The following is a 72089-nucleotide window of genomic DNA, read 5'->3' on the forward strand; positions in this document are numbered from 1 at the left end:
ACACCTTATCTTCGACAAAGGAGGCAAGAATATACAATGGAGTAAAGACAATCTCTTTAACAAGTGGTGCTGGGAAAACTGGTCAACCACTTGTAAAAGAATGAAACTAGATCACTTTCTAACACCACACACAAAAATAAACTCAAAATGGATTAAAGATCTAAACATAAGACCAGAAACTATAAAACTCCTAGAGGAGAACATAGGCAAAACACTCTACGACATAAATCACAGCAGGATCCTCTATGATCCACCTCCCAGAATACTGGAAATAAAAGCAAAAATAAACAAATGGGATCTAATTAAAATTAAAAGCTTCTGCACAACAAAGGAAACTATAAGGTGAAAAGACAGCCTTCTCAATGGGAGAAAACAATAGCAAATGAAGCAACTGACAAACAACTAATCTCAAAAATATACAAGCAACTTATGCAGCTCAACTCCAGAAAAATAAACGACCCAATCAAAAAACGGGCCAAAGAACTAAATAGGCATTTCTCCAAAGAAGACATACGGATGGCTAACAAACACATGAAAAGATGCTCAACATCACTCATTGTCAGAGAAATGCAAATCAAGACCACAATGAGGTACCATTTCACACCAGTCAGAATGGCTGCGATCCAAAAGTCTACAAGCAATAAATACTGGAGAGGATGTGGAGAAAAGGGAACCCTCTTACACTGTTGGTGGGAATGCAAACTAGTATAGCCACTATGGAAAACAGTGTGGAGATTCCTTAAAAAATTGCAAATAGAGCTGCCTTATGACCCAGCAATCCCACTGCTGGGCATACACACCAAGGAAACCAGAATTGAAAGAGACACATGTACCCCAATGTTCATCGCAGCACTGTTTATAATAGCCAGGACATGGAAACAACCTAGATTTTCTATCAGCAGATGAATGGATAAGAAAGCTGTGGTACATATACATAATGGAGTATTACTCAGCCATTAAAAATACATTTGAATCAGTTCTAATGAGATGGATGAAACTGGAGCTGATTATATAGTGAAGTAAGCCAGAAAGAAAAACACCAATACAGTATACTGACACATAAATATGGAATTTAGAAAGATGGCAATGATGATCCTGTATGCAAGGCAGCAAAAGAGACGCAGATGCATAGAATGGACTTCTGGACTGAGGGAGAGGGATAGGGTGGGATGATTTGGGAGAATGGCATTGAAACATGTATACTATCACGTAACAAACGAAGTGCCAGTCTATGTTCGATACAGGATACAGGATGCTTGGGGCTGGTGCATGGGGATGATCCAGAGAGATGATATGGGGTGGGAGGTGGGAGGGGGATTCAGGATTGGGAGCTTGTATACACCCGTGGTGGATTCATGTCAATGTATGGCAAAACCAATACAGCATTGTAAAGTAAAATAAAGTAAAAATAAAATGTGAAAAAAAAAGGGGGGGGGGGATCTTCATGACCCAGATAATCACGACGGTGTGATCACTCACCTAGAGCCAGACATCCTGGAATGTGAAGTCAAGTGGGCCTTAGAAAGCATCACTACAAAGCTAGTGGAGGTGATAGAATTCCAGTTGAGCTATTTCAAATCCGGAAAGATGATGCTGTGAAAGTGCTGCACTCAATATGCCAGCAAATTTGGAAAACTCGGCAGTGGCCACAGGACTGGAAAAGGTAAGTTTTCATTCCAATCCCAAAGATTGCTCAAACTACCGCACAACTGCATTCATCTCACACACTAGTAAAGTAATGCTCAAAACTCTCCAAGCCAGGCTTCAGCAATATGTGAACCATGAACTGCCAGATGTTTAAGCTGATTTTAAAAAAGGGAGAGGAACCAGAGATTGAATTGCCAACCTCTGCTGGATCATCGAAAAAGCAAGAGTTCCAGAAAAAACATCTATTTCTGCTTTATTGACTATGCCAAAGCCTTTGTGTGGATCACAATAAACTGGAAAATTCTGAGAGAGCCTCTTGAGAAACCTATGTGCAGGTCAGGAAGCAACAGTTTAGAACTGGACATAGAACAACAGACTGGTTCCAAATAGGAAAATGAGTATGTCAAGGCTGTATATTGTCACCCTGCTTATTTAACTTATATGCAGAGTACATCATGAGAAACACTGGGCTGGAAGAAGCACAAGCTGGAATCAAGATTGCCAGAAGAAATATCAATAACCTCAGATATGGCAGATATCTTGCAGTGCTCCAAGTCTGGCCCTCTACAGCCAATGGCAGAAGTTAGGCAGCACCTGAACTGGGGAACAGCAAATTCTAAAGACAGCCCTTGCTGCCTTTCCCTCCCTGGGCTGCCTGAACCTCTGTAACAAATCTGCTCAAGGTGTGATAATCACCTTAACCTGTAAAAGTAGCAGAAAAGCTGGAAGCTGGGATTCGTTGTTCATCAGGCCATTTTATGACAATCTGAGATTACACTATTCCTTCAAATCTCTCAAAGAATGTTTATACATTGCATAAGCCATTTGAAAAATATTTAGCCTAACACAGTTGATACGTAACATTTTCTTCTCTATACAGGCTTTCCTACAAGAGACTGCGACCATTTGTCTTCTGTTCTGACGCATGAGTCAGTTTCCCCAGATCTAACTGGATCTAGGTGAAGTGTCTAGCAGAACCTTATTTGATGGGTGGAAATAAGTTTTGTTATCTGTGCTGTTCAGGAAACCATGGGGCTGGGTGAGCACTTGAAAATGTGTCCAGTGTAAATGTAAGACTGAATTATCTAATTTCAATACATTTAAGTCCCCCCATGTGGCTGGAAGCCACCCTATCAGCAGAGCTCAGGGTGAACTGGCTACATGCCTTTTCATTATCTGCAATGGTGAGAACGAGGTACAGGATGTGATGACCCCAGGGTGACCCATCTTCATAGCCATGCTGGAAGCCAACCACCATCCTTTTTACTCTCATCTCTTTATGTGCTCTTTCCTAAAATAAGAAAAGCCCATTAAGGATTTAAATGTTGAACTTCCCAAGACTTGGTGGAGAAGACAGAGATGTTTCTTATTTTAGAATAAATGACACACAACCAAACATTTAGGGTACAAAAGCTCATAATAAAGGTGTCCTAAAACAGACTAACAGTCATAGAAATATATAATAAAGGCAAAATTAAAAAAGAAAAATGGCCACAAATGGTGTTGTGGAAAATTTAGTTAACTGCTTGGCGTAAACAGAGTTGTCTTCAGCAGGAGATGGAGTTTTCAACAATCAAAATCATACACGCACACATACAAAACCTCTGAACACCAAAACACACTACACATACACACAAAAAGCTGGGAGCAAATTATCTGTTAGAAAACACAAGCTAAAGATTACTATTCTTAGTACGTAAGAAACTTACAAATTAGTAAAAAAAAAAAAAAAAGTCAAATGTGAAAAGAGAACTAGGAAAAACACAGTACCACAGTCTAACACATTAACATATAGTAACATCAAAGAAATGCACATTAAAACAAGGATATATCATTTTTCACCTATTAAAATGGTAAAAAATATATAAAATACCCATAATGCTTGAAAGTATTTTCATACATTGCAAATTGGCAATACTTATCAATACTCTTTAAAATAATTATATCCTTTAACATAGAAATTCTACTGTCAGATGTCAGTCTTCCAAAGAAATAACCAGGGATGTGAACAAGATTTTTAAGAATCTTCACCAACAGCACTTACAAGAAAAAATGGCACAGTCTAAGCACAAGCGATTAGTAAAAATAAGTCATGACTCATCTATTCAATGGAATGCTATGGATTTATTTCACGTTTTCAAGGCTATTTATAACATGGACATAACATGGAAAACAACATAATATTAAGTGAAACACTGTAAGTAAAACTGTACTGAATGCTTCTCCCAGTAACATCATGTTACGCTGAAGGATATACAACTCTAACAACTGCTTCTTATTCTCCAAGAACGCCCGTCTCTGCTGTAAGCTACCCTCCATCCTTGCCTCTGAAGCCCTTCTCTTTCTAAGCTACTCCCTACCCCTGCCTTTCCTTGTTACTGGGTCTCTCCAGTGCAAACATTTCTCTCCAGATCAGTCCCAGAGACAAAAACACTTTTGTAATTTCTTAAAATCTTCTTCAAGGATAACTTTCCCCCTAATACCTAGCATCCTATTCTGCTGCTTCAACCAACTCAGGACATCAGCTCTACGCCTTTAACCCCCACTTCCATCCCAAAAGCTTGTCTTCTTTCTTGCCCATGACAGGGACTCAATGAATGAATGATATAACAGTATAAATCCAATTCTAACAAAGGAAATCATACCAGTGAGTTTAAGTCCAGATGACAAGACTGCAAAATTACTCTGTCCCCTCCACACTTTTACACTAAATGCACACCACATATACTTTTATAAGGAGAAAATAAACACAACTGTATTTTTGTCTCCATTTTAACTGAACCTGAGGTCTAGATTAGAGCTACTCAAGCCTGACAAGGTGTAGTAAAACAAGATCAGTTACATCGTTTTCTCTGTATTTTAAAAACATTTAGGATCTACACAGGTCTGGTCTCAACAACTGGCTTCTGGCCATTAAGCAGCACCTCTCTTTTCTGGAATTCAAGATTAACACGTCAACAAAATTAAAGCAGGCCTCAAAATGAGCCACCATCTCAGCAAACTGCAGATGACTGCATAAAACAAATCTGCCCAAAAGCTTGTCGTCTTTCTTGCCCATGACAGGGACTCAATGAATGAATGATACAACAGTATAAATCCAATTCTAACAAAGGAAATCATACCAGTGAGTTTAAGTCCAGATGACAAGACTGCAAAATTACTCTGTCCCCTCCACACTCACACACCACATATACTTTTATAAGGAGAAAATAAACAGAACTGTATTTTTGTCTCCATTTTAACTGAACCTGAGGTCTAGATTAGAGCTACTCAAGCCTGACAAGGTGTAGTAAAACAAGATCAGTTACACCATTTCCATGTATTCTGAAAAACACTTAGGATCTACACAGGTCTGGCCTCAACAACTGGCTTCTGGCAATTAAGCAGCACCTCTCTTTTCTGGAATTCAAGATTAACACGTCAACAAAATTAAAGCAGGCCTCAAAATGAGACACCATCTCAGCAAACTGCAGATGACTGCGTAAAACAAATCTGCCCGGAGGGCTTATAGCACTATTTCACAAAGGTGACTGTGCTCTTCCTCTTCACAAACGGCCGGCTTGATGCAGAGCATGTTTAGCCATAAACTGCTCTACTGCCTCTCCCTGCAACATTTTCATGGCTCGCCAGTAGAGCTGTCCGCAGTTCTCAGGTCTACCAAGTGGGTGGTTCAATTCTTCTTTGATGTAATCCATCCAGAGATCTTTAAAGGGAATCCAAACATACAATGAGATAACTGACAAGGCTTTATTAGGTCAACTTAATTATTTAATATCAATTCAATGCAAGATTTCTAAGAAACAACTCTGCAGTTATTTTCCTAGAAAACTATGTGAAATAGTACCTCTCTCAGCTTCTTACTTTAGAAGCAAGTAGCTTCTAGGTAAAATAATACCTCTCTCCCTTCTTTCTTTGGAAGGGAACGCCTACCCACTCCAGAATCCTGGCCTGGAAAATACCAGAGACTATTCTTTGGGATCGAAAAGAGTAGGACACGACTGAGCAACTTTCACTTTCAGCTTCTTTAGTATGGTACATCAAAACCTTTTGATTTAAGTAGAAAACCTCACTTTAATCAAGACAATCTATTTATCTCGTAAACTCAAAAATGCTAAATATATTTTCGAGGGAGGATTTTGCTGAGTCTCTTTCATTGTGAAACTTACCTCAATGACTTTATTAGAACCTTGTCAACACGCTTAATAAAACGTGCTTAATGTTAGTAAAAATGCTGTTTTCATTCATCAGAAAGCATGCTAAAACCTTGTAAAACCTAATGTATGATTTAAAATCTGAGTTTAACATCTGTAATTTTTTGAGTTCCTAAGTCAACAGACTTTACATGACATACCTATACCCAGAGGTATGTTTTACAAGTCCTTTAAGTTAAGACAATGTGGCAATAGCCCATGACAACCTTTGTCAATTAGCTATCACCACTCCCCCTGACATAATACCCACTCCATTTTGTTCTGACCTACCTTAATCTTTTCCTTACAAATACCACATTTTTTTAAAAGAACCAAACCAAGCAAATCTCCCTCTAATCCAGAGCTCTTCTTAATAGAAGACCCATGGGCTTCGTTCTGGGCTTGTAAACTTGAAATCAGCAGTAAAATTATATCTGCAACTATTTACATACAAAGTAAGGGAGGAGGCAAAGGAAGGATGCTAAGTTTTATTCTCAAGGAGGGCCATGACCCAAAAATAGTTAAGAAATACGATTCTAAGCATAATGATAGGTTACAGACCACACATGCAAACAGGCTTGTGTGTCAATAACTAAAGTTTACTTACCAGAATCATCAGTTCCAAATTCTCTCAAAGCCCTCTCATAATACTCTCTTAAGTTCTCCATCTTACAGGATTCCTATAAATAATCAGACAATCTTGCCTCAAAAGTCTAATTTGTAATGTCACAAATTCATTCCACACATATTGTTACTACTGTCTATTAGGTATTTGAAGGAGAAGAAAGATGGGTTTAAATAAACACAGCCTGACTCTGAACTTATCCAGAGAAAAGTCAAATGTACTATGTGGCAGAGTGAAGTAAATGTCAAACAGTGACAAAAGCACTTTGCTCTGGTGGCTTGCAAAAAGCCTCATCAATTCTCACTTGAGGGAACAAAGGCAGCTCCACAGGAAGATATATGTGAAACCCTGGAGGACTTAAATAAATAAATGGGGAAGGTTCTACTCCCTATGGTAAGGCATTTCTTCCCTGAATATATGGGCTCTAGCACATACTATGGAGAAGGCAATGGTACCCCACTCCAGGACTCTTGCCTGGAAAATCCCATGGACGGAGGAGCCTGGTAGGCTGCAGTCCACGGGGTCGCCAAGAGTCGGGCACAACTTCACTTTGACTTTTCACTTTCATGCATTGGAGAAGGAAATGGCAACCCACTCCAGTGTTCTTGCCTGGAGAATCCCAGAGACAGTGGGGTCCCGTCTATGGGTCGCAGAGAGTTGGACACGACTGAAGCGACACTTAGCAGCAGCAGCAGCACATACTAGCTATGCTCACCTTAAAAAATTGTTTATATCAAGGCACTATATAAATACTAGTTACATGAACTTTAGCAAGTTTTTTGAACCCTCTGACCTTCAAGTTTCCTCACCCATAAAATGAGGATAACAGTAACATTATCTCTTAGAGCAATTGTCAGGATTCAATTAAACTACTGATGAATTATTCACCAAGCAGAGTAACCACTACCTTGTGGGGGTGGGGGGCGGGCAGTGCAGGACCACTCAGCTTATGGGATTTCAGTTCCCTGAGCATTCCCTGACCAGGGACTGAACCTGAGCCACAGCATTAAAAGCTGAGTCCCAAACACTGGACCAGCAGGGAACTCCCTGCCAGTACTACCTTTACAACAACAAATGTTAATTCTTCACCTCTACTTTAAATGTTTTCTCTTGGTTTCATTTTCAAAGCAGATAAACATCTTCAGTTTAAAAATCTTTTTATGTAGTCAAATAACTATGTCCTCGTTCCAATTTCTCTTTGTTGAGACTGTACTATCTTACAGAAAGCCAGTTTACTTCGTGTCTTACACATGTATGAAAGACAGAAATCACACTTTACGAAGGGCTCATAGTAGATGTGTAACTAACTATGCAAAGTCCTTTCCATCCAGTCTTCCACCTGGCCTTGTATATCCCCCCCAAAACAGGTATTACGACCTCCTTTACAGGTGAGTATGTCAAAGGTTAAAATTAAGTGACTTGCCCAAGGTACATGACCACTGTTTTATTAATCCAAAGTCAGGCTATGAATTATTATGTTAGATTATCTCCTATACAACAAAAACAAATCACTGACCCACACAGGGGTCAAAACCTTGAAAATAAGAATTCAACCTCATTATCAATTTTTCAAAATTCAAAGAAAAATAATAAACACAAATCAAAATGCCAAAGAAGAGAAAACAAAATTGAACACATGGAAAAGATATGGAGAAAACAGGTATAATGATATATATATATATATATATATATATATGCAGCGATTATCACCGTAAGTATAACTTTCAGAAAACTATCTGGCAGTATACAACCATAAAGAAAGCCAGTATTCTCCATCCTAGAGATTTATCTCAAGAAAGTAATTCAAATGGGGAAAAAAAAAACTATACAAATAAAATGCTTGCAGCACTGTTTTCAATACCAAAAATCTGGAAATATCCTATACATAATGGGATGGTTAAGAACTTACAGGTTTAGTAAGACAACCATTCAAAATGATACCATGTGAAAACATAGGAATATGTTTACAAAATAATGTTAAGGAAAAAAAGAAAAACTCCATGTATCATGTCAGAAATAAAACAGTACAAAACTGCATAGGTAAATAAAGGATTAAAAAAACAACAAAAATAAAAATAAATATGGTTGGTTGTGTCACTGGTGATGGGATTACAGATATATTTGGACTTTTACGTTGTGTTTTTTTTTTTTTATGTTGTGTTTTTTAACTGACATTTTCCTGTGTTTTTCCTCATTCACAAGTTCAGTTAAAAACACCAGACACAGTTATGCATGCCTTCTCTCTACCTCACAGCCCAAAACAAGAGACAACTAGGGCACTGTGGAGGCAGGGGGCAGCTTCCTATATGAGACAACGTCTGAGTTGTCTAGTTTCAAGACAGGTTTCTTTTCTTCTTTGCTTGACTACCGTTTCTAAAATCACATCTATGGAAAAGGGGCTGGAAGAAGGGGCCAGAAATTATACTGTATTATGACGAGAGCTTCTTAAACAACATAATGCTGCCATAGATGAGTACGTGCTAATCCATTTTCCCAACGAGAAATGCACAGACAGGATACTTACTTGCTCCTTCTCAAACTGGATCATCTTCCTGAAAAAATCAACTGAAAATGGACGGTTTTCCTGTAAACTAAAGAGGAAGGGGGGAACTGTTATCTTGCACAGAGACAGAAAGCCTCTTACAAATCATTAATATAAATACTGTGCCAGGGCCCCCGCCACACATGGTCTGATAAAGTTCTGGCTGCGATTCAGTGCGGGGACTGGACCTGACCACCAGCTACTCACCATTTCCAGTCTCCAATGCCTGAACTCTTCACCACCACCAAACGCCTACCCAGTTTTCTTTCTGTTCTCTTCTTTCTCACTTTTAGGGTTTTAAGTTCCCTCTCCTTCATCTCAAGGTCTTTTTGAAGGAAACCAATAAGCCCATTTCTAAGAATATATTCTGAGAAAATAATTTCCAATATGGACAAAGAATATTTGTGCAGCAGGGTTCATCAAAGCAGTTACTGTGGCCAAATAAATTATGGCATATCCGTAAGTTATTTTTAATAAATGTTAAAGAATTGTTACTGATAGGAAAAAGGCCAGTCTAAGGCTCATCAATAAAAAGTGGCACACCACATGTGATTATAGTATAACCTCAGATATGTGGGAAACAGATGTAAAAGAAGAATTTCTTGGTAGTATTTACTTGGCTGCAGCAGGCCTTAGCTGCGTCGTGTGGGGTCTTTCATCGTGCATGTGGACTCTAGCCGTGGCGCAGGGCTCAGCAGTTGCAGTGGGCAGGCTAGGCTGCTCTGCATCTTTCTCCCCAACCAGGGATCAAACTCATATTCCCTGCCTTGCAACGGGCTACCAGAGAAGTCCCTCTAATTTTTATTGGGGTGAAAGACAAACTTTAAGAAGATTAAAGATGCTTTTTCTCTTGATGATAGGATTATAAAGAATTGTTTGCTACCTACCTCCTTCCTTCTCTTTTTAAAAAAATTTGTCACAGTGGGCATGAACCAAAAGGCTCTTGGATTTATTCCTCACATATAAATCTGGGTGCAAGGGGCTGAGTATGGGGTGGAGAGACAAGTAACAGCTGCTCATGTCTGTAAGTACCTTTTAAACACATCTCTAGCCTTTTTGTAACCACCACTTCGATAAGCCCAATTCAGATACATTTCCTTCACAGGGACTGAGTCAGCTCCTGAGAGACGGAAGATAGCTCTCTAAAATATAAAAGAAAAAAGAAACAAGCTACATAAGGAGACATGTAGGTATCAAGACAAATTTCCCAAAACCATCCCAGCACACTGAATGAACAGTGCTTTAGGAAAAAACCCTTTGAAAGCTACTAGCCAACTAGAATTATTTGCTCATTACCCACATGAGACTTACGACAGGGGGCCTGTACCTGATAGATTCCTTCAGTTTCTTCTTGCTTTCCGGCATCTTCACTCCACTGGGCCCAAGTAAGCCACAATGGAAGACAAATCTGCTCACAGTAAAACAGAAAATGACAGCTTAGTGCCAGGCTCTGAAAACTGGTCACTATAAAAATATGTTCCCCTTGAAATAAAATGTGAAATATGGAGTCATTCCCAGTCTGTCCTCATGGAACTCTTGGTGCCTGGCAGGAATGGTACGCCAAAACAGAGAGCCTTTGGACTCAGTCACCCAAAGTAACACTATTCTGTTAATTCTACTTCCCCTCTCCTGGGGACTACTGCCTAAAGTTATTATTATCAATCATCTGTTAGTTAAGCACGTAACAGCCCACAATTACACCCAAGCTATCCGTAAGGTCACTATATACAATCTGGAGTCTGCTGCGCAGGATTACAACACAAGTGCTAACTCATCTAGGCTGAACTGCCTGGACTTCACTCATGTCCCAGCAGCTCACACAGATAAGCAATAAAATAATTATGATTTCTCCCCACTTTAACCTCTAGAATGGTTTTTTCCTACTAGTATAAAAGATTCACCATGAAGCTTTAAAGCTTATTCTTTTAAAATTTTTTTTCAATTTTAAAATAAACTTTAGAGTTTAGAAATATATGTGTTTAAAATGGGACTTAAGGTCAGCTTTGGAAGCACATGAAAATAATATTCTATTAATAGTTTTCACTTATCAGATATATAAATAGAAGTAGAAAAGTTTACATAATTTAGTCTATTTTCAAATAAAAATGTAGAAACATGCTAGTAAATGGAAGTTATTCTTCCACCTGTGATCCTGATTCAACCATCACCAGGAATGCACTTTGAGGCCAGCTCTCCTCTGACAACTCTACTCCAAACACACTCTGGCTGAAGTCTTAAAAGGTCCCAAATAGAACGAAATGCAAAAGATCCAACTCACAGACCTGAGGTTTCAGGTATGCAAAGGCTTGGTCAAAACCCTTGGCCATCTCGTGGCTCTCTGACGAAATCAGGGCCTCCAGCTTCACCTGCCACATCTCCACTGATTTCCTGAACAATTTCACCCCAGCGTCTGCCACCTCCAGGGATTCCTTTAACAACTGCCGATGCAGCAACAACGTGCTCTGCAGAAGACAAAGGGCCATCCAAGAGTCACTGCTGAGATCTAAGTTATCTAACTGGAATTTCGCCTCCACTCCTGTTCCTATTCCCAAAGACTATCGAAAAAACAGCAAAGAGCCAAAAAGCAAAGGGCCTGAATAATTTAGACTGAAAGCTAAATTGTTAATAACATAGTTCACTGCAACAAAATCCACACCCACCGAACAGAATATAAAAATCAGTAAAGATAAAACTACTATCTGTGTGGTGGTAAAGAAAGAAACTCATTCAATCAAACAAGAGCCTGGCATACTATAAACTGGTACCATTTCTCTGAAGAGTCATGAGCATGTTCATACATAAACTTGGGGAGTTTTACTTTAACAAGTATGACCCAAGAAATAAACAAACAGGAGGAAATCTTACCTGTTCAAAAATGCTTCTGTCCATGCTACTGTAACAGGGACAGAAAAATCTAAAACCAATCCATTATTATAAAATTTTGAAGTAGTAAGTAAATGGCCATATGTAATCCATTTATTCAACAAGCATGTTAACTGCACACTGTGTATTATCATTACTGAATCTTCAATAATGAGAAGGTCAAGTGTGTTCCCAAACACCCACAGCGCCTCCAGTCTAGCACCAGAGACAATGTGATATGTATGATCACAGGAAAAGAATCATATGCTATACGAGTACAAAGCACTGTCTTTGGCAGTGATCAGAAAGGGCTCCCCAAATGGAAGCCCCATCTGTGCCAAGACTTCAGGAAGATCAGGCATTATTCAGGTATAAGCAGAGTTCACCAGGAAAAGAGAAGACTCTCCCACCGACATGGGCAAGAGGCTAAAGATGACAGAAACTTTGGATCCAAAAGGAAATCGAAGCACAGAATGACTGGAGGGCTGGGATATAAACTGGAGAGACTGGAAATTCCTTGGGGGCCAAATTAAGGAGACTGAACAGCTTTATCCAAAGGACAATGGGAAGCCACAGAATAACCTGATAATAGATTTTAAATGATCGTTCTGTGGAGAATAATCTGGAGAAAGTATGGGTGTAGAATCAACCAAGCATTTGAAGTTAAGCGGTAGTACAGTGAAGGACTCCCACGAAAGGCAAGGTCACCAAATCAGTGACAAGCAGGGAGGCTTGGAAGGGTTATTGTCTGAAATGGCCAGAGCAGGCCTGCCCTGGTGGTCCAGTGGTTAAGACTCCACGCCCCAATACAGGGGCTGCAGGGTCAATCCCTGGTTGGGGAAGTAAGATCCCACATGAAACACAGTGCAGCCAGAACTTAAAAATAAATAAATATATAAAAATAAAAATGAAATGGTCAGTTATGACTGGCAAAAGAAACCGATAATGGAACTTGAATATGACTACCAAGGCACTCCAAGATGCACCCAGCTGAACAAACATACAGGGTGGGACTGTCTCGCCAGTATTCAATTAACAGCTCAAACATGGCATCTGAACTCATCCAGATAGGGGACTTTTCACAGCTAAGATGCTCTAATGGACGAAGGGCACCCAGTTGTGGTATAACATGATATACTACTAACATGCTGCTTATGTAGATCCATGTAAGAAGTACAGAAAAAATATTAAACCAAAAACAGCAGAACACAAAATAGCAAAACATTAATGGCAGTTATGTAAAAACTAGGTACACTATATAAATAAAAAGAATTATACAAGTAAAAGGTACTCAATAAATACAGATTTTTGTCCTCTTTCTTCCCCTACAAAAGTATTTAAATACATTAACATTCACAATCTCATGTAATGCTCCCAACAGTTTTTTATGAGGTGGCAAAAACAAGGATCACTATCACTCTAAAATCAAGTCAACAGTCTCAGAAGGGTTAAGCAGTCTGCCTATTTTGTGGCAAAATCCAGTCTAGACCTGTGTATTCCCACACTACTATTAATAATAATCCCACTATTATTCTGGTCTCTATATAATCTTTACCCACTTCAGAACGTAAGGATGGGTTAATGTGCTTCTTACTAAAATGTCAACTTTTAAACACTGGAACACATCTGTCTTTATTGTACCAACGGTTACTCTGAGCCAAGCACAGGTTCAGGAAATCACAAACAGACAGACAAAATATACCCAAGTATGACTCTTCAGTGTTTTCCACTATGTACTAAAAAACATTCCTCCCTCTACTGGTACAGATTTACCAAATACTGACAACCATGCCAATAATACATCTACCATGCCAATCTTCCAAATGTGCTTAGTTATAAAACCATATATATTAAAACACACTATACGAGCATGAACCAACCAGAACGAAGTACATGTAATCAGCATGAATGTGTCCTTACCAACTGCCTGTACTGGAGTTCTGGTAAAAGTTTGAGCTCATGTGCCTTCCAGAATGCAGCCATGGTTCTTTCCAGCCTCTGAAATAAAAAAAATCTTTTCAGTTCATTACAAAGATCCTAGCAGGGACCTCTGGCCTTTGACAGGAACAGAAGCAGTTTTACTTCTGAGAATTCAGAGAAGGGGCTGAGGTGGTTTCACTTACGACTAAAGGATTTGGGCAGCTGCACCAAGCACAGCCCAGGGAGAGTGTGCCCCCTCCAACATGTGGCCAGAACTAGATCAAAGCAGCTGACTCAGGCCTTTCAAGTCAGGAAAAGGTGCTTATGCACGACCTTTTTGGAAACTTCCAGACCCCAAGAAGCTGTGCCCATGTTCTTCTTTCAGAAAACACTTTCTGGAACTTCCCTGGTAGTCCAGTGGTTAAGACTCTATGCTTCCAATGCAGGAAGCATGGGTAAGATCCCTAGTTGGGGAACTAAGATCCCCACATGCCATGCAGCCCTTCAGGTCCCGCCAAAAAAAAAAGTGTGTGTGTGTGTCTGTGTGTGTTAAAAGTCAATACCTTCTTTCTGAGGAGGCGACTGCTTGTCTTCTTAGTAAACCTCTCCATGCAAAAGTTCATGTAACACTTCCACATAGCCTCTGAAAAAGGCGAAGCTTATGTTAATCAGACCACCAGCACTTTTTTTAGTCTAACAGTCCTTACATCACCTCAGGAAAAATTCCTCTGAGGAAGAGTTTGAAGTGGAAAAAAAATAAATTACTGTGATTACAGTCTATCAAATATCTCAAATACTGACGGCAAAACAACTGAGAAGTGACAGAAATGTAAACATTAAAAGCCTTAAAAAAAAACAAAAGCCTACCCATGTCAGGTACCTGCTACTTTTCCCAATATTACAAAATTGTGAAGTAAATCTGTAACAGGAGATAATCAAGAAATGATGATTAAGCAATCTTCTAAAATATCATTTCCTCAGTATAATTTGAGCTTCCCTGATAGCTCAGCTGGGAAAGCATCTACAATGCAGGAGATCCTGGTTCAATTCCTGGGTCGGGAAGATTCGCTCGAAAAGGGATAGGGTACCCACTCGACTATTCTTGGGCTTCCCTTGTGGCTTGGCTGGTAAAGAATCCACCTGCAATGCGGGAGACCTGAGTTCAATCCCTGGGTTGGGAAGATCCCCTGGAGAAGAGAACAGATACCCACTCCAGTATTCTGGCCTGGAGAATTCCACAGACTGTATAGTCCATGGGGTCGCTAAAGCCTTTGACCATGTGGATCACAATGAACTGTGGAAAATTCAAGAGATGGGAATACCAGACCACCTGACCTGCCTCCTGAGAAATCTGTAGGCAGGTCAAGAAGCAACAGTTAGAACTAGACATGGAACAACATGGTTCCAAATCGGGAGTACGTCAAGGCTGTATATTGTCACGCTGCTTACTTAACTTATATGCAAAGTATATCATGCGAAATGTCTGGCTGGATGAAGCCCAAGCTAGACTCAAGATTGCAAGGAGAAATATCAACAACCTCAGATAAACAGAGGAAAACAACAAAATGGCAAAAACTAGAGATCTCTTCAAGAAAATCAGAGATACCAAGAGAACATTTCATGCAAAGATGGGCACAATAAAGGACAGAAACAGTATGGACCTAACAGAAGCAGAAGATATTAAGAAGATATTAAGGTGGCAATGGAATACACTGAAAAACTATACAAAAAAATATCTTCAGGACCCAGATAACCATGATGGTGTGATCACTCACCTAGAACCAGACATCCTGGAATGCAAGGTCAAGTGGGCCTTAGGAAGCATCACTATGAACAAAGCTAGTGGAGGTGATGGGATTCCGGTTGAGCTATTTCAAATCCTAAAAGATGATGCTGTGAAAGTGCTGCACTCAATATGCCAGCAAATTTGGAAAACTCAGCAATGGCCACAGGACTGGAAAAGGTTAGTTTTCATTTCAATCCCAAAGAAAGGCAATGCCAAAGAATGCTCAAACTATTGCACATTTGCACTCATCTCACATGCTAGCAAAGTAATGCTCAGAATTCTATAAGCCACGCTTCAGCAGTATGTGAACCATAAACTTCCAGATGTTCAAGCTGGATTTAGAAAAGGCAGAGAAACCAGAGATCAAATTGCCAACTCGCTCACCAAAAAGCAAGTGAGTTTGAGAAAAACATCTACTTCTGCTTTATTTACTATGCCAAAGCTTTTAACTGTGGATCACAAAAAACTGTGGAAAATTCTTCAAGCGAAGGGAATACCACACCACCTGACCTGCCTCCTGAGAAATTTGTATGCAGGTCAAGCAACAGTTAGAACCAGACATGGAACAACAGACTGGTTCCAAGTGAGGAAAGGCGTAGATCAAGGTTGTATATGTCACCCTGCTTATTTAACTTATATGCAGAATACATCATGAGAAACGCTGGGCTGGATGAAGCACAAGCTGGAATCAAGACTGCCAGGAGAAATATCAACAACCGCAGGTATGCAGATGACACCACACTTAGGAAGTAAAGAACAACTCAAGAGCCTCTTGATGAAAGTGAAAGAGGAAAGAGAAAAAGTTGGCTTAAAACTCAACATTCAGAAAACTAAGAACATGGCATCTGGTCCCATCAGTTCATGGCAAATAGATGGGGAAACAATGAAAACAGTGACAAACTATTTTCTGGAGCTCCAAAATCACTGCAGATGGTGACTGTAGCCATGAAATTAAAAGACGCATGCTCCTTGGAAGAAAATCTATGACCAACCTAGATAGGATATTAAGAAGCAGAGATACTACTTTGCTAGTCAAAGCTTTGGTTTTTCCAGCAGTCATGTAGATGTGAGAGTTAGACTAAGAAAGCTGAGCACCTAAGTGATGCTTCTGAACTGTGGTTGGAGAAGACTCTTCAGAGTCCCTTGGACAGCTAGGAGATCCAACCAGTCCATCCTAAAGGAAATCAGTCCTCAATATTCATTGGAAGGACTGATGCTAAAGCTGAAAATCCGATGCTCTGGCCACTTGATGTGAAGAACCGACTCACTGGAAAAGACCCTGATGCTGGGAAAGATTGAAGGCGGGAGGAAACGGGACAACAAAGGATGAGATGGTTGGATGGCATCACCGAGTCGATAGACATGAGTTTGAGCAAGCTCCCGGAGTTGGTGATGGACAAGGAAGCCTGCCGTGCTGCAGTCCATGGGGTCGCAGAGAATCGGACACGACAGACCAACTGAAGTATAATTTACTACCCCAAATAAATGAACAAATGCCACAGCTCTCAGGGAAGGTCATAAAAGAGAAAAGTGGAAAGCCAGCCAGGCACACTGTAAGCTACCACACAGAGGTTCCAGAACTGATTCTGCTCCTGAGAATGAAGCTCCAGGTTCCCACTCAGGAACACCATCGCTCCTCGGCACACAGGGCCTGGGGAAGCTCACCTGTGGGCACAGTTTTTACCGCCTCCTCGTACACAGCACAGCACCTCTCCTCCCGGCGGCCCACCTCCTTCACTTTGGCTTGTTTGGTTGCAGGCAGCTCTTCTCCTGGCTGTGACTGAATCACTAATTCTCGCCGGGCCACATAGTCCCAAGTGAGGGGGTCGTCTGTGTGCAGAGCCTTAAGGCTAAAAAATACTGATTATCAACCTAGGACATGTAACTGATTCAGACTATCAGAACAGAGAGAGTCCCAAGGCTCTGAAAATGTACCGAGAACACCTCTTTATCAATTCCCTCATCACAAGAGTCCTTTCCCAACAGGCTCTCCAGACGTCTTCACCCTCACTATGTATCAATGGATGAAAACGGTCCATCCGTTAACAAGCATCCATACTTGTTAACTGCAGACTGTCTCATTCATAAATATTAACTTACAAATTAGATGCCAAAGGCAGGTATGTATGACAAGATGCCTGGTTCTCGAGCCCAGGCTCTGGGTTTTCTCTAATAGGAGTCTAATCCTCTGCCAAAAACCTAAAGGTATCCACAGAGCAAACAGATCCAAGTTCTATCTTATGTCCTATGAATGTTAAGCGTTCCCAAGGGTCAAGGACCCAGAAGGTAAGGCTGCAAATAATTCTTCAACCATACAACCAGACATTAAAACAATAATGTCTGATTACCTGTAGCAGTGAACTATAAACATTCACTCACTCTCATCTTAAGGACAAAAAACACGTCAGAAAGGCCGGAATATAGATTTTTACATAAGCTGTAGCACAGATTTCTTACTGAATAGAAAGCTAGTAAGTGAGTCAAAACAACTTCTCCAAACATACATTTTTCAGGGACTACCCTGGCAGTCCAGTGGTTAAGACTCCACGCTCCTAATGCAGGTCTGGTTTCAATCTTTGGTCAGGGAACTAGATCCCACATGCCACCAACTAATGCCTGGTACAGTCATAAATATTTTTTAAAAATACATTTATGTACTGTGATGTTAATAGTCCAAAAACAGCTTTCTCTCCAAGGATTTTATATGGTATCTTCCTTCCCCTTCTCTAAATATCCAACTTAAATCATTACCCCAAGATCAAAACAGACCTATTCACCTTTCCACTACTTTACTTACTCATTGTAAATTTCTCTTTGCAGATCTTTGGCAAAGTCGAACAGCTGTGCAATTGAAAGCAGTGACACATGAAATTTTGCACCTAAAATTTTAAAAGCAGGGGAGTGGAGTAAGTCTCTAAAGGAGCACTTTCTTGAAGTACTAGCATTAGTTTTGTTTTAAAAAATGGGAAGAAGGAGAAAATGGGGAAGAAAATAACACTCCCACTATACAGAGTCTTTGTTAATATCTGAGTATTCAGTAAGTACTTTTAACTTTTATTGTTAAGTGTCTTAGGGCAGAAAGGAACTTAATTAAATCATCTGCTTCTTTTCAACTCCCCACATGATTCAGGTACTCAAAAATTTAGACACGGTTATAATCCAAGGGGAAATCTGCATTTTCTTAAAGAAATAGGACACTATTTCCCACAATCATGAGTTTTACACATTCCAACAGAAATTCTCAAAACAGGCTAAAGGTCTTCCTCATTATAAATAGAATGGTTCATTTTCCCACCATAAATAAGTTTTCAAAAGATACCTACTTTTAATTACACTTATAGAGTTCTTATAGATGATCCGTGCCAACTCGCCCGTAAGGACTTCTTCAGCATGCTCGAGATTCCCCTGTAGAGTGGGATGTTAAACAACTGAACAGATGGTGCTGGCAAGTAGAAAAAGCACTAGGGCGAAAATTAACAATCCTAGACTAACTGTGCCACATGACAGCAATCACGCATGACACAAATCACACCCTCTGGCAAATCACACCTCTCTCTAGGCCAGTTTCCCTCAGTTGTCAAATGTGCAACATGAACAAGATCTTTGATCTTACAACTGTGTCCCCAGGCTCCTGGAGTGATGGCAAGATCTCACGGCTTAAGGCCCTAGTCTCCATCTAGCCCTGAATAGGTCAGGTTTTACGTGCTTTGTTGATTCTTCTGTGTAAAATTTTAGCTAGTTAAAAAGTTCAGAGCTGGAAACCACTGTAACAGATGATAGCGAAGTTCCTTTTTCAGCTCTAACATTCTCAAACTTATTTCTTTAAACTCACTCTGTCAGGTAAAAAATTACATGAATAGGAAAAGAAAGGCAGCTAGGGATCATACATTTCACCACCTTTCTTGAGCTCCTTAGAACCATTAACATATCACTGAATGAGATCATGAAGAATAGTTTTTGGCCATTCCATCAGTAATAATTTCAAGGGCCACGCCAATGAGTCCAAATGTTTGTTTTAAAAGCACAAAATTCCACTTTTATTACTAGGCCCATTTTAATTAAGTCAATGCAGGACATTAAAAGTTTCCAAACATTAAGCTGGAATGAAAAATACATTCTGGGACTTCCTGGATAGTCCAGTGGTTAAGAATCCGCACGCCAATGCAGAGGACATGGGTTCGATTCCCGGTCCAGAAAGATTCCACATGCCTTGGAGAACTGAGCCCACATGCTACAACTACTAAAGCCTGTACACTCTACGATGCATATACAACTAGAGTAGCTCCCACTCACCACAAATAGAGAAAGCCGCCATGAAGCAACGAAGGCCCAGTGCAGCCAACAATAAATAAATTTAAAAAAAGAAAAAAAAAAAAAAAAACTACCACTCTAAAGATTTTCTTTTTATCTCACTTTGTCTCCAAGACCTTAAACCGAGAGCCTCCAGGCCAGGCAGTCAGTCACATGGCGCTGGAGCTGCTATGGCACCGGAATGGAACCCGCCAGCCACAGGCAGACCAGCAAGTCACGAACAGTGCTCCCAAAGACTTTTACTCCTAAGCAAACTCAAAACACTAGTTACAGTATATTAGGATCTTACCACATCCATGTTGGCTTTTTCAAACTCTTGCTTCTCCTTCCTCAATTTTTCAGCATGCATCAGCTCCATCCTAAAGTACTGCACAGAAGGGAAATAACAAACTAATAATCTTTGGAGATAATTTTTTAGTTAGAAATATGCAAGATGACACTTCTTACTCGTAAGTATCAGATCTGAGGAAGCGTGGAGAGACTATATTTTATCTTGTTATGAAACTAGCTGACACTGACAAGGTATGGTGTTTTGCTCTTTTGGTCTTGGCCATGCCAGGTTTTACAGAAAAAAGAGCAAAAGCAGCAGGAAGGGAGAGGAGGGGAGGAAGAAGTGGAGGGGAAGAGACAATGGGAGGAGAGAGTCAATGAACGAATGCATATGTACATATGTACAAAAGTATGAAAATGAACCTTAAGCCTCAACTAAAGAAAAGTAAGGTTCAGCTCCCTATCCCTCCCACCATAATGGGAAGGTAGGAATCTCCATCTTTCACTAAAAATCTGGAAGATGAACAAGGTAAACACCTATTACTGGCCAAGAAATACTCTTCTGGCCCCTTTTCCCCAGCAGCTCCCCTACTTATCCCGAGCCTCCATAAGTCAAAGCCTTAACTTAATGAAGCATACATGTTTTCTCCAGAGGACCAAACAGAGCCATTACTCTCATCTTATGTGCACACTCACTTCTTCATAAAGTTTTGGGCAACGTGGGTGAAAGCGCAGAGCCCGAAGAAATAACTGTCTGGCACTTTCTGAAGACAAGCAGTCTTCCAGTTCCCATTTGGCCGCCAAAATCCACAAACCTGTAAGTGGAAGACATTCAACTTCATTTCAATAAAATAATTAAGTCAGGTATGAAAAGACCAAGGTTCCCGTTTTGATACCCAACTTTTTTTAACCTTGACAATCAAGAAGGGGATGGAGATAGGGAGTTTCTAACAGTTATCTATAAAGTACTGCTGCTTTATCTAAAACAAAAAAGTGTTCTGAACCAAACTGGTAAATGTTAACATCTGTGGGTATTTATGGAGAAGGCAATGGCACCCCACTCCAGTACTCATGCCTGGAAAATCCCATGGATGGAGGAGCCTGGTAGGCTGCAGTCCATGGGGTCACTAAGAGTCAGACCCGACTGAGCGGCTTCACTTTGACTTTTCACTTTCATGCATTGGAGAAGGAAATGGCACCCCACTCCAGTATTCTTGCCTAGAGAATCCCAGGGATGGGGGAGCCCAGTGGGCTGCCATCTATGGGGTCGCACAGGGTCGGACACGACTGAAGCGACTTAGCAGTAGCAGTAGCAGTGTGTACTTATGTGCCCATTACTTTATTTCATCAGATCCAAGGTCAATCGTCTCATTTTTAAGTCACATACAAACTTTAAAAGTCTTAAAAGGCTGGGAAAAATTGTGCATCTTAGAGACAATGAAATAAATTATTTTGCTCTTTTCTCTGTATTTAAATGATTTTTCATTTAAAGGAAAATTTAAATATTAATAATTTCTTTCAAATGACCCACAATTAAAATTTTTTTCTACTGTACCTACTGGAAATAAAGGCTTTAAAAGAAAAAAACCTTTGCCCTTCTACATGAGAAATTAACCTTAACATTCTAGCTCTCTCCTAGAGACTTCATAAAATCAGCTATTAACAGAGAAGACTGCTTTTGGTAAAAATGGCCCATGGTTGCTAACTTGTGTCTGTAGTAGAACTCTGAATGGTATAGAGCCACTGCTTTGCACTTTCTTGAGCATGTGACTCTTGAAACTGAGCACAATTCATATATATAATACCTGGAAGCTACATCCCTCCAGGGGTCTTCTCTCCTCTGACCACTCATGTGTTCTCATGCCCTCACATCTGAGACAAACCTCCAGGCTGCTGAGAGTACTACTGGATCCTCCTGAATTAACTGGTGCCAAATGCAGCCAATTCTGAGTCTTGTGTAGTGTAAACCTAACACTAGAGAACAGACACTTAAGTACCTCCACTATAAAACATCGCTATTCACAAGCGGTTTTCCTCTTGAGTACCTACCTTGTGCCACTGCCACTGCTGCTGCTCAGTCACTAAGTCATATCCAACTCGTTGGAAGCCCATGGACTATAACCTGCCAGGCTCCTCTGCCCATGGAATTTTCCAGGCAAGAATACTGGAGTGGGCTGCCATTTCCTTCTCCGTGGGGATCTTCCCAACCCAGGGATTGAACCCAAATCACCTGCTTGGCAGGTGGTTTCTTTACCACTGAGCCATCCAGGAATAACCCTAGTAAAAATCTGTATTCATATTTTCCCCTTAAAGTTTCTGAAATCCTCAGATTTGAGTGCCTCCAAACAGAATACCCCTCAAAGCACTGAGGAGTTCCACCATCAGCTAAAAAGAACTGCAGTCCTTCTTGCCCACAGACACAGTACCTAGCATGGTTACTAGTATACAGCAGGCAGTGATGAACTAAAAAGGCAGCTAATTCAGGAATAAAAACTGCTGAGGCCAAGAACCTATGCTCAGGTCCTGAAAATAATTCTTTCAGGTTTATAAAGCAAAATAAATTCCAAAATGGCTTGAGTCCACAAAAAAAGGTAGATAAAGAACTAAGGAGGATATCACCATACCTGGCTTGTTCGAATGAATGGCCAATAAGGAAGAAAATATCTTGCTAAGGTGAACCTTGGCAGCCTATTAAAGAAAAAGAAAAATTCTACTTCCTGCACAGCAAAGGCATTGATATGAACCTCTAAGTGATCTGTACTGTACTGTCATCCCCTGTAAAATCCAATGAGGCAAGATCTGTTATTGCTAGGGAGATATAAACAAAGATTCACTCAGAGCTTTCTTCTACCTAAACAACTACAGATAAACATTTTACATTATCTAAAAAATGATTTCAACTTTAATGAACAAATACACATAAAGGTCATTTTCCTTTCAACTAATATAGAAGCCATCTATATAGTCATTCAGACATGCAAATGTTACACTGAAATTCCACATTCTTGAATTCTCTTCCTATTTGTTAACCCTCCCTATGTTATTGGAGAAAACATAAGAGTTCAGGAGTCAAATATGAGGTTTAACATGCAGGCTAACCAAAAGGAAAAAGGGAGTGAGACAGAGCTGCCCAATACTCACCCACTTCCTACAAAAGGCTATAAAAGACAGCCAAAGTTGAACATCATCCTGCAAGAAAAGCAATGTAGTAAGCTACCTGCATTTGAAATTTTATATACAATACACCTTTGCATTCATCAATTTTGTCTGCAACAGAGGAAGATGTCGGAAACTCCAATGTGTTATATACCACATCCCTCAGCTTATTAGGCTGTCACACACCCAGGCTTTAGATCTCTTAACCATGATAACTGTCTCCCCCTAACCCCGCTCTAAGACAAAAATCTATCCAATTTGTTTGATACCCTTTTGAGGGATTTGCCTGGCACTCCAGTGGTTAAGACTCCATGCTTGCAATGCAAGAGGCATAGGTTTAATCGCTGGCTGGGAAACTAAGATCCCACATGCCATGCATCACAGCCAAGAAAATATTTTTTAAAAAATGCACTTCTGAAATGGTCTCAATCAGGGATCACAAACTAAAATTTGTCATTCCTAACAATCCAGAGTACTTCCCAGATAATATATCCTGGTCCCAGAACCAAACTTGAAGAAAAACCAAGTTACTGAGCTGATGCCCCTACTCTCAAGATCAAACCAGTCCATCCTAAAGGAAATCAACCCTGAATATTCCTTGGAAGGACTGATGCTTAAGCTGAAACTCCAATACTTTGGCCACCTGATGCAAAGAGCCTACACACTGGAAAAGACCCTAATGCTGGCAAAGACTGAGGCCAGGAGGAGAAGGGGGCAACAGGATGAGATGGTTCAATGGCATCATCAACTCAACAGACAAACTCTGGGAGATAGTGAAGGAGAGGGAAGCCTGGTGTGGGGTTGCAAAGTCAGACACCACCTAGCAACTGAACAACACTCTCACCTTTTCTTCCACCTCAAGTCTTCATGGTATTTTACTTAGAGACATAACCAAACATCTCAGATAATTTTATGATCCTTAAATATGTATGATATCCACTGTTTTCAGCATCATCCTCAAAAAATAACTCTAAGGTAATGCAATCAATTTTCTTAATGGTTGATGTATGGTTTCAAGTAATGATACTATCACTAGAATAAGTATCAAGATACCCATGATAAGAATCCACAACCACACATTTGAGCATCCAAGTCATAATACATACAATACATATCCTCACATCTCTTACAGTTAAGGACACAATGAACACTTACTTTCCACTTAATTGATGCACGTCGGAAGACACTCTGTATCCGATGTATTATAGGATCCTCAATCTCATCCTTCTTAAATGTATATCCAACGCGCTGAAAAAGGACATTAAAAAAAAAAAGCCTCAGCTTAATCCCACTTATCCAAACCAGCATTCCCACTTGATCTTTAAACAGTACTGACAGAGAAAGCAAATAGTTAAAAACATCATTATGAGCACACCACCACACAATTATCAGTGCCAACTGCTTCCCAAACCCAAGTTCTAGAGTCATATTAATAATGTTTTTCCAACTTTCAGAAAATCTACTTACAGCTCTCCTTTTCTCAATCAGCTCCAAAAGATGAATTTCATACTGTGAAAGAAAAACACACATTAAAAAAGAAAACAAGAAATATTATAACCTTTTATTTAGAGGCGATGCACTTGGTTCAAACTATAAATAAAAATCAAGAGCCTAAAACAGAAGAGAACTTTCTATCAAGAAACCTAATTTACAATAAGTATCTAGCATTCCCTGAAAATGCACCTTACATCTACAAAACTCACACATACATATATTAGCATACAAATATCTTAGATAAAAGAATGCGTATTACTAAAGCTGTTAAGACTTATGATTTACTTTATCAATCTAACCTAGTCTACAACAGTGTGTGCCAACTTTCAGTAAATCAACCATTTAAATATTTTAGCTGATGTACAAGCAAATAAAGCAAATAAACAGGGTTGTACTAGTTGAAACACAGTCCCTAATTGGCTCTCCCTACCCTCACCTCTAAAGGACCCCTGAGAACCTCTAAGACTCTCCAAAAATAATTCCTCTCTAAGCTTGAAAACTACTGGGGGCGGTGGGGGGGGGAATACTAGAAAGAGAAAGCACAGAACCTTACAAGATCTCATGCTTCATTTTAAGACAAAATATTTCAAACATACAGAACACTCATGCAGCTACCAGTTACATCAACGCCTACATTTTACTCTATTTGCTTCAAGATATTTTTAGAAATAAAACATTTCAAATAAAGGCAAAGCCCCCTATGAACCATGTCTGATTCTACTCTTCTTCACCAGAGGAAATGACTATCTTGCCTCAGTTGTTTATCATTCACAAGCATGACTTAAAACTCTACTGTAATATGGTCTTAAATGCTTTTAAACTTTATGCAAATGGTATCATACTGAACCCATCACTCCATTATTTTACTCAACACTGTGACTTTAGATAGAGCCTTGTTGTCACAAGGAATTCAAGTCCGTTCATCTTAACTGCTGTATAGAATTTCATTATAGCAATGAGCAATTTACCTATCCTTTCTCCTGTGATAGTATTTGTTTCCAATTTTTCTATTACAAAAAGTTGAAATTAATATTCTTGAACAGGTCTTCTTGTAGATACATCCAGGAACTTTACTACTAAAATGTAAGCTCCTAAAGGCAATGATTGTTGTCTGCTTAATTTACTTTGTACTCCCAATGGACTGGATGGTGCCATGTCCTTAACAGGCCCTCAATATGCACTGTATGAACGAATGAAACCCTGGGTCACAGAAGTCACGCATCTCCGACTTCATTAAATAGCACCAAACTGCTCTTCAAAGTGCTGGGACAAACCATATACTAATAATGTCAGTCTTCAAGATGTCGGTAAATATGATGCTATAAAGCAGTAGTGCCCCCTGATTTTAATCAATATTTACCTGATTACTAAAAAGGCGAACATCTTTTCCTAAGTTTACCAATGACTGATGCTTCCCCTTTACGAACTGCTTGTTTCTAGCTCTCCTGTTTTCATTTTCTTTCTACTCATCATTTCTTCTTAACTTTTAGTTCTTTACTTATTCTAGATTCTCACTATACGTACCACAAATTTTTTACCTCATTTTGTGGCTTGTCTTTTTACAATATGTATCTTTCCCTTTTTGCACAGAAATTTTTACCTTTAACATAAACAAACTGGTCTTCTCTTTCATGGTTTGTGCTCACAACTCACTCATAAAAAAAGAATGAAATAAGGCCATTTGCAGCAAAATGGACAGACCTAGAGACTATTATACTAAGTGAAATAAGTCAGAAAGACAAACACCATATGGTATCACTTATATGTGGACTCTTAACATACGACACAAATGAATTCATTAATAAAACAGACTCAGAGACAGAAAACAAATGTAGTTTGCTGCTGCTGCTGCTAAGTCGCGTCAGTCCTGTCCGACTCTGTGTGACCCCATAGACGGCAGCCCACCAGGCTCCCCCGTCCCCGGGATTCTCCAGGCAAGAACACTGGAGTGGGTTGCCATTTCCTTCTCCAATGTACGAAAGTGAAAAGTGAAAGTGAAGTTGCCCAGTCGTGTCCAACTCTTAGCGACCCCATGGACTGCAGCCCACCAGGCTCCTCCGTCCATGGGATTTTCCAGGCAAGAGTACTGGAGTGGGGTGCCATTGCCTTCTCTGAGATACACACTACTATATATAAAATATATAAGCAACAAGGTCCTACTAAATATAGCACAGGGAACTATAATCAATATCATGTGATAACCCATAATGGAAGAGAATATGAAAATGATTATATATGTATATATACACACACATACATATGTATGAATAGTCAAATAACTTTGCTATCCACCAGAAATAAACACAGCATAGTAAATCAACTACACTTCAATTTAAAGAAGAAACCTTTCCCGAGGAGAAATATCATACATCCCTTATATGTGGAATCTAAAAAAAAAAAAGACATAAATGAATGAACTCACCAAACAGAGACTCAGAACAGACTCACGGTTGCCAGAGGGAAGGAACAGTTAAGGACTCTGGGAAGGTCACGTACACACTACATTTAAAATGGATAATCAACAAAAACCTATTGTATAGCACATGGAACTCTACTCAATGTTATGTGCCTGCCTGGGGGAGAATGAATACATGTATATACATGTATGGCTGAGTCCTTTTCCTGTTCACCTGAAATTATCACAACACTGCTAATTGGCTATACCGCAATACAAGATGTTTCTGGTGTTTAAAAGAAATAATAAAAACAAAATTTTACAAAACAAAAAGAAAAAAGAAACTCTTCCGAACCTAAAGTCATTCATTATTTTTATTTATTTATTTATTTTTATTTTTTTTTTGGTCATTCATTATTTTTAGAAGATTTAAAGTTTTCCCAGCACATTTAGCTATTCAGTTCAACAGGAAGGGATCTAATTTCTGCTGAATACAGCCCGGCATTTCTCATGATATACTCTGCATATAAGTTAAATAAGCAGGATGACAATATACAACCTTGATAAATTCCTATCCCAATTTGGAACCAGTCCATTGTTCCATGTCCGGCTCTAACTGTTGCTTCTTGACCTGAATACAGGTTTCTTAAGAGGCAGGTAAGGTGGTCTGGTATTCCCATCTCTTTCAGAATTTTCCAGTATGTTGTGATCCACACAAAGGCTTTAGCATAGTCAATGAAGCAGAGGTAGATGTCTTTCTGAAATTACCTTGCTTTTTCTATCATCCAGCGGACGTTAGCAATTTGATCTCTGGTTCCTCTGCCTTGTTTAAAACCAGCTTGAACATCTGGAAGTTCTTGGTTCATGTATTGCTAAAGCCTAGCTTGAAGGATTTTGAGCATTACTTTGCTAGCTTGTGAGATGAGTGCAACTGTGCATTAGTCTGAACATTCTTTGGCATTGCCCTTCTTTGGGTTGAAAATGAAAACTAACTTTTTCCAGTCCTATGGCCACTGCTGAGTTTTCCAAATTTGCTGGAATACTGAGTGCAGCACTGTAACAGCACCATCTTTTAGAGTTTGAAATAGCTCAGCTGGGATTCCATCACCTCCACTAGCTTTGTTTATAGTGATGCTTCCTAAGGCCCACTTGACTTCACACTATAGGATGTCTGGTTCTAGCTGAGTGATCACACCATCGTGGTCATCTGGGTCATGAAAATCTTTTTTGTATAGTTCTGTGTTTTCTTGCCACCTCTTCTTAATATCTTCTGCTTCTGTTAGGTCCATACAATTTCTCTCCTTTATTGTGCTCATCTTTGCATGAAATGTTCCCTTGGTATCTCTATTTTTCTTGAAGAGATCTCTAGTCTTTCCCATTCTATTGTTTTCCTCTACTTCTTTGCATTGATCACTTAGGAAGGCTTTCTTATCTCTCCTTGCTATTCTATTAAACCTTAGGACCTTTCAAATACAAGATTCTTAGCCAGGTGTCATTCTTAGTCATATTTCATTCACTAGGGTTTTTTTTAATCTAAGCTTTAGACCCTTTATTCTTATAACATTTCTCAGTCTTAATATGTAAGACTTACAACATCTCGTTATTGGGTTCTTTCTGAATCCTGAATTTGTCCTCCAACAGATTATTCTCGCCAAACTGAAAAATGATCTAGCATATACATTTTATCTTCACTCAATTCTTCCATACATTCTCAGGACTGAAGAATTTTGTAGCAAACCTAACCTTTCTAAATCAACACACTACAAGCACCTAATATTAACTTTCTAACTACCTGCTAGCATCAAACTCATGCTCCTTTATTTTTCCCCACAAGACATTATCAATCAAATCTCTTGCTGAAATCCTAACACATTGGTTTTTTGGAGTCTCTGATGTACTAACCCTACAGAATAAAAGAAAGTTGTTTTCCAAGGACCAAAGCCTTAGCAGAGCAATGCTATTCCCAAATCACCTCTATTCCTGTTCAAAAACTGCCTTTCTACTCACCATCAGTTCCAGAAGTTCAAAGGAAACTGACAGCAAGCTAACTATTCTATAACTGATTTTAAATTTGTGAGGGAATTCAGAAGTAATCAAATTACTCACCTGAACATATCTGATGAAGTCATCCTTTAAAAGACTTCTTCGCTGTATCCTGTATTCTAGTTCTAAAGCCTTCCTAATGATTGCCCTGAGGAGAAAGCCATTTAAAATGTAACACTTGACACACGCAGAAATAAAAGACTTGAATTTTAAAAGTCTATTTTCAATATATTTAAAACATATAATTCCCAAATAATTATCTTTCATTAAGTAAATATTCTCTTATACAGTCACTTCTGTATTCTTTATTAAGGCATAGTCGATTTACAATATTTATTAGTTTCAAGACTTATGCAGTCTCAAGAGCATGAAGATGTACTTTAAAACTTTCATGAAAATCACCACAATAGTCCCACCAGCAAAGATTTCTTTTCCTCCAAATTCAGGTCACTTCAGTTTAAGTAATAAATTTCTTTCCTAAATTCCTCGTTTCTGAATTCTCAACAAGCAGTTTAGAAAAAAAAACACACAACCTGGATTGTCTCTACCCGTTTCATAACTACAACGGGCTTATTCAGGAAGACTCGCTGTATTTAAGAAATGAACATGGGAATATTAGAATTTAAGGCAAGATGTGCCAAGACCAAAAATTGTCTCTATTTAACATAATAACAACATTTACTGAAGTTATTAAAGAATTAACAATATGTTGTTTCATTAACAAACGTTAAAGGTTCCCATAGTCACCGTACTACATTTGCAGTCACTGTAAAATGAAAAAAGTCACAGAAAGCTATTAAAAACTATTAAACTAAATTTTAACAAACTAATGAATAACTACATACTGGTCGTGGTTCGCTAAACCCTAGGGTAAAACGTGAATTAAATGATCCCCAAAGTCCACTCTTCTTAGGAAAAATTATCACTCGTGGGCTCCCACGGTCCAGTGGTAAAGAGACGCAAGAGACGGGGGTTCAATCCCTGGGTCGGGAATATGCCCTGAGGTAGGAAATGGCGACCCACTCCAGTATTCCTGCCTGTAAAACTCTAGGAAGTCAGGAACCTAGCGGGTCGCAGAGTGAGACGCGACGGAGCACTCACATACCCCTAGGCACACAGCACTCTGTCGGCATCTTTAGGCCGTACACTCGGCTACAATCAACTTACACCACACTGTACCGAGAAAAAAAGGTTTCTCTTGTCTGACTCCCCTCCGCCCCCCGCGGCTGCGTCAGGGCTGCTGCTAGCTGTTGACCGGTAGAGGTCCTGGTTTTATCACCTTTATAGCCTCAAAACTCGGCTCTACGAAGAAACATACTGTTTGCGGGGTAAAAGGACGGATCCCCGAGCAATGAATGAGAAATTAATTCTAGATAACATCAAAATCTGTAAACGGCCTTCCGCCATATTAGAAAAACCACCACCCAACTGCCCCCTATATCCGCCCCCGGCACACACACGCCACTGCCTCTCCTCTGCCCGCCGCAGCCCTTCCTCTTTCCTCCGCTCTCTCACTTAATCTCCGCATGACTGAAGAGTCCAGTGCGCTCCAGCTGCTGTAATTCGGGAAGTCGATCCTCTACACGTTCCTGAGTTATTTCCGCCATGATAGCCGAACTCCACAACCCACCACAGCTTCTCTCACCGACGACGCGCGAAGGAAATGGCCACCCTCTAATCCCGAGAACCGGCTAAAACGTTCGCGCGTGCTGACGTCACCAGCGGCCTAAGTCCCGCCTTTTCCGCTTCCGCCGCCTCCACCATTGGACAGGTCTTCCCGGCTCTTGAGGCCGCTGTCTCCTCCTGGTGGCTGACTGTGAGGTTGCAGCGAGTACCTGCTCAACTCTAGTGCTTGAGGTCTGGAGTTGAGGCGCGGGACTAAAATGGGGGCGGCGCTAAGTTCGCGCACGAATAGACCCGGGCTGGGATCAGGAAAAGCACCTCGCTGTCTGTAGGGTTTACCTGAAAGGGGCCTGAAATGCATTTTCTGCAAGATCCTGTCTCCTTTTATTCTGCTTTCCAACACTAAGAACGAAAATACAAACACCCCAAGAGGGAAGGATAGAAAATATCGTAAAATTGTAGTAAGCATTTCAAAGAGGAGTGATGAAAATTGTGAAATTGAAGTCGTTCAGTCGTGTCTGACTCTGTGACCCCATGGACTGTAGCCCACCAGGCTCCTCCTTCCATGGGATTCTCCAGGCAAGAATACTGGAGTGGGTTGCCATTTCCTTCTCCAGGGAATCTTCCCGACCCAGGGATCGAACTAGGTCTCCTGCATTCCAGGCAGACACTTTAACCTGTGAGCCACGAGGGAAACCCGATGAAAATTGTAGGGGGCGCTAAAAATGGTTCAGGCTTTCCCGAACACTATGCCTTTGCATTCGACGAGCAGGAGTTCTTGCTAGACCTGTTTATTTCAACATTAGCATTAGTACCTTGATCCTCCATGATTTATTAAAGGGGAATATAGGCTTAGCAGTTAACCATGTTCTATCCTTGATCCTTTCCTTTCTTTTTTCTCCCCCGCTAGTCTCAGAACTTAGGCTAAGGGTGGCTTGATTCTTGATTCCCTCAGCTGTAAGACATGAGGGATGTGGAAGGAAATCATGGATGTAAAACACAGATGGAATTTCTTGGTAACAGGAAAATCTCTGGGGCCTGTGTTAACAGTAAGAGCACAAATGCCCCTAGGGAGTAAGGTCCATATGGGCAGATTTTTGTTTCCTCTACTTTGATACCTGGGACATTAGAACAGTGCCTAAAATGTAACAAACATTCAGTTAGTAAAATCATGACAGAATGAAAAAATGTACTAACTGTTCTTTAGGTCCAAAGGAATCAGCAAGCTCTGGTAAACTTTCCTTTCAAGGCAAATTTGATGGATAACTACATCAAATCAACCCAACTGTAATACTTTGCTCTCTTATTTTCAAAATTAGCTTCCACATTTATCTTGCTCTGCGTGATTAGTCATGTCTGACTCTTTGCAACCCCATGGACTATAGCCCAACAGCTCATCTATCCATGGGATTTCCCAGGCAAAAATACTGGAGCAGGTTGCTCTTTCCTCCTCCAGGGGATCTTCCCTACTCAGGGAGCAAGTCCGAATCTCTTGTGTTTGGTGTGTCTCCTTCACTGAGAGGCAGATTCTTTACCACTGGCACCTCACTCCAGTACTCTTGCCTGGAAAGTCCCATGGACGGAGGAGGCTGGAAGGCTGCAGTCCATGGGATTGCTGAGGGTCGGACAGGACTGAGCGATTTCACTTTCACTTTTCACTTTCATACATTGGAGAAGGAAATGGCAACCCACTCCAGTGTTCTTGCCTGGAGAATCCCAGGGACGAGGGAGCCTGGTGGGCTGCCGTCTATGGGGTTGCACAGAGTTGGACACGACTGAAGTGACTTAGCAGCAGCACTACTTGAGAAGCCCCTTATCTTGTTCTAGGAATTGTTATAAGGATAATGACAAACCTTTTGTCTCTTCTTCATCTCATAATCATAGTTATCACTTATCTAGGACTTACCAATACTGTGTGTCCAGCACCTATGTGCACTAAGTTTTTTATATATTAACTCTTCTATTCATCACAGACATTTTAAAATATCAACCCCAGAAGGAGCTCTTGAAGAGATAAAAGCACTATCATAGAAAGTCCAATACAGCAGAAGAAACTGAGTAATACCCACTGGGTCTCAGAATCCTTAGCTCAGCACAGCTTCCTTTTCATTTGTTTTGTTTTTTAGCCATGCCACTCAGAATGTGTGGGATCTTAGTTCCCTGACCAGGGATCAAACCCGTGCCCCCTTAATTGGAAGCTCAGAGTGTAATCACTGGACTGCAAGGGAAGTCCTTGAGCACACCTTCTAAGAAACCAAGGGCCTGAGAAAAAGTGCTCATGAGTCTAAGGTATACCTCAGAAAGTTTGATATATCTATTCGTCCTTTATTTGACCTTTAAAACAACCATAGATATCCTGGTGGCTCAGAGGTTAAAGCATCTGCCTCCAATGAGGGAAACCCGGGTTCAATCCCTGGGTGGGAAAGATCCCCTGGAGAAGGAAATGGCAACCCACTCCAGTATTCTTGCCTGGAGAATCCCATGGACAGAGGAGCTTGGTAGGCTACAGTCCATGGGGTCACAAAGAGTCGGACACGACTGAGTGACTTCACTTTCACTTTCAAGCAGGTCCAGACTGTAAAGAACCTGCCTGCAATGCAGGAGACCCAGGTTCAATCCCTGGGTCAGGAAGATTCCATGGAGAAGGGAATGGCTACCATTCCAGTATTCTTGCCTGGAGAATCCCATGGACAGAAGAGCCTGGTGGGCTACAGCCCATGGGGTCTCAAAGAGTCGGACATGACTAAGCAATGAACACTTTTCACACCTTCACTGACTAGGAAGGGGGCACAAAGGAACCTGCTGGGAGCTGGAAATTTCTGTATTTGATCTAGATGGTCTTTATATGAATGTACATATTATAAATGGGATTCCCTGGTAAATTATAAAATTCCATCCATTGAGGGATACATTTAAGATTCGTGCACTTTATGAAAGTTATACTTTAAAAGAAAAACATTAATGACCATTTCTTCTCTTTGAGGATATCTTTCTCTCGGAGAGTTTCGACTATAATTTTTATGTGTGTGGCAGGGTCAAAATATTGACATACAAAAGACCAAGGCCTTTTTCCTCTCTGAAAGAGTTCATTCTAATTTTCCATTCTGGCCCACAGTAGATTAGTGTTTGTTTGAATATAAATTATCGTGGTTTTCCCCCAAGCTTGTCAAGTAAGATTACTCCCAGAAAGTTGTACCCTGCTCACTAGGTGTAGAACAACACTTGGTCCCATTGCAAGGCTCAGAAGACAGTTCCAAACAGTAAAGATGGGTCTCACTTGGGGTCCCAAGACAATCTTTTAAGAAGTCTGATGGATGAACATTAGTTACATGTTTGAGTGTGTGAGTGCACGTGTTCGACATTTTGTGACTCCATGGACTATAACCCACCAGGCTTCTTGGCCCATGGGACTTTCCAGGCAAGAATACTGGAGTGGGTTGCCATTTCCTCCCGCAGGGGATCTTCCCAACTCAGGGATGGAACCCACATCTCCTGCACTGGCAGGTGGGTTCTTTACCACTAGCACCACCTGGGAAGACCCAGATGTTTGCAAATCAAGTTAAAATTTCTATTATGACCTTCAAAGTACTTAAATGTTAATTTCAAAGTAAACTTTAACTTTTCCCTAGAATATTCATTGTCACATCTGAAGATTAAGTTCACCGATAGCTCAGTGGTTGAAAGCAACAGCAAAGGGAATTCTTTGGCAGTCTACCGGTTAGGCCTCTACACCTTTACCCTTTCACTGCTGGGGCCTGGTTCAAAAAATGGCCAGCAGAAAAAGAAACACTCCTCTCTAGTACTCTTGCCTGGAAAATTCCATGGATGGAGGAGCCTGGTAGGTATGCTATAGTCCATGGGGTCGCACCTAGTCGGACACAACTGAGCGACTTCACTTTCTTTCTTTCTATAGTTCATTTTGGAGACGGAAATGGCAACCCACTCCAGCGTTCTTACCTGGAGAATCCCATGGATGGAGGGGCCTGGTGGGCTACAGTCTATGGGGTTGCAAAGAGTTGGACACGACTAAGCAACTAACACACACACACAAAGAGATGTACCTAATTTCAGTGCTAATGAGAGGAGAGACACCTGGAATCCCATCCCCCTATCTTGTTCAAAGTCCCCTGCCGGCTTCTCCCACACAGAGAGCCATGGTAGACTTCAAAGTCACAGCAGAAGTGATAGACACAGTCTGGTCTTTGATGCCTAAGAACATCAGATCCCTCAGTTTGATGCGGATGCAAAGCATCTGTACTTTTCAATCCTTTCATGTTATTTCACGTTGCTAACAACAAAAGCTGAAAAGTTTGAGGTGACACGCATTACACACATTAAAATATTTGGAACCAAGAACTTTTCATTTCTTTTTCTATTATATATAGCTTCTTTTACTTTGCAAACCACACTGGATAGTAAATTACTTCTGGCACGCAGCCTTGTCAGCTTGCCAAATTTCAACTGGAGCAAGTTTTTACAGCTAGGCTAATAAGCCCTGAAAATTAGGAGGTAAGTATAATGGAAATAATGACATGGTCTTTAACTGTAGGAGCATGGAATGACAACGTGAGGTTCCAATAGATTACACTTTTCAAAGTTTTTTTATTCTAATGAAATCTTTAAAAAATTTTTTAGGTTATTCTAGTTCAAAACCCATGTAAATGGAAAGAGTTTCTTTTAATTGGTGAAAAGTACTTTTGTGTTTTTTATGTTATTGCTTTTTGCAAGTTCAGGGGAAAAAGAAAGAAAGAAAGAAAACCAAGAATATAGTAGCTCGGAGATAACAACCTACTATTAAAACAAACTGACATCTTGAAAAAACATGTTCTGAAACGATTGGCTTCCAGGATGGGGTGCAATTATTTGTGTATGAATACTTTTCAGTAAAGCCATAGCTAATTAGCTACATCAACTTCATTTCAATCCAGATAGAAACCTATGCCCTGCTAAGTAACTTTCAGGTCTTTATGAAACAAATCTTCAAAAAATGGAAAATTACTGTGATCATTTGATTTTTATTGCTGAAACAGGTAGTATCAATTGTAAGGTAGTATCCATTTCTCTAAATTTAATTCTTACATTCTCTCCCAATTTACAAATGACAAGGGAAATTCTTTTTCCCCTTCTCATTCTGCCCTCCAATTAGACCTGGACTGATTAGCTTCAGCATCACATGCTCAGTCCCAAATTGTTTAAGCAAGGAAGAAGCTTAGAGTTGTGTTATGTGTGTGTCTGTTTTAAATATATTAAAATAATATGGCCTTGCTCCAAAAATGCCAGCTTTCTTATAGCTCCCAACCACACCATGCTATTTTGTACTTCTGTCGACACCCCTGTTCCATGTGCCTGGCATGTCTTTTGTGCCCTTATTTACTTGGCAAACATAGATCATGGTGGGTAAAAAAGGAAGCCGTCCCTTAATGCCCCACCATCCCACCATCAACACCAATTTGTGTACTTACTTACATACACTTATATAAAGGGCTCAGCCTTGCTGCCCCACGTGGCTTGCAGGATCTTAGTTCCCTGATCGGGGATGGAACCAGGGTCCTGGCAGTCAAAGTGTCGAATCGTCACTACTGGACCTCCACGGAATTCCCCTAAAGGACTCAGTCTTTGAATCTCTTTTATTCCCCTCTCACTAATTCTCTAGGTCCATAAAAGAAGAAAATCATTCAGGCCTATAACATTGAATGTCTTCTATCAGTACTGTCCAACAACACTTCAGTGATGATGGAAATGTTCTGTATCTGCGCTGTCCACCACAACAGCCACCAGTCTCACGTGGCTACTGGGTACTTAAAATGTGGCTAGAGCAGTTACGAAACTGAAGTCTTAATGTCATTGAATTAATTGTTAAATTGTCACATGTAGCTACTGGCTATCATGTTGGACAATGTAAATCTAGGTGACATCCATATTTATAGTTGCTGCTGCTGCTCTGCTGCTGCTAAGTCACTTCAGTCATGTCCGACTCCGTAACCCCATAGATGGCAGCCCACCAGGCTCCCCTGTCCCTGGGATTCTCCAGGCAAGAACACTGGAGTGGGTTGCCATTTCCTTCTCCAATGCATGAAAGTAAAAAGTGAAAGTGAAGTCGCTCAGTCGTGTCCGACTCTTAGCAACACCATGGACTGCAGCCTACCAGGCTCCTCCGTCCATGGGATTTTCCAGGCAAGAGTACTAGAGTGGGGTGCCATCGCCCCGATGCATAACTGATGCATTCCCTGAACTCCAGACTCATGCCGGTATACCCAAGTGCCTACTCTATATCTCCACTTGGAGATCTTATAAGCCTTTCAAAATTAGTATGTCCCAACCCATGCTGCTGATATTCTCGCGCCAAATCTGCTCTGTCATAATCTTCTCCATCTTGGTTGAATGGCAATTCCATTCTTCTAATTTCTCAGGCTAAAAACCTTGTCCCTGGATTCCAAATCTAATTTGTCAGCCATCCTTTCTGTTCTACCAAATATAGCCAGAATGTGATCTATCCCATCATTGCTAGTGCAAGCATCCTAGCCCACAATCCTCACCTGGATTATTGCTAAAGCTTCCAACTTCTCTCCTTGCTTTGTCTTTGGCCCTCTTGAATCTGTTCTTAACAGAAGTCTATTCTTAAGAGCAACCAATGTTGGACTTCCTTGGTGGTCCAGTGGTTAAGGCTATGCCCTTACAAGAAAGGGAACATAGGTTTGATCCCTGGTCTGGGAACTAAGATTCTGCATGCCATGCAGGGTGGCAAAAAAAAAAAAAAAAGGCAGCCAATGGCATTTTGTTAAAACAGGTCAGACCACATCACTCCTATGCTCAAAGCCCTGCGGTGGCTTCTTGACAGAGTAGAAACTAAAGCCGTTTCCACATGCCTACAAATCTCCTAGGGTCTGCTGCCCTGCCCCTCCCTCTCCACTCTGCCCTTATTTCCCACCCCAGCCTAATTTTCTCCACTCCAGAAACACAGTCTCCTCCATATCCCTCCCTATAGCAACGCAGGGCCTCTGCCTCAAATTCTCTTTCCCAAATAAGTTCTTAGCTCATTTCCTCACTTCCTCTCTCAAAGAGATTTTTCTATTTAAAATGGCAGCTCCTACCTTCAACAATCCTTATTCTGCAATCTTGCTTTTTTCCCCTCCATATCACCACCATTCAACATATTACAGGAGTGTCTATTATTTGTCTCTCTCCTCAAGCTTATGCTGAAACAGAAGTTCCATGGAGCTGACATCGTTTGCTGCTCAATCTGCAGTTAGGCACATGATAAGTGCTCATTACCTGTTTGTTGAATAAATGAATGGGTATCTGTGTAGTTGCCCCACTTAGCTTGGGCTTCCCAGGTGGTTCAGTGGATAAAGAATCCGCTTGCAGTGCAGGAGACACAGGAGATGCAAGTTCAGTCCCTGGGTCCGGAAGATCCCATCGAGGAGGGCATAGCAACCCATTCCAGTCTTCTTGCCAGAAGAATCCCATGGACTAAGCAGCCTGGCAGGCTGCAGTCCACAGGGTTACAAAGAACTGGACACGACTGAAGAGACTGAGCACACAGGCACACACTACTTAGCTTGTGCTATAACTTTTTTCTTTAATCTATGTCTATCCTTTATAATACTATGACTTCTGTGACAGAGAGAACAAATATTTTATTTATCTTTGAAGTTCCCCAAACCTAATATTGGAAAACATTAGGTACTCAATAAACATTACTGAAAAGTAACAGCTCTACATTACACACACAGTCATGAGTTACTCACAGAGTTTAACACACCCCAAACCCTTCCTGAAGGAAACTGATTTACTCACAGCTACTTTTTTTTCTTTCCACCTGACCCTGGGCGACTTGCTGCTACTGATCAGACCACAAGTAAGCTCCTGACTCAAGGACAACCCATCCATGGGCTGGCCAAAAACCTATAATGATCCCTGGCATGAAAAGATGAACTGAACTAACTTAACCCTCCCTTTTCAGACTCTGGATTAAGAAGTAAAAAGAGAAGTACATGATTGGAACATATGAGTTAAAAACCAAGGAGAGTCCATGGATTAGAGATAAGAGCTTGAAGTGTGGCAAAGTTGTCAGAAAGCAGAAACTAGGTAAGTAGAAATTATGAAATATAGAGAAATATACAGGGTAAGAGTGGATGGGGATGGAACATGTGCCTAAAAGAACATGTGCCTAAGTGCCTAAGAGAGCACCGAATCACATTAATAAGAGTGCCCTGGAGTGAGGGCCATAGACTCCTGCCGCTGAAGTCCCACTTCATGCTGCTCTGAATCTCTGTGCCCTTTCTTGCTCTCTGTGTCACTTATAAGAATGCCCATTTGCTTGAGGTGCCTTAAGAGGTTGTCTCTGTAACTGACAACGCCCAACCTAACCAAAATACCATTCTTGGTTCATATAGTTGCTATCATCTGTCAAAGACTGAGGGTATTATTTTTCATATTTTTTACCAAATGGTACACTTGAGGTGTTCTTCAAAGCCTTAAGCAATTAACCCTTTGAGCTTTGAATATTTGTTGGGAAGAACAGGGATGAAAGTTCTCTTCAGAGCCATTTGGTTTTCCTTAACGCCACACTCCTACGGCAGCTAGAATCCACTCACCACGTGAAGGTACCTTGCTTTAAACAGATATGAAACTCTGGATTTACAGCAATAGATTATTATGTGTCACTTTTTAAAAATATATTTATATATTTATTTATTTATTAGGCTTTGTCAGTTCTTAGTTGCAGCATGTGGGATCTAGTTCCCCCAGCAGGGATAGAACCCAGGCCGCCTCATTGGAAGCTCGAAGTCTTAGTCACTGGACCACCAGGGAAGTCCTTCTGTGGTCACTTTTAACAATCTTTTATTTATTTGTTTTATCCAAAAAGTCACATACTGCCAGAGGCCATATTCTTCAATAGTTCATAACCACAAGAGAGCCACAAACCTCAAATTCCCTCGCTATGTTTCAGGGCATACCATTGGCTTGGGTAAACACAAAGCACCCAAGGAAAGGGGCTGTCTGCTTCAAAGACTTAATCATAATCTTTCTCTTTTTCCCCTTCCATGAGTAGCCCTCCCCTATGATCCACACAGCTGCCACTACCCAAGGAAGCCAACTATTTCAAAATGCAGTTGCTACTTTGCTCAAAGGATAGTGGGATATAATCATTAAAACCAGGAGCTTTCTTTTGAATATGTTTCGCCAGTAGCTAAAACATTTTAAGCATGCATGCTTAAGGCCTCGCTGTCCTGACATCTACAAATCTATCATATAGAAATACTAACAAAAATGCGCTGACATATACATACTGGGTTGAATGAAAAAGTGCGTTTGGATTCTTCTGTAAGATATTGTGGAAAAACCCAAATGAACTTTTTAGCCAACCCAATATAAGGAGGATCACGGAATCAAAGTTTGCAATAGCAAACTATTGGAAAGATCCTACACGGATTATCAGGCAAGTGGTTATACATGCACACAATGGTATACTATATAACTATTAAAGAGAATGAAGAGTGTTGTATATGTTATTAGATGGAAATAGGCCTATTGCTGCTGCTAAGTCACTTCAGTTGTGTCCGACTCTGTGTGACCCCATAGACGGCAGTACACCAGGCTCCGCCGTCCCTGGGATTCTCCAGGCAAGAACACTGGAGTGGGTTGCCGTTTCCTTCTCACACATTGTTAAATCTAAGACAGGCAAGTTGCACAATAGTAGTTATTGTATAATCCATTTTAAAAGTGTGTACGTGCATGTTATGAACAAAATAAAAAGCTAGGAGCATTTCCCACCAAACCATTCATTCATACATTGGTTACATCTGAGAACTGGGATGGGACTTTCTCCATTACTACTTTGTTGAGCAATATAATAAAGGTGTATTATTTTTGTAGTTTTTATTTCAATAAAACAATAGAGAGAAAAGAAAAAATGGAAGAAGAGGTTTCAGAATCAAACTCTGGTTCAAATCCCAACTCCATCATTCTTTTTGGGTTAGTTGGGATATTAAAACACAGACTTGCTTTATCTTATTGACACTTCACAGCAATTGCTTGAACTACCTCAACTTTTATTTTACACGTTGCTATTATTAAATACCGGAGGTGATTCTGCCTTAAGGGACTTAGGATCCGCTTTTCATGTGAGGAACGCTTTTTGTAAGATGAGCAATTTCACTCCCTAACTTGTCTGTGTGCTAATAAGATACTCATAAGAAATAGGGCATATTCTCTCTCTTTCGAAAATCCTGCTCCCTTTTCTCCCCTACTCACTCCAAGCGTCCACAACCTGGGCGCTGTCCAGGTACAAATTAACATTTAAAAAGACCTCTAGTTGTTCACACAAGTAGCTCTATTATTGCTTTCTCCTTTATAGCCTTGGTCTGCTCAAAACCCACATTCAAATTGGATCACATCCACTGCAGCCCTTCAGCACACAGGTATTGTGGCAGGGAGGCCGCTTTTGGCTATGAATCCCTTTATTCATTCTAAAGTAACTTCATTCATAAGGTTCACTGAACAGCTAGCTTGTGCCCATCACAGACTCGGACAAAGCATCTTTGCCTACCTGTCACTAATCCTTAGGAAATGCTGTGGGTGGAGCTTCATTTCACAGCCCAGCAAACCAAGGTTCCAAAGGGTGAAGTGACTGGCCCAAGTTGACACCACTAGTAAGTTGGGGGAGCTTGCTGGGAAATCTAAACTTCGGGGTTACTAAATGTCACCAATGGTTCTTTATCTTCCTCCCCCTCCTCCTTTTCCTAACTAACCAGTTTTAAAAGCCAAATAGTGCTCTAAAACTTGTAAAGAAAAAACAGCCTTCCACTACCCCAGCAATCCCCAATCTTTTTGGCACCAGGGACCAACTGGATTAGTGGAAGGCAGTTTGTGTGTGTGTGTGTTGGGGCAAGGGGGTATCCGGGATGGCTCCCGTTTCCCGCCTGCTATGCAGCCTACTTCCTATCAGGCCACCAAGAGGTACCTGTGTCAAAGGAGTAGGGGGACTCCTGCCTTACCCCACCCTTCCCTTCTCTCCTGTGCAACCACGTATAATTTTATAACTCTTCTGTGCAACCACGTGCAATTCCCCCCCCCCAACACACACACACTCTGTCTACTGGTTTACCACCACATCTCTCAATAAACCCATCTGTTGCACAGTTCCTCCATAGCTCAGTCGGTAAATAATCTGCCAGCAATGCAGGAGACCTGGGTTCGATTCCTGGATCAGGGAAGAACCCCTGGAGAAGGAAATGGCAACCCACTCCAGTATTTTTGCCTAGAGAATCCCATGGACAGGAGCCTGGTAGGTTCCCAGTCCATGGGGTCGCAAGAATCTGACACGACGTAGCGACTAAACCACCACCACTAACTACGACATAACCAAAAGGCCACTCTGCCGTCCACTGCTTCTGCTCCCTCTTGATTCAAGGGGTCACCTGCCCTGCCCAGCTTGGAAACTCGGTCCGGACCCCTCTCCTCGCTCACTGAGTGTCTAGCACCACCGCTGCGGTCACTAGGTTGGTCAGAGCCCAGGGCCCACCCGCGGGACCCGGACCCGGACGCGGGCTGAGCGGTCAGCTCCCCCTAGCCCCGCCTGGCCTCACCACAGTCCCTTGCGGGCTGCGAACCTGGGTCTGCGCGGCGGGCGGTGTCGGAGAACTAGGATCGGGCGAGGACGGGGACCGGGGTCGCAGGCGAGGGCCAGGGGTGGGGGCCCAGGGCTTGGCTCGGGGGACAAGGATCTGGGTCAGCGGAGTAAGAAGGTCGGGATCCCGGGCTGAGAGCCGGGGCCAGGGGACTTGGGTCAGAGTCGAGGCGGGGGCTGCGCCGGCGCGGGAGCTGGGCGAAGCGGAGGCCGGCCGCGGGCGCCTGTCCGCCGGGCCGCGGTGGCCCTTGGCGGCTCCTGCCGGCGGTCGGCAGCGCGGCCGCGCCCGGGGACAGGGCGCCGCCCTCTGCTCCACCAAGACCCGGCGGCTACTCCGCGCCGCAGTCCCGGCCCAACCCGACAGCCTTCCCCTGGCGCCCGCGGGCCGTCAGCCTCCCCGGCCAGGGATTCCCCGCGAGAGGCGGCCCGGGGTGCAGCCGGCGCGGGGCGGGCACTGGGGCTCCGGGTTCCGGCCACTCGGCCCGAAGGCCGCTCCTGAGTTCGGGGTCGAGAGTCGCACTCTTGCCTCCCCCTCGAGGGACGAAGGGGACCACCATCCCTCGGCCTTGCTACGAAGAACCGCGCCACCAAGCCCTCCAGTTTTTCCTTCTGGCTGGTTCCCTTTGCGTGTCTTCTCTCAGACTGAGGTCTTCGGAGGAAAATGTCCTTTATTTATGGAGGGGCTGTTTTCCCCCTCAGTGTGGCATCCTCTTACCGGCCTCTCACCAACTCCATACCTTTTCCTCCACACAGGCTTATCCTCCTCATACTGTGGGTTAAATCAATTTTTAATTTACCTACAACGAATTGAAAATACTTTTAGCAATGGGTCTGAGTAATGTAGTATGATTATATCTCCTTTCTAGTACCTGGGGTTAATCATTGTCTCAATTCCTTGTTAAGCTTTCTATGTAAATCTCACTTATTTCCCCCCAAATATTCCGCCCAAACTGTAAATCCCCATTCATTCAAACTCATCAAGGAATACATCTATTTTGTTTTTTTCTCAGAAATCTTCCTCCCATTCCAGTCTTCACTGTTGCTCAGTAGGCCAATCCCTGTTGTGGGATTTCCCTTCATCGTCATCCTGGGAATTTTCCTTACTTTTTTGTGAGTCCCGTTTCCCACTGGATTCCTTGTCTTGTTTTTCTCCCTGATTTTGGTACAGCACATCTTCTGCTAGCTTCCTGAAAAAAGACTGTAAGGGAGGAGATTTTTTTCTGACATCTTGCAAGTCTGAAAATATCTTTATTTGACATTGATCCTTCGTCTGGGTATATCATTCTGGATTGGAATTCATTTTTCCTTAGACAACTATGAACTGTCTTCTAGATTCCAACATTAGTGCTGAGACGTCTGATGAAATTCTTACTTTTGTCCATGACCCATAGTCCTTTATTCTATTTTTATTATTTCTGGAAGCTTTATGTCTATCTTTGACTTTCTGAAAATGCCCAACGGTATGTCTTGATGTACATCTTTTCATTCATTGTGTAAGATACTCAAGGACTCCTTCACTGTAGAAACTCTTGCCCTTCAGTTCTGGAAAATTTCGTAACTTTTTGTCCCTTGCACAATTACTCATTAGATCTCTCCCCTCCCCACACATCTTCTATCCCATTCAATCCCCACCCTTCTTTCTCTGTTTTTACTTTCTCAAATTCTTTTTGTTGGTACATCAGTATCTCCAAATAATTCTACTTCTCTCATCTTTTCTCTACCACTTGTCATTTCTCTTTTTTAACCCCCTGCAAATTCTATTTCCTTCTTTGTCTGCAAATTTCCTCAACTCTATTTTCCAAACTTTTCATTGCCTCTTTGTCAATTTTGCCTTCTAAACAATGATGTGCCAGTAAATACGATGAACTCTCCAAAGAGGAGTGTGGGGAGCCATCATTGCTAGTGGTTGCCCATTTCCTCTGTGCAAGTATTTCCACCATGCCTGATTTCAAGCCACCAACATTATACCCTTGAAAGCAGAGTTGGGGAGAGAAGCATAGTAGTGTATCATTATGCTAGTATTTCTACCATATATATACAATATACAAATAATCTCAAGAGCATAGATAACAATAAAATGTTAATAATAAAATAACTTGGAAGTGATGAGTTTTAAATATTACTTTTATTTTTAATATATCTTTAATTACAACCATATATAACCTAAAGATATTATACTAAAAATAGAAGTAATATGCAAAACTCATCACTTCCAAATTATTTTATCTTTAATTGTAACCCAAGGCTTCCCTGGTGGTTCAGTGATAAAAAATCTGCCTGTCAATGCACAAGAGGTGGAGTCAATTGTGGGTCGGGAAGATCCCCTGGGGAAGGAAATGGCAACCCACTCCAATATTCTTGCCTGGGAAACCCATGGACAGAGGAGCCTGGTGGATTACAGTCCATGGGGTCACAAAGAGTCGGACATGACTAAACAACAACAATAACATATCCTAATTTTTACTAATGATTGTGTTTAACAAATGGATTGCAAAATTCCTCAAGATTCACCAGTTGGCTCTTGCACACCAGTATGAGCCACCTCCTGCAAATTATTGCTTCGAAATTAAAAACCATGCTCTCTAACATAATAAAATTAAGTCAGAGTAAGCACTCCAGTACTCTTGCCTGGAGAATCCCATGGACGGAGGAGTGTGGTGGGCTGCAGTCCATGGTGTCGTGAAGAGTCGGAGAAGGACAGGACTGAGCAACTTCACTTTAACGCGTTGGAGAAGGAAATGGCAACCCACTCCAGTGGTCTTGCCTGGAGAATCCCAGGGACAGGAGAGCCTGGTGGGCTGCCAACTATGGGGTCGCACAGAGTCGGACACGACTGAAGCAACTTAGCAGCAGCAGCAGCAGCAGCAAGCTTCCAAATGCAGTTCACATCACTCTCCTGAGTGAAACTCTATATTGCTTCTCTGCTTCCTGACATCCTCAATAGTCATGGCTCAATTCACAATCCACCTTTCTTATTTGTTCATCAAACAAATATTGATCAGGTGTCTGCTATGGGCAAGGTCTTAAGCAAAAGAGGCAGAGGATACAAGGATGAATTAAACACATTTCCTTTCTTTGATGTACTCCCAGTGTAGTAGGAGAAGCAGAAACTTAAATACATACTAATGTAATGAGTGTGATAAGTACCTTAAAGCTGAAACTCCAATACTTTGGCCACCTCATGCGAAGAGTTGACTCATTGGAAAAGACTCTGATGCTGGGAGGCATTGGGGGCAGGAGGAGAAAGGGACGACCGTGGATGAGATGGCTGGATGGCATCATGGACTCGATGGACATGAGTCTGAGCGAACTCCAGGAGATGGTGATGAACAGGGAGGCCTGGCGTGCTGCGATTCATGGGGTCGCAAAGAGTCGGACACGACTGAGCGACTGAACTGAACTGAAAAGGTATGTACAACACAAACAAAAAAGTACTACAGGAATGTCCAGCAAATGACTAATACAGCCCTGGGGATCTACCAAGAAAAAAATCTTTCCTTGTCTTCTAGGTCTACTAGTGGGTTGGGTTTTTAAATTTTATTTAGCATTATATACTTTTCTCATCACAAGCTCTGAAGGTAAAGTGGATTTTTAATTTTGAAGAGTCCTAGTCTTTTTTTTCTATAAGAAATGTCCTTAGAATAAACTGCTAGTTAATTCAGTTAGGTGCACAAATATTAGACTGAACTAATAGAGGGTTTTTTTTTAAATCTATCAATATATAGGAAAGGCAGGAATATTAAAGTATGTGAAATAATATAAAATATTAAATTTCTGGAGTATATTTACATGTATGAACAGAAGAAATGTCATAGAAAAAATGTAAAACATAATTGAAAGTAATAGGATAGCAACATATGAAATATACTTGAAAGCTATAACTAAGCCATAAGAAGCTTCCCAGAAATTAGAGAATGTCATAGGATTAGCAGTTATCTTATCAGAAGATGAGATTTTTCTGACCCCAAATATTTGATGTTATGATCTCACTCCAGACTGAAAATAATTGATCCAGTGGAATCTTCTAATTGTGTAAAGAAATAGGCCCAGAAAGTTGAAGTGACTTCTAAGGCCATGTAGATGTTAGTTGAGCTAGGATTAGAGAAGCTAGGTACCTTGGCTCCCATTTTAGTGTGACTTTTCGTCTTAACACTTTATAAATATTTGCCTAGGGGCAAGCTCTGATGTTCACCAAGCAGTCTTGAAGCAACTTTAGGCAAATATGTTCATTTTTTTGTTAATGAGTTCAACAAACATTTATTGAATGCTTATTCCACAGTAGGCTTTAAAGATGAAGATACCCTGCAGGAGGGCAAGGCAACCCACTCCAGTATTCTTGCCTGGAGAATCCCCATGGACAGAGGAGCCTGGCAGGCTACAGTCCATGGGGTCGCAAAGAGTTGGACATGACTGAGCGACTAAGCACAGCACAGACATTGGCTAATGGGATAGACAAGTCCATACACTGTGGGTAATCTACTCTATCTGGGAAGATTAGGTGATATTTTCATGTCAGAGATGACATCAAAGTTAAAGTAGCACTTTGATGAGGAAATGAGGGGTAGACATTCCAAACATAGTAAGAAACTATAGAAATATTCATGGAATAATGCTTAAACTGGTGTGACTGGAGAGCAGGCAGTATAGCCATCAATATAATGAGGTAAAATATGAAAGTAGGAAGGACTCTGACATTGCAAGCCCTTTTCCTGAGAAATAAGGAACATTTATTAACTTTACAAAAGGCTCTGTTTGAAGTATTGTTTGAAGCAGGATTCAGTCGCTTAGGCACTTTAAAAAGTCTTCAAGACTCACAGCTTTCCAGACCACTTGCTACCTGCCATTCTTCTCTCTGAAATACTCCCAAATTCAAAGGGTCAGGAAACATTTATCACAAAATAGAACAAGTTCCCCAATGCTGTTTGCAGGTTTTCGAGTGAAATTCCCTCTGTTCAAGATATATTCTATTCTCCCTTCTTCTGCTCGGACACTTCAGTAAAATTTTAAGATTTCCAAGAAATGAAAACTAACTTCTAAGAAGGGAAAAAAGGGAACTCTGCTTTAACTGAGTATAGAAGCAACCTCATTAGCATCAGAAAAATATAACTGATTATTACAATTTCCCAGGAGTCCTTAACGTGAGAAAACTGAAACCTGCCCCTTCTGATGGGGGGCTCACGGTAAAGAAGAAGCTCCTGGTTTGGAGGGTGAGCTCTGCCAGGGAAGAGCTGGGAAGCAGACCTGCATCGCCTCTGTCTCTCACCAATGTTTGCTGGGAAAGGCAATGAGCTGTGCCACCTTTCCTTGTACAGGCAGATTTGGTTGTCATTTCTCCCCTCAAAGGAATCAGAGCTCCTTGGAGAAATGGCTGATATTGACTATGCCAAAGCCTTTGACTGTGTGGATCACAACAAACTGAGGAGAATTATTCAACAGATGAGAATACCAGACCACCTGACCTGCCTCCTGAGAAATCTGTATGCAGGTCAAGAAGCAACATTTAGAACCAGACATAGAACAACAGACTGGTTCCAAATAGGAAAAGGAGTAAGTAAAGGCTATATATTGTCACCCTGCTTATTTAACTTATATGCAGAGTACATCGTGAGAAATGCTGGACTGGATGAAGCACAAGCTGGAATCGAGATTGCTGGGAGAAATATCAATAATCTCAGATATGCAGATAACACCACACTTATGTCAGAAAGCGAAGAAGAACTAAAGAGCCTTTTGATGAAAGTGAAAGAGGAGAGTGAAAAAGCCGGCTTAAAACTCAACATTCGGAAAACTAAGATCATTGCATCTGGTTCCATCACTTCATAGGAAATAGATGGGGAAACAGTGAAACAGGGTCAGACTTTATTTTTTTGGGCTCCAAAATCACTGCAGATGGTGACTGAAGCCATGAAATTAAAAGACGCTTACTCCTTGGAAGAAAAGTTATGACCAACCTAGATAGCATATTCAAAAGCAGAGATATTACTCTGCCAACAAAGGTCCATCTAGTCAAGGCTATGGTTTTTCCAGTGGTCATGTATGGATGTGAGAGTTGGACTCTAAAGAAAGCTGAGCACTGAGGAATTGATGCTTTTGAACTGTGGTGTTGGAGAAGACTCTTGAGGGTTCCTTGGACTGCAAGGAGATCCACCCAGTCAATCCGGAAGGAAATCAGTCCTGAATATTCACTGGAAGGACTGATGCTGAAGCTGAAACTCCAATACTTGGCCACCTGATGCAAAGAACTGACTCATTGGGAAAGACCTTGATGCTGGGAAATATTGAGGGTGGGAAGAGAAGGGGACAACAGAGGATGAGATGGTTGGATGGCATCACTGACTCAATGGACATGAGTTTGAGTAAACTCCAGGAGTTGGTGATGGACAGGGAGGCCTAGCGTGCTGCATTCCATGGGGTCACAAAGACTCAGACACAACTGAGCGACTGAACTGAACTGAACTGAAGACTAGGGTAGGGAATATACAAGATGAGGCTGACATGTACAACACAAGAAAGAAACTGCTAAAAACAAAACACAAGTGATGGGGCCACGTTAAAGGGGCTGATCTCCCCAATGGCCAAAGCAGGAACAATCTGAACAACAAAATAAATAATGTAGCATTGGATATAGCCCAAAGTATCCAAGTAAACACCCATAAACAAATGATTGAAAAAATACAGAAATGAGGGAGTAAAGTCTCCTATACAGAGAAATTGTAAATAACTTACAAAGCTACTCCCCCATCAAGGAAGAAGAGCTTAATTCACCACCACAACCTTCGTCGCTACACCTGAGTGTGGGCTACACGTGGGGACTTGCTTCCAAGGATGGGAGTGGAGAAGATTGTCAAATACTAAGTTGGTTTGATGATTAAGGTTAACATCATCAATGACGATCATGTTGATGGCAGGTACCCTGGACATGAAGTGATGAAAATGGCGCTTCACCTCCGAGATCTTACTCCCCAAAACCCATGACCCCACTCAATTAGAAAACTATCAGACAAATCCAAATTGAGGAACATTATATAAATTATCAGTACTCTTTAAAACTGTCAAGGTCATCAAAAACAAGGAAAGTCTGAGAAGCTGTTACAGGTCACAGACTAGAGGAGACTAAGGCACATGAGGACCAAAAGCAATGCGGTATCTTAGATGATGGATGGAGAAGTAGATAGACATAGATGATTAACTTTGTTTTTTGGGGGTGTTTTTTTGACCACTGGAGACTGTCAGGTATCTTAGTTTCCCAACTAGGGACTGAACCTAGCCCCCTGCAGTGAAAATGCCAAGTACTACCCACTGGACTGCCATGGAATTCCCTACATGATTAACTCTGGACAGAACAGAAAATATTCATATTATTTAAACAACCGTGAAACATTAAAAAATAATCGACCATTTGGGACCCTGAAAAAACCTTAACAAATTTCTAAAAGCAATTTGTACAGGCCTCTTTTTTTTCTTCTTTGTACAGGCCTCTTTTTTTTTTTCTTCATAGTGTAACAATTAATTGAAGATTGGTTGAATAAATTACTGAATTTTTGTTAAAAGGCCTACCAACTTATTTTTTAACATTCCTCTCTGTGGGCAATTCAGTCAGCTCAGATCTTTTTGGATTCTCAGCATTTTTCAGATATTTTTGCTTTTTTTGGTGAAAGAAGATTTTTATATTCTTACATGATAAGTACAACATAAACTTTCCTGTTTTCGTTTCCCATTCTAAATATTGTGTAGTTTACCTTCCTACTGGGCACTCTTCTACATCATTTGACATGTTTTGAGCTGAATTTTTAACCCTTATCTGCTCCATTAGAGAAAAAAATAACACTATTTGCCTTTTGTTTATTGTTTCATTCAGGAATCAAAAGTAGAACCCATGTTTTATAACTTTATAGAAAAGGACATTTGCATGAATTTAACTTTGGTATAGCACACTGGAAGGTGATTTCTGTTATTTTTCTTAGAATTAAAGAACTGGGATAACTTTAACAATAACCTGTATCAGTGTTTCTTGACTTTTTTCCCTCTATACCTAGTTTGATTTTTTAAAAAGTTCCTATTCTCCTACCTCTGTAACCCATGTCTATCTTTGTAGGGAAATGTGCCTTAAGAACACATATTATAAGTGTGTCATGTGGTATATGGAAGACTGTCTCTTTTTTCATATAGTCATTAATAAAAAACTTTATTTTTACTGATTATAGTATAAGAACTGTAGATAGCTTTGCTTTTCCCTTTCAAAAACAAAATTATAATACTGAACATGATTTCCCACATAATATATGCTCTACCTTCAACTTCCAGGGATTCTGTTATGGACAAAAATCACTATTCTAAATCAATCCTTAATTTTATATTTGAGAAAACAAAGATCAGAGAACTTAAATAACTTTATCAAACTCACACTGTGAAATAATGACAAGAGTTGACTGATAGTATAATGTCCTTTCTCCTAAGTTTGTTGCAAACTTTTAAAATCTAGGGAAAAATTAGATTTAAAAAATAGAAATAGAGCCAGAAACATTTCTCTCCTATTAAGAAAACTCTTCGAAGAGTGCTCTCTGAAGAAAGCCCAGCCAAATTAATTTCTTGGCTTCTGTGTATTAATTTGATCCCCAAAGTACAGAAAGTTAATTTATCTTGATACGAAGTAGAAGTCCTACTCCCCAAGTTGTTCTCTTTACAGTGTCTCTGTGATAAAAAAAAAAATGGTTACAGAATTCGGAAATCTATTGCCCAGTGCTTTTATAATCTCAGGGAATTTCTTGCAGGTACATAGAGTACTAGATATCCCAGTGGCAACTTGTAAGCTCTGTGTTGTTCTATCAAAAACAGCTGCCAAATTATTTGGTAGTCTCTTCAGGACATCTCTCTCATTCAGCTCAACCATGAAGGTGGCAACTTTCTTAAACTAGCCACGTGAATAAGTTATTGTAGGAAGCCATGAATATGAAGGAGAAAAAAACTAGCTCAATCAGGAATAATAGCAATGTTTCCCCAGGATCTAGTTCCATTGGATAGTGTGCAGGCAGAAATAAAATTCTGAGTAGAGTAAGGCAGAAAAGAACTTTTTAAAAGAAGAACATACAACATCCTAAATAAAACTGAATGTAGAAGCTAAGAGGCAGCTTTTCCACAAGTATTTAACCCTATAGATTCTCTCTCAGCATATACTTCCTGTGTAATCTTAGCAAATTAAACTCTGGAACTCAGTTTCTTCAGGTGTACAAAAAGAGGCTTAAGCTGAATACTATCTAAGTTTCTTCTAGCTATAAAATTTGTTTTCACATAACAAAGTCATTTATAAAGAGTAATTGCTAAATATACCCGTCAAACGAAAACTGGCTCAAGGAAATAAGAACAGTATCTGTAAAACGACAACAAGCTAAAAATAAAGGCCTGTATCTCTTAATTTGTTCTGATTATCAATAGTAATCAGAAATTGTACAATGAAGGTGAACTTACAAACTTTAAATGGAAATTCAGACCACAGCATTATTATAGAAGTGGTATAATACCTATCTAGTTTTGTTGATATTATTTATGAAGGAAGTAATGCTTTTCTTCCCCTTAGGAAATAAAGAGGAAACTCAGTTTGGAAACAATCAGTTCACACAAAGATAAGGGATAACAAAAGCAAGAAGATTAATTTTTTTTTTCTGGGCAGGGCATGAGTGAGAAACAGATTTTTTTCATCTATATTTCACTACTCTTAAACTTCATTACTCTTAGCATACTCATGTTTTTCATGGTGTCAAGTTTTGAGGTGAGTATATTCGTGCCACATTATTAGTGCCATTTTAGCTCATTGTTCCTCATTATCAGACTTGGGAAGGTAGCAGAGAGTAATGCAGTGGTTTTCAAAAAATATTTCTTGAGCAAGCAGATCCATTACCTTTGAAATTACAGAACTCAGAAAAGCAGAACAGCTCTGATTGCAGATGATGGGGAAGTAGAGCCTACGCTTGCTTTCTGAAACTCTGGGTCTTCGAAGATGACAGACTGGACACCTTTGTTTTACTGGAAAACACATGGGGTTTTGAGTTCCCTATAACTGGGTTCAAATCTCAGCTTGCCCACTTAAAAGCCGTGGGATGGTGAGAGAGTGACTTAATATCTCTCTGAGATTCAATTACTTGTGTGTAAGAGACTAACAATAGTAAATAACAGTTTACAACTGTTGTATGGATAGAATGCTCAATAACTCTCAGTTCACTCCTGCTTTTGCTTAAAATTAAACATAAAATCACTTGTCCCACAGTTTAAAACAAATGGGCATAGTAGTTATCTCCAGTTATAGGCCTCCCAAAATTCAGGTTTAGATATTTCTGTTGTGTCTCAGGTGGTTTCTCCTCCCTCAGGTTATTAGTGTCAAGTTTCTTTCTGTCCCAGGGGTTCTAACTATTCCTTACTACCACCCTTATTATATCTAGTTAAACCTAGATAAACACATACACACACACAAATCAGGGGTTTATTATGAAAACCCCTAATACACAGTGAATTTTCCATGGTTCTTATGTTTTTCTTTTCTAGACAAAGGGAAAAACATGCAAACTTTTGATTTTAAGTTTCAAACAGAACTGTTGAAATTATTTTTTCATACTAACTTTTATTAGGAAGGTTATTAATATTTTACATTGGAGGTCATTCCTTTTTAAAAACCCAATTTGATTATCTCTCTCTCAGAACATGTCAGCAAATACAACTTTAGTTCCCTCAAAGTGAGACTTAAACGTTCTTTTTCTTCTGATATAGCTCTTATTGGCTTACTCTAATAGACTCAATGCTTAATCTTGAAGTGATGGGTCCAAGTCACATCTCTGCCACTAAATGAGCAAGTGACTTAACCTCTCTGAGCCTATTTTCTCTTCTGTAAAATGAAAATAATGACAGCTTCATAGGATCATTATGACAAATTGAGATAACATACATAAAAGAATACTCACAACTGTAAAGGTCAATATGATGGCTATTCTTTCCTTGAACACATATCTAGTCTGGTGCTAGGAAATAGAAAAGGTCAGTGGCCTTTGCTTTTTAGGGGTTTACCAATTCCAAATATGTATGAAAGCCAAAACAAACAAACCCTTGAAAGCAATTCAAATTCACTGTGAGGCCGGTGACTAAATATATACCTGTCTTTGAATGGGCATCACCAGTCTCAAAAACAGTTGCCACACCAAACTTAAAAAATAACAAAACAACCTAGTCACAGAAGTGACCAGCCTTGAGCTGATCTATTAACATTTTATCTATGGAACATAATCTGATTAAGAAGATAGTGATGTGACCAAGATAACCCCTCAATTAATTCTAATTTGTTCGAGGTTATAAGGAGTTTTTAGTATGCTACATACATTCTGGACAAAGGAGAATACAAAAAGTGAGAATGTGTTACACAACTCTTCCATAGCATGGATAGCTTTGATTCTCAAGATCAGTACACTGGTTAGCTATTGTACATTAAAACTACACCCAGGGTGAAGCCTAGAATGCTATACCATGGCATTCTTAAACGAAATACTCTTTACCAACATCCCAAATCCTTTGGTTCTATTTCTCTGGTCATTGAAGATTTACCATAACCTCTTTGGTTCTATCTGTATTTCCACCCTCCCCTTCAAAAGGAGAACCCTATTCTCCTAAATGATGAAGACAGTAATTTTGTCAGTTACTCTTAATTAACAAATTAGCCTTTAGGCTTATAACTTGATATTTTGTGATTTGCTTAGTATGCTTAGTACTCCAGACCTTGACTGAATTGATGAAACTTCATTTTCTAACCTTGTAAAGCTAAAGATCAGCCATTTAGCAAGATCTAATACCCCACAAGCCTCTAGGAAAGGGTTATTTCAGAAACCTAAAGAACAAAACAAAATCTCTTCTTTATTTTGGCAGGGGGAAACTAAAAAAAATACTGAGTACAGAACAGTATAATACAGGAGAGCATTCTGAACTTTTTGTCTGAATAAAAAAATAGACTACTTAAAAACCAGCAACAGGTATACCTACTTTTGGATGTGTTTCTGAAATGCCAACTTTTATACTACATGCAAAATCTGCAGAGCTCACTTTCTTAAGTAGAAAATGCGTTGATAAAACCAGCGCTTTGGTTAAATAACCATTCCAAAGATGCCTGCTTCGTAAACAACATTTTGAAATTAACTATAAAGGGCCCAACGCAAGCATTTAAAAAATATAATTGGAAGTATGAAATGGATCTATGTTTATAGGTTGCAATTTTCGACGATAATATTTCATTTTAATGTAATACAAGATCACAGGATTTCAACTGGAAGGACGTCCTTAGAGATCATATTGCCCAACCTGAAATTCAAATCTCAGAGTATTAGCTCGACTCCAAACCAGTCCGGACCGGAAGCCTGAATCGGGCCTACGCATCTCTTTTCAAAAGACAGGCGAAACACCGGATTCCCTCTACAGTTTTTGAGAGCAAAATGAGTAGATGCTCAAGATGGGTGTAGATACTTCTAAAAAATCATCTAGTTTGTCCCTCTGACAACTCTTCTGGTGTCCGGGGATCAAATATCTAGGTTTTACTTCTAACATGTTGAGAAGCCACAACCTTTCTCAGTAAGCATCCTGAAGCTTCACCGCACCTTCAGAAAATCGTTTTATTCATTTGATTTTTGGACATTCAAGCTCCCTAGAAATCGCTCCCTTTGGTGGAGCCCTGCGGCGTTCGAGAGCAGCAGCCGCAAGCCCTTGGCTGCCCCAGTCCTCTTGGGTCTCGCTGGGTGGGATTCGGCCAAGGGCGGCTTGAGGCACGTGGTGACGAAGGGACCAAGGAAGCGATCCCCGCCCCGCGAGCCCCTTAGACCAGAAGCTACCCGACCCGACCCGACCAAACCCCCAGGCAGGCCCCTTCCTGTGAAGTTAGAGACTCGACGATCCAGCAAGGATCTCGGTTCATTTAACAGGGCCCTCGCCCCCCAGTTCCTCAGAGACCCGCCTCTCCTCAGGGGTCCTGTATAACCCGGGGGCGGCGACTGACGACGCTCAGAAGGCGAGAAACGGCTCCCTAAGCCGCTCGGCTGGGTCCCTCTCTCCCCAGAATGCACCGGGGCCAGCAGGAAGGCCGCTCCGACCCCTAATTTTCCCGCGAATTCAGTTCAAAGAGGCGGCCGGGCCCGCGATCGGCAGCGCGCACGGGCCAACCAAGCCGCGCCTCCGCGAGAAGCGCCTCCGCGTGACTGACGGGGGAATCCGCGGGCCAACGGGCTGGGCGGCCGGGCGGCGCGCGCTCCCGCCGACCAATCAGAGCGCCGGGCGGGGGAAGTGGGCGGAGCGAGGCCAGGCTAGGGTGAGCGGTCTCTCGAGCGGAGCGGGGTTCTCAGGAGGAGACACTTTTTTTTTTCCTCCCTCCTTCCCTCCTCTCCTCCTCCCTTCCCTTCCCCTCTCCTCCCCTCTCTCCTCCTTCCCCCCTCGGTCCGCCGGAGCCTGCTGGGGTGAGCGGTTGGTATTGCAGGCGCTTACTCTCCGGGGCCGCCCGGCGGGTAGCTGGCGGGGGGAGGAGGCAGGAACCGCGATGGCGCCTCAGAAGCACGGCGGTGGGGGAGGGGGCGGCTCGGGGCCCAGCGCGGGGTCCGGGGGAGGCGGCTTCGGGGGTTCGGCGGCGGTGGCGGCGGCGACGGCGTCGGGCGGCAAATCCGGTGGCGGGGGCTGTGGAGGCGGCGGCAGTTACTCGGCCTCCTCCTCCTCCTCCGCGGCGGCAGCGGCGGGGGCCGCGGTGTTACCGGTGAAGAAGCCGAAAATGGAGCACGTCCAGGCTGACCACGAGCTTTTCCTCCAGGCCTTTGAGAGTGAGTGTGTTGGAGGATTTGAGGGCAGGAATCGCCACTCTTGCAGCGTTACGGGGCCGGGACACTCGTGCTGGGACCCCCTTCGTCTCCTGGAGTCGGTTTGATTCGGGAGTGGAGGGCGAAATTGAGGGGGCTCTTCCGCCTTCGGGGGTTACGGCTCACGGAGGGCTCGAAGTCTGAGGGCTTTGGGGGAGATAGGTTAAGGGGTCCAGGTGAGGTTCGTGCCTCCCCAAAGATTTACACGCGAGCTGAGGCCGTGGGGCCCCGCGTTAAGGGCAGGCTGCTTTTAGGTGAGGAGGTCACGGTTGAACTGAACAGTTGGATCTGCGGTACAGGACTAGTTCTTGCTTTCTTTCATGCCTTCCGTACTCCAAGTACAAGGCTGTCGGTTGTAGGTTCAGAAGAGCAAAATTAAGCCTGTGAAGAGAGGAATGCAGTAAAATCGACCAAATTGTCAGTCTGAAATGCCTTCGCAAGAACTTGGTGCTGCACATTAACATGGCACCTTTTGATGCTCTAAACCTTTCAAATCTTTCCACCCATTTAAGGGGGATGTAAACTGAGACAGGTAGTGCTTAAGCAACTGGCTTCTCTAGACACGCTCTCGGAATTCTGCCCGTTGTGTTTGTGTTCATTTCAGAACATTTTCTGATGTCAATTTCTGTTTTTAAGGTCTATTTCGGGGGCAAAGCTACGACTTAATTTAGGAAGGGGGCAAGGTGTCTGGAAACAAACAATAGAATTTGTAAGAAACAGCATGAGTATGAGTAACCTGCCCTGTTCTTTAATGAATATTACGTCCTGGTTATTTTCCTCTCTGCTTTGGTGTGGATGTTGTATCTGGATGATATTTAACAGCTAGATGTCTTACAGATACTTGAATAAACTCAGCTCTACCACTCACTGTCTTTATTTACAATTTTCCGTGGCATATGTTGAGGGCATGGTATCAGCTGTGCTTGGAAAGATGTATTACATTGTTTAATACCCTTCTTTCATTCTCTCTCATTAGTGCTTCATGAAATTCTAATTGAAATTTAATACAAGGAATTTCAGTTTTTATTGAAATGAGTATTGAACCTGCTTGAGAGAGATTTACATTATTCTCGCGTTTCCTTAATATAGTTTCGGAAATCTGTAGAGGCTTTCAGTTGGAAATACTAAAGCACAGTGATGACAGTAAACATACTACATGTTTGTACGCTTTCTAAAACATCTCATCTCCTTTTAGTTGATTTGAGACTAAAACTTAGCTAACTAAAGATTGAGTGGAAATTTAAAAAATTCTCTCTAAACATCATGAGAAGACAAATCCTCGAAGAAAGTTTTATCTATCTTGCTTTCTGATGAGTCTGCTTTGTAGAGATGAACTGTCATTATGAGTTAGATTTGGAAAAAAAAAAAAGATTTGGTCACAGAACAACTTGATTCTTCTCTAATATTGATCTTAGTTTCTGAGACGTGTATATGCTTTGATGTATTTACTAATACAGTCATTTTTATATTGCTTTATTTAAAGAAATATATTACTAACATGTCATTAATGTAACTGGTATTATGGTATTTGTGTATAAAATATTTTCTATCTATAACCTACGTCCTTTGTAACAAATTTAACTAAACAGCATTAAAAACATTCTGGGAATCTATTACTTTAAAAATATGTGCTGCGATAGTATTTACATACTGAGGTAATATTTTCATTGAGCAAAATAGAAACTTCAACTATAGCTAGAAATAAATTCAATGAAAATTTTAGCTGATCTGTGTTTTAGATTTCAGTACTGACTAATTTTGTTCATATCTGTATTGGGACATCTATCTAGGTAACAGTTGTATTCTGTTTGAGCTGACTACTGGATAGACTTTTGAAAAGACCAGTTAAAAAGTGAATATTTCATTTTTGTTATTGGCATCAATATGGAGTTCTTTTACAGAATCCAACTATCTCATTTTAGCTACTTTTTAGAAAGAGATGGGTTATTAGTAGTTTATATTAACTAAGTTAAATGAATATAACTACTTCTCTGCAATTCTGCATACAAACTCATTTAAAAATAGCTGCCTTAGATATGCAAGGCTTAAAAACAAGATTATAGAGTACCTTAAATTTAAAATAAATGTAGATGCATTTTGTGAATGTGTGTTGTAGACTGAATGTCATTTAATGTGTTGTGCATACTAATTTTCTTGATGTAAATATTCAGTACATGATTTTCATATAGGTGATTAGTTTATATTGGTTATAACATGGGCTGGGTTGGTATTTTCTTAACAACTTAACTAATGAGTGAATTTAGATAACATTTGGATTTTGTTTCTGTTACCTAGAACCAACGCAGATCTATAGATTTCTTCGAACACGAAATCTTATAGCGGTAAGTAATCAACAAAATTGATCAGCATTATTTTTTTCCTAGAATTTCACCTATTTAATTTGAATATTTTAACTTTTTTTATAGCCAATATTTTTGCATAGAACTCTTACTTACATGTCTCATCGAAACTCCAGAACAAACATCAAAAGGTACATTTTATGAATCTTATTTCAAGTTGATCAAACCATGTTAAAATTTTGTTTTAAAGTACGATCTCTAATGAGAGGTTAAATATGAAAACTGAAGTGAAAGAGTAATTGAATTGATTGCAAAGCAACCACTTTTGTAAATCCCAGTTGATTGCCAGTTTATTCCTGATAGAAATGATTTAGTAGTGAAGTAAATGAAGTGATTTTACTGACTGATGTTTTTGCTCTGTGCTAATATTTTTTTTCAAGTTTGGTAGGAGTTGATTTAAATATTTACTAAATTAGGGCTCATGGGAACTTACCTTTGATACATAAGTTTACCAGTTAATGTCTGAGTATTTCTTTTATGTTCTAACAATAAAGAAATCTCATTTTATATTTTTGGTGGTTTTATTAAAAGGGAAATACTTTTGAAGTCAATAGGAGGAATGTCTTTAAAAACTTCTTAATTACTTAGTCTTAAAGTGAAATCTAGAGGTGTCAGAGAGCTTATTTTTGCTTTTAACATTTAACCGTATATAATTATAGAATGCTAGTTTCTTGTTCTGTGCCCATGGTTATTTACTGAGCATATCAAGTGAACAAAACTTTAAAGGAGAGAATCTCTACTAAGCATTTGGTATTGTTATAGTCTTGACTTAGGAAAACCATTAAGGTTTTCAGTAAACTTTGAAACTAAACTCCTTTGGAGACTCCTGCTGGTTACTATGTAAGTATCAATGTTTTTTATGGTAAGACAGTTTAGTTTTATAGCTCTATCTAGATGTATTTTGAAGGATTGAAATGTTGAAACCATTTGTCTTTTGATAATCCCTCTGGATCCAGAGAGAGAGAGCACGCACACCGATTGTGCCCACGCCTGCACATGTATTTAACTAGTGAAAACTGTCAAATTTGTAAATAACTAGAAAGAAAATGATAGACTAGGCAGCAGAATTAAATATGTCAGTTCTTTACCTGTCTGTATGCCAGGGTTCAGTAAACTTTTTCTGTAAAGGACCAGATGGTAAATATTTTAGGTTTTGTGGTCCAGGAAACAGAATTGAGGATATTAGGTAGTATATAAGTATTATACAAAAAAGAAAAAACATGTCAACAAATTTTTTTATGGATGAAATTCAAAATATAATGATTGAGTGCAGTGTATTTTTTTTTTTTTTTCGTTTTGGCCACATGGCCTGCAGGATCATAGTTCCCTCACCAGTGATTAAACCTAGGCTCCGGTGGTGAAAGCACTAAGCCCTAACCACTGGACCACCGAGGAATTCCCTACTGCAGTGTTTTATAATACATGCCTACTAATGAGAAATGTGGAATTCTTTTATTTTTGCAAAGTGGGGTGAGGGGATAGCATTTAACCTAATTGGGATTTAGAGTTCTCTATTATCAAATTACTTGGAGATGTTTATCTATAAAAAGCATTCTGGTTTATAGGCTATGCAAAAACAGACAGTAGGCTGCATTTGGCCAATGGTCCATAACTTGCAGACCCTGATTTACTCTATAAAAAGTAGGAGGATCTGATTAAGTAGTAAATTTTTCTTTCAATATTTTTAATATGGAAATGAGATCATCTAGAGGACTTTCCTGGCTTAGACTTTGTAATTGCACTGCAGGGGGTGTGAGTTCAATCCTTGATCAGGGAACTAAGATCCTGGATGCTGCCATGTGGCAAAAAAAAAAAAAAATTACTGCAGTTATCATCTGGAATGCCATCTGATTTTAATTTAAAGTGATAAAGTTCTTTAAAAGTAAATTTGAGTTAATCTGTAAGTGGATTAAAGAATACATTATAATTGTTTATTAGACTGTCTGTGGGATTCATTTCTCTTGTCCGCTAATGAGTGGAAGCCATTCTAGAAGTTGAGTGTAGAAGTGAATTTTCTTAATTTGGTACCCCACAGGTGAAAAATTGTCTTTTGGGACAGTTTCTAAGCAGTTTGCTAGCCAAGAGACATACACATTCCATTTAGTCTATTTTCCATGTAAGAATGCATTAGGAATCACTTTATTCTTTTGTTGCATGCTTGGCCTATATAAGACACTGACTCATTTTTAACACTTATATAACTTAATATCTTCAAGTGAGTGCTGTCTTTTTCAAAGTAGTTAGTGAATTTGGAAGGTGACGAATTTAGCCCAGTGGTTGTGGTCTTTGTTCACAGTGTTCTTGAAACTGCTTTTACAAAATTGCTTTTAGTACTATCCCTTTGCTCACCATGTTTTGGGAACTCCTTTTGTACCATTATAACAACATAATATTCATTGTTGGAATATACTTATCAATCCTTTTGACATGCAGGTGTAAGATTAAATGTAGTATATTTGTTAAAGTCTTTTACTTTTGTTGCACTTCATAGAGGTATTCAAATTTTATAGGCTGCCACTACCCTGGCACAGTGGAAACACTGGTGAGGAGGGAAGGGTGTCTTATTGAGCCCATTTTACTAGGTTTCATGCAAGCTGCTTCTGAATCCTCCCTCCAAAATTTCCTGAAATTTCTTGAATTTTAATAATATTCTCCATTTTGATGACCTTTTGATAACTATATCCCTTGTTAAATCTGAGCTAGAGGAGCAGCACCTTTCTAAAAAACAGAAATACTTGGTGTTGGGAGGTGAGGCTCCTTTTATGTAGTTACCTATATGGTTTGTTTTGTTTTTCCTAAGGAATGCTGGGTTGCTTGTATGATCTGATCTATTTCAAATGGTTGTTAATACTCAGTTCTCCTATGAACGGTCTCCATAAAGTTGGAAGAGATGAACCTTGTGACCCACAGTCTTAACTTTTCTTCCTACAGACAAGGTTTCTTCTTAATCATTACACAAAGATAAACATTTTATTCTTAAAAGTTTTCAGAAACTTTACAACCTCCTCAGTAGTACATTTCAGTATTTATACTGAAAAGTTCTTTGTAACTAGCCTAAAAGAATCATAGGTTTTTCTTCTTTCTTCTCTCTTATCTATGGAGATTGAAAATGTATTGCCATCCTTCTTAAAGAACTTCTTCCTGTGCTTTATCAGATGAAACTTTAATATTGAGGTTTTCAGTAACTCTAAAGGTAAAGAGAGAAGCTTTTTTTAAAAAAGACCTTTTGTTAATGGAGGCTATTTATTCACCTGAAATATAGGTTATATCAATTCTATTCTTCCTATCAGTGTTTTACTATGATATATTTACATCAACATTTCTCTGCTGATATTTTATTATAGGGTACAATAGCTGTTTTTGAGGAATGAGCATATTAGTAATTTCTAGTATCTGAATTCAAGCTTTACAAAGTAACTAATGTGGAATGCATGAATCTTTTTGAGTTCTAAATTTGAAGGGAGTATAAGAAATATTTGTTTCCCATTAACATATATGAGTCTAGTTTTTTAGCCTCTAAAAAATGTAAATAGTAGATTACCTTAAGAACAAAGATGAGGCTTATTTTAGAATCCATTCATTCTTAAATTACTTACTGAGGGTGTGGTTATTCTTAATTTAAGTTTCTATTTTGTGGAAAACTACTTTTTTCTCTTGTTAAGTTAAAAAGCTGATGATTTTGTTATGATTTGATGGTATGTCCTTTAAACTTCAAAGTTTTTTTCATGATGGTGACAACCATCTCTTTCCAGTGACATATTTAACTTTAGCCATTGCTGCTCATCTTTGAGGGTGTTTTACTATACTTCATATGTTTTATGGAATATCCATATTTGTCAGGTTACTTAATAGAAATATGAATGTTTCAAAATATACATAATTTGCATTTGTTTGGCTCAGTCCAACAGATGCTTGGCACCTACCAAGATTAAGGCAACATGCCAAGCACAATGTGGCTTTCCTTGAAGAAGATGAATCTCTGCCCTTTAGAATTTACAATCTAATAGAAATAAAATATTTATTCAAGTTTCACATTTAGGAGACTAAATGTCAAAATAAGTATAAACCAAGTTCCATAGGTAGGGAGAAATCCCTCTAGTTTTGGATTAATTACCCAAGGTTTCATGGAAAAGTTAGCCTTTGAAATGGGACTTGAAGGCTTGTTTGCTGTATTATAATACACACTGTCTCAATAGTATTCATTGTTATGGCTAACCATCCATAATTTATCTTATTAAAAATAAAAATCACATACCCAGTTTGCCTATTCTAGTGACAATAAAGTATAATCTGTTTGTTTTTCCCAGTTGAGAAGTGATTATTTTGTTTATCTGTTTCTTCCAGGAAAACATTTAAAGTTGATGATATGTTATCAAAAGTAGAGAAAATGAAAGGAGAGCAAGAATCTCATAGGTAAGATAACCTATCAGTTTACATTAAGTGACAAACTTGAGGAAAAAAAAAAAGTACAGTGATCATTTTCATTGTGATCACCTCAATATTGTAAGGAGTTAGAGCGAACTTTAGAGGTCATCTGATCCAAACTCATACACAATTCAGGGATTACTTCTGTAGCCTCCCTGGCAGAGACTCCATTCTTAAGCCTTATCTTGAATATCTCCAGTGTTGGAAACTCACTGTTTTCTAAGGCATTTCTGTTCATTATTATTTTTCTGTACTATTTCTTGCATTTTGAATCAAAGTTTCTGTAACTTTTGGAGTTAGTATTAATCCTGCTACCTCATCTGAAGAAAGACGGAGGCTCATGTTTCTGGTGTACTCAGCTGTACTTGAGGTGCTGTGCCAAGTGCTTCACACGACCACATCTTTTCTAAGGAATCATCTACAGTTCTGAGAGAGGCCCTCTTTTTCCCTTTCTCATCCTTCCTCTTATTGACGTCCTTCAGACAAAATATTCTTAACTGTAGTTTATATTTGAAATGTGTTTATCACATGATAGTTTCAGAAACCTGGCCTTTTGGACAGAACCTTAATGTGTGTTTTCAAATATGATTCCCAGAGTTGATCCCTAAATGTTCCCAGTTAGCTTAATATCTCCCTAGGCTAGACAGATGCTTCCAATCCTAGACGGTAGGTATCTACTTACTCTTTGATAAGTAAAGAAAGTTGAGTATTATTCTAAAGAGAAACAAGGACTTGGGTGGTATTTGTTTATTCATTGACTACTTTTAGGGGAGAATGTAGAACTAAAAATACTAGATTTTTTAAAAAATGGAATTGAGAAAACGGCCACATGGATTTTTCTTTTTCTCTTGAAGTTTTAAATCATACCTTACCAATTTAGATAGGATGTACGTTAACTCAGTGATGCTTTATTTATAGTATCTCATCTTTGTGACCAAGAGATATCATTTTTGTAATTGCTTTTAAGTTTGCCTTTTCATTTTGGTTATTATTTGAATTTTTTTAAATCTCATTTTAAAAATGTTTGCAGTCTTGTAGGACTGAAGCGTAATTTATATTTCCCTATCTAAGCAGACTTGATTTGTAAATACACTTTGATGGTTCATTCTAGAAGCTGAGATCCCAAATCTTTACCTAATGGATTACTGCCCAAGGAATACCTTACAGTATTGGTTTATATAGACTGAAAATATGCTCTGTGCATGCACCCTCTATTCTTTGCTTGAATTTCGATTCCAAATCCTACCTGTTCACCTGCCCTGGAAAGATCTTTTGGGACCCTCTGGGCCTTTTGTAGTTAAAGTGTGAAGCTGTAGTCAGAGCCTGACCATACATCCTCACTTCTTTTCTCCTAAACACTTTAATAGTTTGCCCTCAGGTCTTCTGAGGCTTGTGTGAGAAGGAAGAGTGAAAACAAAAAGAGGAAAACGAACGTTTCTTCATCTCCCCCATCAAAGTTCTACCTTCATCACTGCTAAACGTGACTATTATCTCATTGTGACCTTGGCTTTGATAAATATTACAGAACTTCTCTTAGAGTGTGTGTTGTGAAGAAGATAGATTATTATACTGGTACTCACCAAATAATTATATTCCTTTTGACCCAATGAGTTTAACAACTCTGCCAGTACTGTAACGGGTATTGTTGACCAAGTCACAGAAACTTCAGAGAGTTGCATAGAATTCCTGCTTGTAATTTTAAAAATAGTCTAGGATCTAACTGGGACCAGTGAGTTGGTCATTTCAGCTCCCCAAGATCTTTTTAAATAGACCTATCTGTGTTGGAGCTGACCATGCTTGCTTAATACTCAACAAGGCTCTTCAGGCCCATGAGGTGTTGAATCACTGTATTCGATGTTCTATCCCCCAAGCCCCACGCCACACACACTCCATCTTTATGAACGTCTCATTGTTGCTCCCAGAGTCACTAAAGTTAACTGAGAAATTGGTTCATTTTAAGTTTACCCGCAAGGCCCTATGTTACTAAATTCCTTCAATGTATTTTGCATCTCGAATTAGGCATAATGTTGCCGTTTTACTAAACTTTATTATCACATAGATTGTAAGTTCCCTAGACAGCAGTATATAATGTCAGCACTATAAAACCTTGCTTGCAAGATCTATTGTCAAATTCTCTTATGGGAGAACAAGGTAAATCTTTGTTGTTCCATGAAATTAATTAGTAGACCTTAAAATCTTAAATCATGTACAAATAAAGTATCTCCCATCTATATTTTTATTCTGTACTATCTAAAACATAAAGCTCTTACTCAGTTTAATTGGATCCTGGGTTTGTTCAGTAGCTACAATTGGGATATATTCCATTGGAATTCATGTTTTTTCAGTACTTCAATAGTCTTAATGTCTCCACTCTCAAACCCAATGCATTTCATTCCCCAAAGTTCCAGGATACTGTTGAGATACCCTAGATACTGTAGTACTACAGCCCAAAGGTTAGAACAGTCACATGCCTGATCTATTTAACACAGTTGTAGAGACTTAAAAACAACCAAATTCCTGGCATTATCTGTGCAAAATGAAGTTGGTGTTGAAGGATCTTTCTTGTCTTTTGTACTTTAACTCTACGGTTATCTTACTTGTCACAGATAATGGCAGAAATTTATTAGGGGAGAAGCTGATAGAAAAAAAGAAACATGGGGTATTTCATAGTGTTCACTTCTTCAAGGTATCAGTCAATTTGTGACAGTAGATCAGGGTTGCATTTGTAACCTTAAAACTCAATAGTAATGCCCACCAACTGTGAAGATTATTTCATTTGTTGTACAATGGCTTCTGTGAACTCGATAGCAATTAGCAAATTTTAGAAATTCATAGTGGTCACATCCCTAGTCTCTATTTTTTCCTAATCTTTTCTTCTTGCTCTTCTGGTGTGGTTATGTACATTTAAAATGTCTTTCTTTTTAAAGAATTTATGATATAATACTTTATGTTCTGTCCTCTCCATCTCTTATTTCTGACTTGCCAGTATATTGTGGATTTTGAACTTATTTTGAGTTTTGACCAAGCACTACGATTCATTGGTATAAATTTCTGATCTTTCTGTAGTATTCTGTTTTAGCAAGATCCCAGGGAGTCTCTTGGGCTATTAATCCTACCAGTTTGGGAATTCTCTAATCACAACTCCAGACTTCTAAGTGCATCTCCACTGACTGAAAGGTAGCATGAAAAGATTTCCAGATTGGAATTGCTTCCAGAGATATTTCCTGTGGTCAAATTAGAAGCATTTCCACTTAATCATTTTCCATTCCTGGTCCTGTTAGTAGCTGGAAAAATTCCTTCCAAAGATAACTGAAGTAGAACATCTACTAGGTATATTTCCAAGCCTGTGTTTTTAGTAGGTTGAAAAGGTAAAGTGCCTTCCATCACTTTATGTTGTTGTTACTACAACCTAAACTTTTGAGTTAGTAATCTTCCTTTTCTTATCATCTTCTTGTACTGTAACAAAATTTGGATCTATTTTTTTCTGGGATTCCCATTTCCTTCATGTACCATGTCCCAGACACTTTACTAAGACCTAGTGGATGTAATGGTGACCAAAACAGATGAAGACCTTGCCTTTCTGGAGTTTATCAGCATTTAGGGAAAAAAGGCATAATTGTATAATAAATATAAGTGCTGGAAAGTAAAAGTAGACACATAGGGAAACTATGGCTGTATGAGGCAGGAGAATCAGCTCTTGTTTGAGAGTCTCATTTGGGAATAGAAATGTTCAATGAGAGCTTCCCTGAAGGAAGAAGCTGAGATTTGAAACATGAATATAGGAGTAAAATGAGGATAGAGGGTGAGCAGGTAGGTGATTCTAGATAAAGAGAATGTAACATCATTTGAGGGCAGTGTAGCTGACTAGAGAGAAGATGACATTTGATGAGACTAGAGCAGATGGCCATGACCAGATAATGCAGAACCTTGTAGCCTATTTAAGATTGTGGGTCTTTATCCTGAGAAAGCTGTAAATTATTTTAAATAGATATATTGCATTAATGGTGTTACTCTAGCCACCTCTTTTGTAGGTTTAGTTGCATTTTTAAAACTTCAAGCTGCTTCTTAAGTTGAGTATATGTTTTTTTCCACCATAATAGGATCTGATGTCTTCCTCCCCTTTCTCTCTCTCTCTCTTTTTTTTTTTTTTAACAATTTTGTCTTGATTGTAAGTTTTGAAGTTGTTTTCATATCAACATCCTTTCAGACTTAAGTTTTAATTGTTCCTTTTTTAGAGTCTGGGCTGTAAATTTCTTTGTGCCTATGTACTTCTGAAGGTGCCTTATCATTCACCACTAATCATATATGAGTCTTAAAATCTAGGTATTTGAGAACAGATTTTTTCCCCAAAAACAATCATATCTTTATTGACTTTTTTTCTGACTACTGCAGCTTTTTACTTAAGTCTTAAGGAAAATAAACATCTTTTAGAAACAGCTTGATACACACAGTTTACAGTGTGAAGCAGTATACTAATAAGAAATGCTCGTCGTCTTAATGTTTACATCATAACATTAAGTGTAACTTAGCTTATCATCACACTTGACCTGTTTTGAGGTCATATAGCTATGACTCTAGAAATGAAGTCTTAAACCTGCCACTGTCAGATTAATGTATAAATTTGAGGCATTCATCTTGGTTTCTTTCCTGCATAAAAATGTTGATCCTTCTGTGGGATCTATCTCTTCCTAAAATTTGAGTTTCCTACATGAATCTCATCTCAAAATATTCATCTCTTATGAATTTAAATTTACTTAACCTTATTCTGCTTTACAATTGTCAGATACTTGTCAATTACTTGGGCTTAAAATCTTATCCCAAAATTTCACATTCCCCCTCTAGTTTCCTGTTCGCATATTGCTTTCTTCCTAAGAAGATAAAAATAGGAAACACATCACGAAGATGAACCAAATCCTTATCTGATATCTTATTCTGATCATCTAAGCTGGATTCTTTGCTACCTAAGACCAGATAGGCTTGACAAGGCCTACGTGTTTTTCTTCCCTTCCCCTGATCCAGCTTAACCAATTAAGATGTAGACATAGTAGCCACAAGAGAGGGAAAAGGGTAAATCAGAAAGTGAGAGAAAACTGTCCTCTTTCCTTGGACTAAATCACCTGTGAAAGGGATCAACTTGGCCTCATTGTTTCATTGTATTCTAGGCACATATCAGTGTTTACTTTTAGGAGTGTTTTTCCCTAAAAGTGCTTACTTTTAGGGGAAATTATGCATAGCAAATCACATTTCCAAATTTGTTTTTAAGCTGGTTAATTGAAATTTGGAATTCCTTTTCTCAAACAATGTTATATGGTGGCTGAATGGATCTGCCATCTCATTTAATTTGTAATGTACCATTTAAAACTGTGCCTCAAACCATCCTGTGGTGACCTTTTTGTTTTTAATTTCCAATCTTTTGTAGATGGATACTTTCTGTAAAATATATTGATCACATACTTGGATGTCATGGCAATGCTAAATTTCTATAAAAATGGTTAAAGTCTAATTCTCAATATCTTGCCTTGTGGCATGGTAACAGTTTCTCCAATTATCTCAGTGGGTAGACCAGGTTTTGAATAACACTAATATAAAGTGTTTTCTGGGGTAGATCAATGCAAGGTATTTTTGTTGTTTCACAGTTGGAACCTAGGATCAAATTTCCTATAAAAACAATGTAAATAATTTTAGAAGTACCACAATATAATGGGTCCTGATCCCTGACCTTAAAAATCTTACAACTCTAGGGAGGACATCATTATCCTTTTGAAAATCATTTGTTGAGTGCCTTTCTGTAAGACATTACTAGATACAAAGGACACTGATATGTTAAAAGACAATGTATGAAAAAATTGTGACAAAAAGTGGTAAATACAAGTGCTTATAAAGGAAATTAAGCTCTGGGATGATTGGGGATGGGGTGTTTGTAGAAGGGGAAGCAAGTATTTTGATGGATATCTTTAGTCTTTTACCCATGTCTCCCAATCTTCATTTTATAGATACCAGGTCACAGCTAATAACTGGAGCCAGAATTCAAACTTGGATTTGCCTCTGTTTTATCATTCTATTCTACTTTCTTATATGAGGCTTTAGTAGGGCTAAAGAGAAATAGGAACCATATCACAGACAGCACTTAGACAAAAGATTTGGCAGTTGGGGACCCATTAGAAAATTGGAGAAAGAATTGATTCATTTAAAATGATGTTTTAAGAAAAATTAACCTGGCCTTTAGTATGTAGGTTTAACTGAAGCAACTAAGAATAGGATAGGCTAGTTGTGACTTAACGAATTATAACATGTGGAAACTGGAAGATTTCTCTCAGTTTCTCAGTTTTATTTTGGAGTTTCACCTGTTCTGCATTATAAGGTTTCGTTTATGGAGCAGTTTTTTCTAGAAAAATGCTAGCTATCTTTTAGTAAAATGGTTTGTAGAGTTTATAGATGGTATATATACTTTTTAAAAATCAACTTGGTATATAATTAATATTCGGTATAATACACTCACCTTAAGTATATAGTTTGAATTTTGACAATTGTATGCATTTGTGTAACCGTAACAACAGTTAAGATATAGAACATTTTCATCACCTTGGAAAAAGTCCTTTGAGCTCATTTACAGTTGATCCTCAATGTACTTGAAAAAAAATTTTCTTGATACTTAAGTTACAGTTACTAATTTTTCCTTTGTGTTTATGCTTTTTAACTCTGCTTGAACCCTTACACTTCATAGTCATTTTGTTAGTTGTTGATATCCTAGCTTACTTTTCTTAGTACCGTTCTAGAAATGCCCTTCAGGACTCCCACCCTGTATTTTTTTAGCATACACTTTCATGGATTATCTCACTAGAAAATAGAGGCATCCTCACATCTTCTTTTGAAATATCTCTCTTAACCTCCTATTGTGCTAATACTTGGAGTCCTAGGCACAGTTACAGAACTAACTTGTTAGTAATATGGCCTCATTTCTGTCCATTGCTCGTTCCTCGACGCTCTCTTGCCTCAAAGTCTTTATATAACTGTTCCCCTCTGGTTATATGAATGCATAAATTGTCACCATCATTTAAAAAAAAAAAAAGGTACCCTTTATTGAACCATATTGTGCTTTTACTGTTTTACTTTGATTCTTTACACTAGTAAATTTCTTGAGTAAGGGTTCAGTACTGCTTCCCTTTTGCCAACATCTGTTCTCTATAGCCCTCTATAATCTGGTGTCTGTATCACATGACAGAAACTGTTCTGGAAAGTTATGAATGGCTCCTGATTTAAAGATAGATTGCTCTTTGCCAGTTTAAAGCTACTACAAAAGCCTGTTGATGTTTTTATTTATCCCAACTTAATAGTTTTTCCATTGTAGTAAATAGTTTTTGAAACAAAAGGATCATTATAGTTTCTGCTTCCTTTATTAAACTAAAAGTGAAAATGACATGTTGAATAGTAAGTAACAAATTGATAGCATATTTGTAATTGTGTATTTCATCCCTCATTAAAGTAGAAAGTGATGGTTCTGCATCATTTGTTAAGGAGGTTGAAATTCTGTAGCTTGAAAATACACAAAACACTTGAGTTGAGTAGCATGGATTCACCTATTGTTTAGAGGGATGGGAAGGGAAATCTGTCCCCGTTTTACAGGTAGAACATTAAAGCACTATAAGTTATCTTGCCTTTTATTTGGTGGTCTCTTTCTGCCTTGCTTCTTTGGTGTTTTTTCTATTTGTGTGGTGTCTGTATTTCAGTGTGTATAGACACACTGTTTTGGATGTCAGACTTAACACGGAAAGCATGGAGGCATTGGGCTTGAATGGAGTTAAGAATTAGACAGCCAAATATTTATAAATTAGCTGAAGTAGCTTTGATTTCAGTGTTATATTTAAAGTCTAAGTTATTTTTTGTTATAGCATATTAAAGTAGTAAAATTTTTTGTTTGTTCTGTTTAGCTTGTCAGCTCATCTGCAGCTTACATTTACTGGTTTCTTCCACAAAAATGGTATGTATTTAAAAGTAAACTTAATGGCAGTCTACAGTAGCACACCTTTGTGAATGCAAAACACCCCCACAAAACTGTAAATTTGTAAAGTTATATTTAATGGAAAAGATGTTGATCCTCATCATTTAATTTCTCTTTAGTGGATTTCCCCAGCAATTTCAGTTATGGCTTTTGTGGTCAGTAGTGGAATATGGAGGATGTAACTTATAACTCATTAAACTTTAAAAGTAGTAGTTCTTAAATCTTAGTCTGTGTGGAAACATTTTGACAGTTTGTTTGAAATACATATACCTGGACCCTCTAAGGCCTCAGATCTAGTAGGGTTTTGGTGGAGTTTAGGAGTCTGTATTTTAAATAAGGCATGAAGAAATAGGTTGTCTGAGAAACAAGTCTTAAGAAACTACTTTAAATAAAGAATGTGTATAACTGAGTCACTTTCCGGTACATCAGAGGTTGGCACAACATTGTAAATCAACTATACTATTATAAAAATAAATAAAAAACCCTGTCTTAAAAGCTTTTAAAAATTGTAGGTCAACCTTGTACATACATAAGATTGTGCTCAGCACCTGGTTTCCTTATAGCTTTCTTGCTGTCCATTTAAGTTATGAATGGATTAAATTGTTAAAATAATATTTTTTGGGTTCATTCTTGAAGGTAAACATGAGCTTATCTAAATAGATGAAATTCCACCTCTAAAAACTCAGTCATACCTTTTAGGGCTCCAAGTATTGCAGTTAAAAAAAACTATAACATTATCTTACCAACTCAGAGCCCTCATCTTTCCAAAAATCACCAGTAGAAAATATGGGAAGTACTTAATAAAATGAAATTTCTTAGATTTTGTTATTTTTTTATTTACAACATTTTTCAAACTTTAAATTATAAAGATGGTGAGAATTTTAATTAATTGCCTCAGAACCTGGAATAGGGATAAACATTTTGAATTTTTTTCTTAATGACATTTT

At 39.6% G+C, this 72089-nt stretch overlaps 2 protein-coding genes, 1 long non-coding RNA gene and 1 other non-coding gene across 6 annotated transcripts in view; 1 reads left to right on the forward strand and 3 right to left on the reverse strand.

The window, feature by feature from the left end:
* Positions 1–4957: 4957 nt before the first annotated feature.
* UTP6 (UTP6 small subunit processome component) lies at positions 4958–30958 on the reverse strand. Of its 2 annotated transcripts, none has more exons than XM_040243992.1 (19): positions 30757–30958; positions 29305–29389; positions 24777–24818; positions 24465–24557; positions 23295–23342; positions 22778–22841; positions 20850–20968; positions 20173–20250; positions 18896–18977; positions 18370–18451; positions 17238–17422; positions 14350–14429; positions 13787–13864; positions 11287–11466; positions 10332–10412; positions 10037–10146; positions 8987–9053; positions 6445–6517; positions 4958–5350 (listed from the first exon to the last, which is right to left on the reverse strand). In XM_040243992.1, exons 1-19 carry the CDS (start codon positions 30846–30848, stop codon positions 5193–5195), a joined length of 1797 nt encoding a protein of 598 aa, XP_040099926.1. In that variant the 5' UTR covers positions 30849–30958; the 3' UTR covers positions 4958–5192. The 2 variants fall into 2 exon arrangements, with proteins under 2 accessions (XP_040099926.1, XP_040099927.1); XM_040243993.1 differs by lacking the exon at positions 4958–5350 and adding an exon at positions 5699–6362 and having other exon boundaries at positions 6430–6517.
* Positions 19985–20112, reverse strand: LOC120867469. The gene has a single exon (XR_005721898.1). It is a non-coding gene; the product is annotated as a small nucleolar RNA SNORA54 (small nucleolar RNA).
* A 22130-nt stretch (positions 30959–53088) lies between the features above and the next one.
* The window catches only part of LOC120866334, a 24551-nt gene continuing 5550 nt past the window's right edge, over positions 53089–72089 (reverse strand). Inside the window, exon 2 of the long non-coding RNA XR_005721638.1 lies at positions 53089–56739. This is a non-coding gene — a long non-coding RNA (uncharacterized LOC120866334). The remainder of the gene's footprint in view (positions 56740–72089) is intronic.
* Positions 55824–72089, forward strand: part of SUZ12 (SUZ12 polycomb repressive complex 2 subunit) — a 38770-nt gene continuing 22504 nt past the window's right edge. The window contains exons 1-5 of one of the 2 annotated variants that reach the window (XM_040243994.1): positions 55824–56322; positions 58654–58700; positions 58785–58849; positions 63063–63131; positions 71072–71121. In XM_040243994.1, coding sequence (XP_040099928.1) covers positions 56049–56322; positions 58654–58700; positions 58785–58849; positions 63063–63131; positions 71072–71121 — 505 coding nt within the window. In that variant the 5' untranslated portion in view covers positions 55824–56048. The remainder of the gene's footprint in view (positions 56323–58653; positions 58701–58784; positions 58850–63062; positions 63132–71071; positions 71122–72089) is intronic. The other variant, XM_040243995.1, reaches the window with a different exon arrangement.

The sequence above is a fragment of the Oryx dammah genome, unplaced genomic scaffold, assembly GCF_014754425.2.
Source record: "Oryx dammah isolate SB20612 unplaced genomic scaffold, SCBI_Odam_1.1 HiC_scaffold_8, whole genome shotgun sequence".
NCBI classification, from domain to species: Eukaryota; Metazoa; Chordata; class Mammalia; order Artiodactyla; family Bovidae; genus Oryx; species Oryx dammah.

Excerpts from the sequence above, each read along its gene's own strand:
- UTP6 (XM_040243992.1), bottom strand. The coding sequence starts at position 30,848 with ATGGCGGAAATAACTCAGGAACGTGTAGAGGATCGACTTCCCGAATTA. Across the intron at positions 18,978-20,172 it reads AAAAAGCCAACATGGATGTG|GGGAATCTCGAGCATGCTGA; the intron begins GTAAGATCCTAA and ends CCCACTCTACAG. Across the intron at positions 5,351-6,444 it reads ATTTGGAACTGATGATTCTG|ATCTCTGGATGGATTACATC; the intron begins GTAAGTAAACTT and ends TTCCCTTTAAAG.